Source organism: Canis lupus, chromosome 3 (genome assembly GCF_011100685.1).
Source record: "Canis lupus familiaris isolate Mischka breed German Shepherd chromosome 3, alternate assembly UU_Cfam_GSD_1.0, whole genome shotgun sequence".
NCBI classification, from domain to species: domain Eukaryota; kingdom Metazoa; phylum Chordata; class Mammalia; order Carnivora; family Canidae; genus Canis; species Canis lupus.
In genome coordinates this window covers 90,371,035-90,443,123 of record NC_049224.1, presented here as the reverse complement: position 1 = coordinate 90,443,123, position 72,089 = coordinate 90,371,035, and the positions used below count along the sequence as shown (strand labels likewise).

At 37.4% G+C, this 72,089-nt stretch overlaps 1 long non-coding RNA gene across 1 annotated transcript; it reads right to left on the bottom strand.

The window, feature by feature from the left end:
- Positions 1-28,199: 28,199 nt before the first annotated feature.
- On the bottom strand, positions 28,200-60,178 carry LOC111095408. Its single transcript, XR_005356469.1, has 4 exons — positions 60,014-60,178; positions 54,706-54,786; positions 48,917-49,055; positions 28,200-28,269 (listed from the first exon to the last, which is right to left on the bottom strand). It is a non-coding gene; the product is annotated as an uncharacterized LOC111095408 (long non-coding RNA).
- Positions 60,179-72,089: the final 11,911 nt, after the last annotated feature.

Here is a 72,089-nt window from a genome sequence, read left to right as displayed (position 1 = left end):
TTGAATAAATGATAAAAACAAATAGAACATTTACCTTTTCTTTCCCATATGAACTGTATAACTGATTAAACAAATAGAAAAATAGAAGGGAAGGGAGAAGAAATGGGTAGGAAATATCAGAAAGGGAGACAGAACATGAAGACTCCTAACAATGGGAAATGAACTAGGGGTGGTGGAAGGGGAGGAGGGCAGGGGGTGGGGGTGACTGGGTGACGGGCACTGAGTGGGGCACTTGACGGGATGAGCACTGGGTGTTATTCTGTATGTTGGCAAATTGAACACCAATAAAAAATAAATTTATTATTAAAAAGAAAAACAAATAGAAAAATTAAAAATAATTTAATAAAATCATGAAAATTAGGTTTCAGAATTAGAATGCCAACATTTTATAATCCCTAATAGAGTAATAAATTAATGAATTTAGATATTGAATATCATTGGCTGCTAACAAAACAAAACCAAGGCATTATGATGGAAGGATCGATCCATCTATAATTTTACCATAGGGATCAAACTTGAGTCTGATGGAGTGTCCAGATAGAGCAGACAATTTAAAGCAAATACAGAAATGAGAGGAATACATTGAATCACACTATGAATGTGAAATCAATAAAATCCAGACTGTGAGAAACTCTGTAAACAAAATGTCATGGGTAGCTAAGGGATAAACTGTAATGGAAAAGAAATAGAGTTAGGGGAACATATAGAAAGAGAAAAAACAGGGACACCTGGGTGGTTCAGCAATTGAGCACCAGCCTTCAGTTCCGGGCATGACCCCAGGGTCCTGGGATCGAATTCCACATCGGGTTTCCTGCAGGGAGCCTGCTTCTCCCTCTACCTGTGTCTCTGCCTCTCTTTGTGTCTGTCATGAACAAATAAATAAAATATTTGAAAAACAGAGAGAGAGAGACAGAGAAACAGAGAGAGAGAAAACAGTATCAAGTTTTAAACAAAAAAAAATTTACTATTGCCTGAGGTGAAAGAATGGTCTGGAAGGTCTTGAAGTTACACATGACATCCATACTGTTACTAATTATAGTTTGACTTATTTCCAAGGAATTCAGTAAACAATGTAACTTTCTTAAATTAGGAGGTAATTTTTCACCTGTAAGAGTTGTTGCTGAAATATTATAGTGAAAAGTTTTAGGGGGAAAAATGACCATATGTTGCTATTTTCTAAAAGAAAAGAAAAGAAAACAAAACAAAACAAAAAACTATTCATTTACTTATTTGAGAAAGAGAGAGAACACACACATGAGTCAGAGGAGGGGTAGAGGGTGAGAGAGCACCTCAGGTAGACTCCCTGCTGAACATGGAGCCCATTGCAGGGCTCTGTCTCATGACCCATGAGATCATGACCTGAGCCAAAATCAGGAATAGGACACTCAACTGACTGAGCCACCCAGACACCCTCATGCTTTTAACTTCATTTGGTCCTCTTTCCCACCTCTGTATTTGCAAATATCCTATTTTGTTTTATAGCTTGTCATCCGTCAGATCTGGGCCTGACACATCAATTCCTGAGGCACTATGTCCTGATCATCCTTTTGCACTTAAATATTTCCTAGCTGAAGAAATTTATATTCCTTGGGAAAAGAAATTCTTGTTTTGTTCACCTCTGGATTATACTATATAGAGTTGAGGTGTGAGAAGGGTTTGAAAATCAGGACTCATAACTCAATCAGCAGTAATTCGAAGGATCTATATCAAACCGCCATTTGCTTTATCTGCGGCATCTGAATATCCATGAATATGTCTGAAGGCTTCTTGTGATTCCTTATTTTTAGCAGCTCTTGAAATATTTTTCTTTGGTGTCCTCCCTCTCCTCCCCTACAAGTACACAGAATCTGAAAAGGCAAGGCATTTTTATGCTGTATAGCATGTATTTAAACTCATACCATCTCTAGATATCCTCCAAGTCTGCAATGATTTGTTTAGTCATGTTTTTCCTATATGATAACATTGGAGCATACAAAGAATTTTTCATTGCTTTTTTATATGTTCAATGTCTGGTCTCCCCACACATTAGACATCATGGTTCATGAAGATATTAACTATATTTTCCTCTTCATTAAACCCAGTGCCTAACATCCTACTTGAGACATAAAAGGCACTTGATATCTACTAAGAAAATGCCCAAGTGACTAAACAAATACAGTTTGCTAATATCTCCCTCTAAGTGCATCATCCAAAGTAAATACATGATTCTAAATGTCATCTAACTACTACAGAGTACAGTCATTGTGTATGGTTCTGGATCTGGGTATTTCATGGTCTTAATGCAGCCAGTGAATTACTGAATTGTTTTCTCCCTCCTTGCTAACGAGTGTGTCACAAAGTCAGCTCATACTTAATCTACTGCCGGTTAAGTCTCATGTCACAAAACTTGTACTTCTCTCTCTTCCCCAAGCAAGTTTTATTACTGACATTTTTAAAATATTGCAATTTGCTTGTAAGAGGAAACTTAACAGGAATAAATACTTTTTCCAGTCCAAGAATCTAACTGTTGAGATCTTTCTGAATTTCCCAAAACATAAGCCATCTTCCTCGGATTTACAGCAGCAATAATCTATCTTCTTCGTAAAAGGCATCAATCAAGATGTGGCAAGATGAAGCCCCCTACAGAACACTGAAGACCCAAGTGCCCATTTTCTCAGATTGATGTGGATCTGAAAATCAATGACATTTTGTATTCTTCCTTAGTACTGTTACTAAACCTACATTCTTCCTGTTTCCAAGCATAGCTTGATAAACCTTATAAAAGTTGAATCCTAGGCTGAAGACAGAGTAAGACCAGATCGAAAGAAAAAGAGCAAGTAGAGATGAAAGAGACTGAGAACCAAAGAGAGAGAGAGACGAGAGAGAGAGAGAGAGAGCGAGAGAACCATTGACTAATCCATCATTATCAAAATGATAAGAATCATTTGATATTGTTTATTTTTCAAAAAAGTATTTTGACTTCTTGTGAACCCTCTTTTACTTATGAGTCCTCACAAACCATCTAGTTAGTATTTTTCCAGAAATTTGTAGAACCAAATTATTTTTCTTATTTATAATTTCTGAAATGTATAACTTTATAAATTTTAAAATACAGCTTCATGGATTACAATACCCTCTAGAGTAATAGGGTAAGTGTAGTTTAATAAAAAACAAGTATTAGATGCTGATTTTGTCAGAGTATTAGAAAACTAGTCAGGATCTAATGATATCACATTTAATAGAGATTTGATATAAAATGTTTTTGGAAGTCTACCTATTGCTGGATTTGATAGCATCTACAATTCTTATTTTAAATGCTTCAAGTTAAAAAAAATCTTATATTAGCAAAAAAGTCAATCTGTGGAAGATTGATGGATGGAATAGACAGTTCCAAAAATGAAAATGCTTATATTGTCTCTGTAGCACTTACAGAAAAAGTGGCTACAAATATCAGGGACTTTTTCATCAAGTCTAATAGCTCAGACTTTGGACTTTTTCATCTCTAACCATATAACTGTCACTTTCTAGATATGCAAACCTTGACACATTGACACATTGACACTTTTCTTAAAATCTTTCAGGGCCTTCCCCCTCATTAGTATTAATGAGATAAGAACACTTTATGTAGTACAGCCGGGGAATATTACAAGAAGGTGGTAGATTTAAAGCACCTGTGATAGTACTTGACATACAAAGATAGCTCAGCCTATGTTCCCTTTTCATGGGGGCTCTGATAATGACTAAGCATTCAACTGGCCCTTATTTTGCATCTGAACAATTCATCTGTTAATTGTAAATGAGCTATAACGGAATATAAAATCACAACAGGTATTTTTCTGTGTGCACATCTGTCACCCTGCTGAAACAATTTTGGATCACCCAGTGTAATTCAACCCAGATTTGACAGAGGCAAAGAAAAATTAGATTAGGTGGGGCCTTATAAATTTCATAACAGTAGGGGGGCTGTTTTTATACTATTATTTCCTTGAGCCAAAGAATCCCAGTTCTGGAGGAACAATGGGATATGTGCTAAGACTTGTCCCCAAAGACAACAAGCTTCATTAATTCAGTGTCTTGACCAAAAACTCAGCAAAATAGGTTTTGTTACTTTTCCACAGAACTCAGAACAGTCTGTAACCATGCTTATGGGAAGTGGAAGAGAGACCCAGATTCAAATAGGAAAATAAAATGAAATATGGGAAGCGAAAGACCTGAACCAATTGTGGTTTATCTACATTTTATAATAAAGAGGCTTAAAATTACTGAGATTTTTTTTCTATCAGGAAGGACTTCACTGAAGTAGCTGAAAGAAACATTGTCATTAAAAATAAAACATATGGTGACCACATTCAATGGGGAAAAAAAAACCTACAGTTTCACCATTCCTTAAGAAAATGTGTCATCAGGCTTGATTTTGCCTCTTACTTCTGGATTATGGACTAAAAAGAGAAACCTAAGTATAGTTTATGACTTATTTTGTTTTGATATCATCTTTCTATTTTTTAGAGAAAAAAAATCAAGAAAAATGCCACATTGTAAAATTGGACGTCCCTTGAGAGTTCTCTGAGAACCCTCTATAATTCTATACAATCATACTCCAAAGAATACTTAACAAACTGTTTTCTCTTAGATGACAGCTTAGCCTGGGTATGATCAGAGTAAGTGGCTTTGATTCCCAGCTATATGACCTCCTAACTCTGTGATTGTGGATAAATTACTTAATCTCTCCGAGGCTTAATGTTATCTGCAGAAGGGTGATAACAATGTAATTGTGAAGGATAAATATGATAAGGAATGTAAAGTACTCAGCACAGGTCTGGTACATACTCTCTCAATAATACAAATACTAAACTTATATTTATAACATATAAATACATTATTTATGTAGTATGTATGCATTTTCAAACATAGTGTTGTTATTATTTGGAACCAGGCTCCCTAGTTCTAAATCATCCCGACTCTGCAACTTACCAGCTGAAAAATCTTAAAACAAGTGACAATCATTTTATGACTTGATTTCTCTGCTGGTAAATAGGTTGTAACAGGCCCTCCCTCTTAGAGCTGTTATAAGGATTAAACACTTTAAGATGTTCACGTATAAAACCTTGGCATTTAGTAAGTACCACGCAGGAGTTAGCAAGTATTATTGATATTGTTTTCATTACGGAATATTGCTACTTGAGATTTTCATCTTATCCTACCAAATCAAAGTGTTGATACAAAGTGGGAGAAAAGTTGAACAGGTATTATAATACACCTAAAAATAAATGAGTGTTGTTCGATTTCCTCTTTCAAAAGAGTTAGCTGCGGAAAGACACGGACAGACACTTTCCAAAGAAGACGTCCAGATAGCTAACAGACACGAGAGAAAGCGCTCCACATCACTCAGCATCAGGGAAATACAAATCAAACCCACAATGAGATATCACCTCACACATGTCAGAGCGGCTAAGATTAACAACACAAGAATCAACAGATGTTGGCGAGGATGCAGAGAAAGGGAAACCCTCTCACGCTGTTGGTGGGAATGCAAGCTGGTGCAGCCACTCTGGAGAGCTGTATGGAGGTTTCTCAAAAAGTTAAAAATAGAGCTTAAAGGGCAGCCCGGGTGGCCCAGCAGTTTAGCGCCTGCCTTCAGCCCAGGGCCTGATCCTGGAGACCAGGGATCGAGTCCCACGTCGGGCTCCCTGTATGGAGCCTGCTTCTCCCTCTGCTTGTGTCTCTGCTTCTCTCTGTGTGTCTCTCATGGATAAATAAATAAATAAAATCTTAAAAAAAATAGAGCTTAGAGCTATCCTATGACCCAACAATTGCATTATTAACAATAGCCAAACTACAGAAAGAGTCCAAATGTCCATTAACTGATGAATTGATAAAGAAGAAAAGAAGAGATGGAGTGTATATACATATACACACATATATACATGGAGTGTATACATATATATGCATATATATAACATATATTATATATATTTATAATTATATATTTTACATATATTATATATAATTATATATTATATATTATTTATATATTGTATATATATACATATATAATATATACATATATTGGAATATATACTTAGTGGACTATTACTTGGTCATCAAAAAGAATGAAATCTTGCCATTCACAATGACGTGGATAGAGCCAGATTGTTTCATGCTAAATAAAATAAGTCAGATGGAGAAAGACAAATACCATAAGATTTCACTCATACGTGGAATTTAAGAAGTGAAGCAGATGAACAGATTGGTGGGGGGAAACAAGAGAGAAACAAACCTTAAGAGATCTTAAAGATAGAGAACAAAATTAGGGTTCATGGAAGGAGGCGACTGGGGTTGGGCTAGATGGGTGATGGGTATCAAGAGGGCGCTTGTTGTGATGAGCACCGGGGGTTGCATGTAAGGGATGAATCATTGAATTTCACACCTGAAACCAATATTGTGCTGCGTGTCACCTAACTAGAATTTAAATAAAAATTTTTAAAAAGAAAAGGAAAAAAAAAAAGCCATGTCTTGCCTCCAGAGCTCTATCGGATTTCCCTTCCACCTCCTCTCACCTTAGCTCCCTGAACTTGTCCATGTCACATCTTACTCTGGGAAGCCTCCCTGGACCTCCTCCTGTCCCACACACACCCTGGAGTGTCCCATGTTGTACCGCCTGTCACGACCTTGCTCCACAAACCGTGGCCTGAGTAATTACCACTGCCTCTTACAAAATGATAACACCTTTGCAGGAAAGGTCCCTATTTATTTTGTTTCTCATTATATATCCTCCGTGATATAATACATTGTGAAAACACATTGCCTTGGTATTCACTAACTTAACAAGGGGAATTGGAACGGGTCAGTGTGTAGCATTTGCATGGCCTGGGACAAAAGTACAAGTCAGTGAATATCTCCATATCACTTTAACAAACATTCACAGGAACGTCTACTTTCTTACTCTGATATGCTTAAGGTTCCTGTTTTTCTATAGCTAAAATTTAGGAAAAAATTAAAAATTAATATATCATTCTAAATGTGTGGGTATTTTACCGATGCTCTGGATATATCTGGAAGAAAAACAAAAAGCAAAAAAAAAAAAAAAAAAGAAAAAAGAAAAACAAAAAGCAGTGGAAATATATATATAAAATCCTGTATTTTTATTTCAGGAAATCAGTATGCTGCTATAAATGACTTCATATCATGTGTGTTCAACTACAGATATTTAAAAGATGAAGGTAAAATGGAAATGTATCTAAGATGTTGAAAATCTGAATATATAGTCACTAAAAATAACAGCTGCTGCAAAAACAAAAAAAAATTAACTTTATGCTTTTCAAAAAACAACTTTTCTAACAAAACGCAAAACTAAAAGGCTAAATACAGATGATCCTGGCAAATTTTAAATTAGACAAAACCGAAATTCCAACTTTCAATTTTAAATTGATTACTACATATTTTATATCATAATTATTAGAATTATACTCATATAAATATGTAACACATGTATCATGTATGTTTACATATGTATCCACGAAACACATATTGGGCCTTTGAGACATACAAATAATGGACATTCTGATGTGCAAGCGTATGTTCCATCCACGCCATCTCAGAGCAAGGATTTGACCAGTTAACCAATTTGTCTTTGCTCTCGTTTAAGCACCACGCGGTCAAGTCTTCCCTGAACTCAAAAGCAGACATCAGAGGCATGACGACGACAGTCTTTTACAGAATTCAGATGCGGTTGTCTTTCATTTTAAAGACAGAGGGGCAGAGGAGTGAAGAAATATTTCTCTAGGGCCTCAGTGGGGTCAGTCCTGACAGCAGATGTTTAGGGCTTCTGGATTGTGTTTCCGTGTGCTGAGCTGCACCCCAAGTCACAGAAGCGTCCATGAGTTCCTCAGTACCTGTACTTACTTTCTCTGTGATGGCTATGTTGGGAGCTCTAAAGAAAGGAACACAAGGAAAATTCCTCTCTTGCCCAGACCTGAAGATGTACCAGCTTTATTCTGGTTTGCTGTGGAGAGAGCTGGGGAACATTCTGATTCAAGGAATTCTGAGAAGTTTCTCCATAGAAATTGTAGTTTAACTTTATCGAAGCTTTTCATGAATTATGCCTAGATGTTTCATGAATGTGTGTGTGATGGGACTTTCCAGCGTAGATTATTAAACTTCTTTTTGTAGCAAAATTCAGGTTTCGACGTCTTTGAGTGTGGTACCAAATAGCCAAACTAGGCCAACAAGAAGCACCAAAGTCCATGAACGTACTGCCTGCTCAGCAGAAATACTTTACGTTTTAAGGTCATCACCGGACATTTTGTATCTGATGACCTAGAGACAATGATAGGTCGTAAGTGAAAAACTAGATCGGCCGTACACTCACACGTGCGCGCACACACACGTTCACTAGGATATTGTACTTATCATTTAAAAAAGTGCACACACATTGCTCTGTAGTTATTGTGGCCAAATAGTAGTCTCCCATTCTCGCTCAGTCCTTCCCTCCTTCCCTCTACCACCCGCCCCCTCTCCCCACCTCTTCTTTAACTCAACAAATCATGCTAAATATGTGCCAGGTGTTATTTCCGATTCCAGGTGGCAGAGTGAGAATAGTACTTAGGATAATCAGGGCCCCTGACGTAAGGGAGTTTGCATTTGAAGGCAGGAAAGGTGGCCTAGTCACAAGGAAGCGAATTAACAGGTCAGGTAAAGTTAGGGAGTGATGGGCATCAGGAAGAAGATAAAAGACGATGGAGGGACAGAAAGTCACTTGGAGGACCCAGGGATGTCAGGTGCGATGGACAGGGAGGACCTGTCTGAAATGACAAGGATGTGCTGCTTCCTGTCTAAAGCTGATTGAAGTCTTCCTCTATTAATTTAGTACTTCCCTGACCTGTATTTTGACTTCTGTACTGCATTCTATTATTTTTATTTATTTTTTTATTTTTTTTGTTTTTGCCACCAAGCCTCCTATTTTCCCTCCTCCTGGGAGCACCAGCCATTGTACTGAGAACAATCCCTTCAGCATCTCTAATTGTTCCCATGGGGTTCCCAGGCACAGTCCCAGCCTGGCCCTATAGCGGTACATGTCACAGGCTTACTCAATTACAGTTCACAATAGGCGGTGGCCCCCAGACAGACAGGTGAGCACAGTCTGGCCAGGCAAGGTCTTTCTCTAGGATTGTACATGCTGATGCTGACCGAGAGAATTTCTTTTTATGGAATGTGAAATGGTATCATTTGGACTCTCAACTCAGCCCCAACTCTGGATGTCACAGTTTGAGTTAGTATTTACATTTTCTTCCTAAAAGTTTTTTGATAATGGTCATTGTCACTTGCAGCCAGAAAAGTCCCAAATCCACCTGCCCGCTCTGCTGATTCCTTTCTGTTACGTAAATATACCCAAGCTTCTCTTGTTAAAAACAAGACAAATTACATTTTCTAATACCATGTCCTCACCCAGATACCATTTCTCATCTTATTTCGAGCCTGCGGGGGAACTACCGCCCGAGAAAGGGGAGGCCAGAAAGAGAGTGGTGAGGGGTGGGGTGCGAGTATGGGGAGGGGGGAGGGGATGGAGGAGTGGAGGTGAGGCGTGCGTGGAGCGGGATGTAGGGCGGGCGGTGTGGATTGGCGTCTGGCGCGGAGTGTTTGCTTGCGGGGCTTAGGGGGAGGTAGTGGGTTGAGGGATGGCTGTGCGAGTCGTGGTCTTCTGTGTTGGACTTGGTCTAGTTGCTTATTCTTCGTAGTTAGGGTTTTCCTTCCTTCTTTCCTTCCTTCCTTCCTTCCTTCCTTCCTTCCTTCCTTCCTTCCTTCTTTCAGATTTTATTTTATTTTTTTTTTCCTTCTTTCAGATTTTATTTCTTTATTCATGAGAGACACAGAAAGAGGTAGAGACAGAGGCAGAGGGAGAAGCACATTCCCTGAGGGGAGCCTAAAGCCGGACTCGATCCCGGGATCATGACCTGAGCCAAAGGCCAACACTCAATCACTGAGCCGCCCTGATACCCTGCCCTAAATCTATTTCTTTACTTTCCATTAACCAGCCATACTTCAGTCTGGCTCTGTTTCCACCACACAACTCTGAATTTGTTTTTAGCAAAATCACTGCAAATAACCCTGTTGCAAAATCCAATAGATATTGTCCAGATATTGCTCGATATCACTTAAAATAGAGAGATTTTTCTGCCATGCTGGCTAAACCATCATTCTGACTCGGTTTTCCACCTGCCTCTCTGATGAGTCTTCATCTTGATTACTATTCTGCTTTAGTATCTGCGTCTTTCTCAAATATTGCCGTTCCCCACTGGTGCTCTCTTTGGATCTCTTCTCTTGATGCTCTTTCACTCCAGCCCATCCTAGGCTTTCTGCGAGCTTTAATCACCACACATTCCCAACAATTCCCAAGTCAATATTTCCTGTTCAAACTTGACATCAAAGATCCAGACAGACACATAGAGTAGCCCATTAGACACTACCTAGAGTTCAACAGAACCCTCACAGTCAATATCCACCAAACTTAGATCACATTCTGCACGAAGCCCCCTCTACCTGCTGCGTTCCTCAATTCAGTAAAGAGTACCCTAAGCCACCCTGTGTTCCAAGCCAGACCCTGGCATCATGAGACAAGCAAGCGTGTAGGGCTATCCTGAGCATGAAACAAATTACCTAACACACTGGCCTGCACTGATCAACAAAGAGTAGGCATGAGAGACATATTCTTAAGGAATGAAGAGAATCAAACCCATTTTAAGGAACTGTGATATATACAACACATACATGACTTGTATACAGGGTAAGTAGGCACAGGACCCCACTACCTCATTTATTTATTCTTCTATTAAAAGGAAAAAAAAATAAAACTCATCTTTACTTCCTCAGCACAAAATCCTCCCTACTGCTTAACATAGGCTGCAGGGGGCCTGAAAGATGTCTGCTCATACTTCCCTGGCATGTTAAGCATTATCTCCCCATGGAAGCCTCTGGGCATTGCTTGCTGCCTCCTGAGAGCTCCCCCAGCTTCCTGTGTATTCCTCTGCATGAACATTTATCACGTTGTGTAGTTACTACTTGTTTATGAGACTCTCTCCTCTATAGGCTTTGAACTTCTTAAGTTTGAGGGCCCTGTCTTAACCATGACATCTCTAAGTTTAATGCGATGTGAACCTCTCTGTGAAACATGCACATTTTAAATAGCCTATAAAATCCTCCCTCCCCTAATTACAAACTTGTGAACTGGGAGGCATTCCCAGAAAAACAAATGACTACAGCGCTCAATGTGTTGTCTCCTTTGTATTTTGCAGATATGAAGCAAAGCAACATCAGCTTACCTTCCTCCCAGAACAATAAATATATGTAAATTTGGTGAATTTAACAATTAGTCTTTCCTATTGAATACCTGCAGACTTGTACTGAGGATTGGCCCCACCATCGACTCAGATTGAGAAAATTTGTTATGAGGAACATTCCCTTATCTCAGCTGTCTTTGATTTACTCTTTAGCTTGACTCCCAAGTGGAATCTTTTGATTTTAGTTCATTTCATGACTAATGCTGTAAGATGCTGATTGCTTGAGTTAAAGTCTCTTTGCTTCTCAAGCCATTCACATGTAATCACTAACCAAAGAACAAAACAATGTCAGCTTTCCAAGATCTAAAGCACTCTGTGTAGTGTTCCCAGGTTGGCTACATACGAAAGAACTGAGAGTGATAGTAGGAAGGTGTCTGGCCTCTTGAGCTTCCCTGAAGGGTGTGTTCTAGGTCTTGGTTCAGATTTTTGAACCTCTTTTGTAAAATTATCACAATATGAGAATAAAAGGCTGTAGCCTACTATTGCTCAATGACCACCAATGTCTTCATGAAAACATGAGTATTACTTTCCTACAGCTGCCATTAAAAAAAAAAAATAGAGTCTGAAAATCAACACTAACTTATTATCTTATAGTTCTGGAGGTCAGAAGTCCAACAAATCCTCACTGGGCTAAAATCCAGATGTCTGAAGGGATGAATTCCTTATTGGAGGCTCTATGTGAAAATACGTTTTCTTACTTTTTCCAGTTTCCAGAGGCTGCCCACTTTCCTTGTCTCATGGCCCTTTCCTTCATCTTCAACACCAGCAGTGTTCAGCCAAATCACTTACACTTCCATCTTTCTGGTTCTCTCTTTTGTCTCTATATTTCATTTTATACGGACACTTGTGGTTACCTTAGGCCCACCTCGGTAGTCTCCCTGTATCAACATCAGCTGATTAGCAATCTGAATTCTATGTGTAACATTAGTCTTCTCTGCCGTATAACCCTACAGATTCTAGGCATTGGGACATAGACCTCTTTGAGAGGCTGTTATTTGGCCTACCACAATTCGTAAGAAAAATCTTGATTGAAAGTTGCCGGGGAAAATACAGGATGCCCCAACAAGTTTGAATTTCAGATAAAGAATATAATTAAAAAAAAAAAAGAATATAATTTAATAGTCTAAGTATGAACTATGCATTTTTTAGTAAATTTTAAATATTCCATGGAACATACTTCTATTTTTTAAAATTCATTATTTATATGAAATTGAAATTGAACTGGGTGTTTTGTATTTTTGTTTGTTAAATTTGGCAACTCCACCAGGGATAGAAGTAAGTAATCCTGGTTTCTGTTCTAGCAACAAAAGCATCATAGGACCTAAAAGAGTCCACTAACTGACACTCATTACAGTGTTGTATTTAAAAGTGAAATATATGATTTCAACCCTATGGGAATTGTTAAGTAAAATGTAAAGGATCTTTTTGATGGAATAACTGTGCCAACTAACATGTTATCTTCTTAATTCTCTAACAGAAAAGTCATGTGACAATGTCATAAAAAAAAAACAGAATACACATTTGCATACAAGTCATAACAACATACACAAAATAGTTTAGGCTCATGGAGATATTGGAAGCAAATGCTCCAAAATCTTAAGAGTGATTTTTTGCTTTCTTGGTAGGAATAAAGGTGATTAAGTTTTCTTTGTACTTTATTCCTCCTTCCTTATTTCATGTATTACTCTCATTATATACAGATATAATAATATATGATATGAGCAGATAATGGTAAAGTGTATCCTGCTTCTCCAAGAAGTATTATTTTTAAGATAGAGCTAGTTAGGCTACACGTATGCTAAGTATCATACGTGAACTTTGTTCACCATTTATGCGTGGAAAATATTACACATTTTGTATCGTGGCCATTCTTCAAGTTTTTTGCACTCCATTCTGTCCAAAAGTAAACACCAAACTATAGTCTGTTTCTTTTAAATTAAATTTATTCAAATGCCTGTTGGCTTAATAACACTTGAGAAAACATATCACATTGGGGGCATTTAAAGCTGTGATACAATCATGCAGATAACAGCATCAGGAATCATTGTCACACAACTTCAATGCCTTTGTTAATTAGCAACATTTGTGAGAACCTGGTCATTTCCAGCAACTTGCTCTTTTGATTAATGTCTTGAAAGTAAAGCCAGCTGTTAATTATGTTAACAACCAATTCCTTGGGAATCATCATAATCCATTTTAATGGACTGACAATTATTATTAATCAAACCCAGAGACCTGAAGAAGTGTTACAAATTTGAAAATTCAGCTTTACTGAGCATCAGGGGATAAGACATGTATGCAAGCAAAGAATGACAGAAAATTTATTCTCATTTTTTTTAATGAAGAAAGCAGGGCTTTTTTTCTAATTATGTGAGTCGTCCTTTGATTGTAGTATTCAGCTAAGCCTCCTTTCATGATGCAAAACAGCGAGCTACGGGGTGGAAAAAGTAATTCAGAATTAGTTGTTTGGCATGCTGAAGAAAGAAAAAGGATGTTAGACAGAATTCAGCAAGAAGCAGAAAAACAAAACATGATATTGTGGGCATAAGTTCAGAAGAAAGGTCGTTGGAAGTAGTAATAAGCTAGAAAAGAGGACCAAGGGGAACTCTGGGCTTCCCTTCCTATCCTCATCCTCTATCACTCGCTACTTTTAATCATTTGTTTTGGCAAGTGGATCAAGAGATTTATGACTTTCAAACCACTGACATCATAGATAATGACACAGGCATTAATTCCTGGTTCTAGAGCCACAGGCTTTATTGATGATAAATATTTGGTACATTTGAAAAAATTAAAAACTCAAATGAAAGAACCTTAGCAATTCTGTTTTGCATTTCTGGGTAATAGATCTATATGAGTAGCATTCATTCATTCATCTATCCAGTGCTAATTATATAGCTTCTACTTTGTGAAAGACTCTACTGAAAATCCTGCAGACATTCAGATGAGCAAGACAGATAAGGCCTTGCCCTCAAGGAGCTTACTGTGTTTTGAAGGGAAAGCAAACATGTAATTAAATAAATAAATACATAATTTAAATAACTTTAGTTTGGTAATAAGAATTGTAGAGAAAATTAAGAAGGGTGATGCGATAGAGATTTAGTAATGGACGGGGAGGGAACCTTCACTTAATGGGATAAACAAGGGAAGATTCCCTGAGAATGTGATATTTGCACATAAACCTGAAGGACTGGAAGGACTGGCAAAGACCTGGCGGAAACAGTATTCTGGGCAAAGGGTGCTAGCACAAAGTTTCTAAGGTAGTAAGGGGCTTGGTGTGTTTAAGGAACCAAAAGACCCGTGAGCTTGGAGCATAATGAACACTGAGGTAAAGAATGGGAAAGTTTGAGCTGTAGCCCGGCGAAGCCCTTATCTCAGAGGAACTGCATGGCCGTGGGAAGGGTTTATTCTGATTGCACTGGAAAGCCACTGGCAGAGTGTTTAGCAGATCAGAGACATGATCTGAAGTCTGTTCCTAAGAGCAAAGTTTTTTTGGGGTGAATAATGACAGACAATTGATGACACAACCACAGGAGTAGATTCTAAAATCAAATTGTATATTTCTCACATATTTCCAGAAAAAAAAAAAACAGTTAACATAACAAAAAAGAATTTGGTTTTGAATTGATAGGCGTTAACTCATTGAATACTCTTTTCTTTGTGAAGCTGATTGATTATTCCAAAAATTTCTGCCCTATTATAAATACCCAGCCATATAATCATAATAGTAATCCATCCTAATTTGCTTGTCTCTGAAGCTAGAAAGAAGTTTTCTGGTTATATATTTATTCAGGGTTCACAGCACAGACAGGGCATTGGAATATGGCAAAGACAAGGGCCCCCAGATATTAGGCAGGAACTATGTCCACTACAGGCTAGTTCTCCACTGACCACTGCCTTCTTATTGTGTTTGGTTTCCAACCTTACTCTCTATCTTTTTATCATTAGCTTAAGATCTAAACAGTCTTTGATAATTATCTGGACAGCCTGTTAGAAAGAGCCCCAGTGGGAAGGTTTGAGGAATATTATTACCAGGAGGTTTAAAAAAAAAAAAAAGATGATGAATTCCTATGGATTTTGTAAACAAACAAATGAAGAGCCTGATATCTGGAATCATAAAATAACTTGCTCTAGATACTTGAGCTAATTTGGGACAGAAATATAACTAGAATTCAAGTCCTCCATCTTTTATATCATTTACTTTCCAATGCACCACAGGGCACTTCCTGGTGTGTGTTTTCATGGAAATCCAGTCTTATCCACAGGGCTAGAGCTTCTTCCAGGAACTTTGTTCTTCTTTGCTAATATATACAATAAGCCACCTGAGCCTATGCCTATCAATCAAGGTTTAAAACAAGCAAAAAAAAAAAAATTCTTTACCTTTTGCAGTTTTCAGGATTTTAGGAAAACATCTTATGTAAGACACACACACATACACTCAATACTATGTGTGAACTAGAAGTTTTAATCCTTTCATTGGCTTTGTTGTAGATCATTATTTCATAGGAAGATGAATAAAATGGATAAGAATCTCAGAGAAATTCTGAAAACAAGACTGAACACAATTAAGAAATTATGTGCTTTTATGATTGACAGTTACTTTCTTCTCCTGGTAGAACAAAAGTAGACTCTGACTAATATTTCAATAATGTAAAAATATTGGATCAAGTTTTACTCCGATACTGCTGGTACTAACTGTGGTGTAGATGAGAGCTAGACTAACTTCTTGCTTTTGCACGAAAAAATGTAATGACTTGGATGCAAGAGTCCTGGCTGCTCATTCCAGCCTAGTTCTAGAGAGTTCTGTGATCTAGAAGAAAATACTGGGTTATGCTAAGTCCTCAACTGTGGATTGTAGAAAAAGCTTTCTAAAGTCCCTCTTTATTTCTATAATTCTGAGAAGTTGCATAAATGGAAAAAATCATGGCTTGTGAGGCTAGTCTTAACTGCAGCACTAACTAGCTGTGTGTCTTTGTGCACATGTCCTTCCCTCTCTGAATTCTAGCCTTTTCATCTATATACATAAAGGACTATGACTTGCAATTTCCCGTATGGATTAAAAATTCAACTTAATGACTACAAAGAAGATAAGGCTTTTTGAATTATGTTGTTTTTCTGTTCGGAAGATGACTTTGTTCTGTATCTGTCTTCCCAGGCCTCTTACCCATTAAACATGTACGTTTATAGGGTGAGCAGCTGGGGTTTGTAGCACATGCTGTGATATAAGAAAAGATATCATAGACAGGATAATGTACAGTTTTTAAGAGATGTATGTATATTTTTTTCTAGGTTTGGAAAAGATAGCCTGAAAAGAATTTGAACTTCTAAGTATTCACATATTTTAACCAAATTGACTATGCCTGAATATGTAGGGCTTACATAGGTCCTAATGCATTTCTCATTGTAGAGCATTATCAAAGGATAAAAAGGCATATGGGTCTTTTCTACATATAATAATAATAAATATTTTGTTATGTATTTTAGAACTACAGAAAAATATAAAAGGCAGCGCAGTTCTAATTCTATTACCATAGCCGTATTGGGTTACTATAATATTGGGGTATCACTCTTATATTTGTGTATTTATAATTTGGACAGTAATATAAATGTTTAGTATCATATTGAATTTTTAAAATGTAAATTATTTTAAATATGGCAACATGGTTTTTAATATCTTAGAATTCTTTCTTGGCACTAAAGAAAAACTAACGCTTATTGAAATTTTTTTATTTTGTTTTCCTGATTCTTAATTATTTGTTTTATATTTCTAATCTTCCTATTATTTTATACTTTAGCTTTGCCATATTGTATTCTATAAAATTCATTCAGGCATTAAACAATAGGTGCTTTCTATGTGTCTGGCAGAGTGTTAGGTTCTGAGAAACCCAATAATAATTAGCACATAGTCCCTGTCTTTGAGGACTTTACATTTTAGCTAGGGAAAAATCATGCAAAGAAGGTAAGAGATGTCAGTGTAAAAAACAATAAATAAATAAATAAATAAATAAATAAATAAATAAATAAATAATAAATGAATAATAAAGACCTGGAATAACAGAAAATAGAGAACACTTAAATCTATCTTGTCAGAATTAAGGAAAGAAATGAAGTTGGAATTGCATCAGAAATAAGGAATGAACATCTATCAGACCAATTGTGTGAAAGAACATGTAAATGCCAGTACATAATGAAAAACCATGATAGGGGAAATTGTCTATAGTTTCCCAGACCAGCTCAAACCATGATGAGTGACGACTGGTAATGAGTTAATAAAATAAGCTAGGGTCAGCTAGAAAGCTGTACGTATTATGGGAATGGATTTTGAAAAATATCTAATAACACTAATGACAAAGATAACATTTACTTAATATTTGCTCCAGGCTATATACTGTACTAACCACCAAATACGATGTGGTATTACTGTATTCATCTTAGAAAGAGGTAAACTAAGTCACAAATAAAATTAAGTAACTCAATTGCACAGGTGTGGTGATGAAGCTGGGGTTTTAACTCAGTGGTACAGGACTCTATACGAGGTCTTCTCACCAATCTCTTAACCAGAGCTCCACGATACTTCACTGTAGGCCATGACATGCCTCTCTATAGACATCAAAGAATTAGAAGGAAAGAAGTTAAAAACCATGCTGTACAAAGACCTCTCTATGGAGAAGGAAATATTTGTTTCTTCCTCTGGCAATCTCCTTTGCTTCCTATATTGTGGCATCCTTGAATTACAATAAAGAGAACTCCTTTGATTTATATTTAGCTGAATTTGCTTCCCAGCACACATCTCAAGAAAGTTCCCTGCAATTGTTTAAAACTCTTTTTTGAACACAGGCCAAGAAAAATACTTTTCTCACCAAATTCCCTCATTTATCATTTTTGTACTAGGTCCTCAAGCAAATATTCTCATTTTTTTTCTGTGATATTAACTTATTTATAGCAATGATAATATGTACGTAGTAGCTTCACCCACGGATAACATAGAATGTTCAGCTAATATTGATCATGTGCTGAATGACATAATTTCAGGACCAAGATTATGCCTTACATGTGGACCTTGTCTGATAAATAAAGGAGCCACTAGAAAGTCCATTAACATTCAGCAGCATGGCTGCAGTGGTAAGTTTGCAGGAAAAAGAGGCTTTGGGTGAATGTTTTGAAATCTTTGATCTGTTTATGAGACCAAGATATGTGAATAAAGCTTTATGAGTTTCCCTAAATTTCACCTCAACTCAGAGTCTTCTTATTCTTTCTTTAACTGCTTTAACCAACTGGATTTTTTCAAAAGCACTTGGAGTATGTGTTCTACTTTGTGAACCTATAGTTTATTGATATAGAGATGTGAATGACTTGAAAAATACCTATGAGGAGGTAATGGAAGTGATTAAAAGTTTGAGAAGTAGGTCATAAAGGAAAGACAGGGAAGCCAGGAAGAAGTAAAGAAGAATGGGTACTTAATAAATCTTTATGTTCTAGAAGAGATGGTGTACAGATGGAGACAGAGAATGTTTCCTCTCTTCTCATTTAGACCAAGAGAAAACAAGTTGTGCTAAAGCTGAAATATGAGAAATTAAGGTCTGACTTAAATATGTAGAGTTCATATCTACTTCATAAAACTAAGGAAGGGGGATGCCTGGGTGATTCAGCGGTTGAGCATCTGCTTTCGGCTCAGAGTATGATCCTGGAGTCCCGGATCGAGTCCTACGTCCGGCTCCCTGCATGGAGCCTGCTTCTTTCTTTGTGTCTCTCATGAATAAATAAATAAAATATTTAAATAAATAAATAAAAATAAATAAAATAAGGAAGGATATTATAGAATCTTCTCTTTGCAGTTTTTTTTTTAAACATAGTAGTTCATTCAATTTAAGTAATATAATACAAATGTATGACTTGAACCCAAGTACCATGTAGAAACAAATAATCATCTATCTGTTTGGGTGAATGGGGGACCATAAAGAATAAGTAAATCAGTGCTAAAATAGAGATCACTAGATGGAAGAATGGCAGCCCTGACATATCTAGTATATAACTAGAAACTGGAGTGTAGCATCAGGGGCTAGAAATAAATACACAGAAGTCATAAGGTTATAGGTGATATTTTGAGAAAATAAAAGTGAGTGAAATCTTGAATAAATATTCATAACAACTGAGTGTTTTGATGAAGTTAATCATATGATCAAATCCTAGATTTTCTGTTTTGACTATAGAGATAAGTTTTCTTCTAGCAAACCCATGTATACAACAACTAATGTAGATGTATATTTTATTTTAAGTGTATTTTTCCAAGTTTTTTTTTTTTGTGTGTGTGTGCAATAATAATAGGTATTAAGAGATAAAGAAAAAATAATGCTGTTAATTCTGAGTCGATTTATACAAATGTTTACATTGGAGAGCCAGACTGCATATGTTGAGATTGTTCTAAAGTGGAGCCCATGCAACATATGAAATGGTGGTAAAGCATTTGACTCAATGCTTTCTTCTAAGAGCTGATAATCTACCTGAGAGAGAAACACAGCATAAGAAGTGGGGAAAATAGTTATTTTAACACATGGCACCAGAATTTATATACTGGGAGGGGGTCTCTTTTATTTATATGGTCTAAAAAAGGAGACATCTACCTTTCAAATATGAGGGAAGGATTTTTTAACAATAGAATGTTTGAGATCTGTAGAAAACATGAGGAGAATTTGATTTTTGTTCCTGATGGGGAAAGGAAACAAAAAAGATATCCAAAAAAAAAAAAAAGGAAAGGAAAGTAGAAATCTTAATTATCTATTATCTATTATCTTAATGAAGATAAAAGCCAAGAAATGCGATGGTCTTTGTTAATAGTATGATGTTTAAATTGAATTAAAATAGTTTCTCTTGATAAAATCCCCTGTGTCTTCTAAGTAGACAAAATAGGTATACTCAGTGTGATCTTCAACCACTGTTTGTAACTAGGCTAAGCGTGATGGTTCATTTCATGTGTTAGCTCAACTTGCCAAATGATCCCCAGATAGCTGATAAAATATTTATTTTTAAGCATGTTTGTGAGAAGGTTTCCAGAAGAGATTAGCATTTGAATCAGTGGACTAAGTAAAGAAGTTCTACACTCCCTGGTGTGAACAGACATCATTCAAATGATTGAGGGACCAAATAGAACAAAAAAGTGGGAGGAAGGGCAGATTTTTATTCTCTTTTCTTCATCTGAGATGACCATCTTCTCCTGCCCTCAGATATCAGAGCTCCTGGTTCTCAGACCTTCAAATTCTGGGACTTATACCATCAAGTCCCCACATTATCAGGGCTCTTTGGTCTCAAACTGAATTGTTAACAACTGGCTCTCCTTGTTCTCCTTGTTCTCCATCTTACATAACCACATGAGCCAATTCCTAAAGTCTTCCGCCTCCACGCCTCTCTCAATCTTTCCATTCTATTCTATTCACTGTATTTCTGTGAAAAACCCTGGCTAATACACTAGGTAATTCAGATTAAACACCTGTTCACAATAACAAAAAATGACAGTCAAGAGGCTTTATTTTGCTCAAAGGTATAAAGAAGTTAACAAGGAAGAAAGGATTAGGGGCCCAGAATTTAGGGGGTGATAACTCCATGCTTGTTCTAGGAGCACTTGCCAATTGCAGAAGAAACTGCTGAGAGCCCAAGAGGTCTTGAGATACTCATGAACCTCATAAAATGTAGAGTTCAAGGTATACCATAGGTAGGGACATACTTTAGGACAGGACCCTGAAAGGTTACATTTTTAAAGAAGGGTTGACCTAGAAATAGAAGCCTCTGGCATGGATGAAAACAGCTCAACACATGTTAATCCCTAAAATTGGACCTATGTCATATGGAATCACTAGCACCTCTAGACACCTTGAGGAAACAAGTTTGCTTATTCTCTGAAGAAATATAACATTATTGTAAGTCTCAAACTATCTTTACAATTTGTTCACATACATTGTCTAGTAGTCAATAAAAAATCATCAGTAACACAAGAAAAGAAGACAGTATATACTAAAACAAAACAAAACACTCAAAAGGACTCCAGCTAGTAGAGATATCTGGAATAACTTAAAATAACTTAGTATGTTTGAGGCAATTAGAGATAAGATTGAGAATTTTGGCATAGAACTAGAAATCATTTGTTTAAGATTTTATTTATTTATTCATGACAGAGAGAGAGAGAGAGAGAGAGAGGCAGAGACACAGGCAGAGGGAGAAGCAGGCTCCATACCAAAAGCCTGATGCGGAACTTGATCCCAGGTCTCCAGGATCATGCCCTGGGCTGAAGGCAGGGCTAAACCACTGAGCCACCCCAGGGATCCCATAGAAATTATTAATTATTATTATTATTATTATTTTATTTTATTTTATTTTTATTTTATTTTTTATTTTTTATTTTTATTTTTTTTAATGAAGGAACCAAATAGAAATTCTGGAATTGAAAATAAAATATCAGAAATTAAGAACTCAATAGATTGTCTTAACAGAGGACTTGACATAGAAAAAGTGAGAATAAAGTAGAAATGGGCCAGAAGAAAAATTTTAAAAGGACAGAGAAATGCAAAAGAGGGAATAAAAAACATAATGAATACAGTGAGAAGAAATAGAATGTGTAATTGGAGTCCTAATGTAGGGGGGAGAAAAAAACAACAAGACAGACAATATGTTAAGGAATAATAACAGAAAATATTTATTAACTTTTAAAGACATTAAATCACTTCATCGAAAGATCTCATAGGGCTTCTGATTCTAGATACAATAGAAATACATTCCACCATAATCATTTCACAAACAACAAAATAGAACAAAACTATAGAACCAAGTTTTCTAAAACAGATGACAAAACACTCTGAATGTTGCAGAAAAGGAAGACTGTCCAGCAGCCTCAGGATCTGAGAACCACCACAATGGTATTTCTCCTCTGCAGCTTCAGAGATTGTAGACAGCACCCAGTCTTTCTGCACAACCGTGCAATAAGGGGGTAATACACACTCCCTCCTTCCCAACAATAGAGCTGAGCGAAGGGTTCCAAGGGGAGGGAGTTACAGAAAGAAATTTGCAAACTCTGGGCATGACTTCCTGAGCGGATCTCTAAGTGGCTCATACTTGAAACTGACACAAAACAACACAGCAAACCTTGAGAACTAAGGAGGGATCCAAAACACAACCTAGGATTCAGGTTAGCCTCTGGGAAACACACAACTGGAGCAGAGCAAAATAGCACTGCAAAGGCTTTGAAAACTAAATTGACATTTTAAATTTCACTTATTTATTCATGAGAGACACACAGAGAGAGGCAGACACAGGCAGAAAGAGAAGCAGGCCCCCCACTGAACAGGGAGCACAATGTGGGACTTGATCCCAGAACCCCGGGATCATGACCTGAGCTGAAGGCAGATGCTCGACCCCTGAGCCATCCAGGCATCCCCTAAATTGACATTTTAATCACAGTTAACAAAAATGTGCATTCTGGACCTAAACAGGTTTGACTGTTTGCTAAATAGATTTCAAGAGGAACTGGGGTCTCATAATATAATACACATAATATTTAGGATAAAATCTCAAATTACTCATCATAGCAAGAACCACCATGACTTCAGTATCCATGAGAAAAGACCATTGAAAATTGTTAACACTGAGCTGGCACAAATGCTGGAATTGTCTGACAAGGATTTAAGGCAATATATGGACTGAATGTTTGTATCCCCTCAAAATTCATACCTTGATCCCTAAACCCCAATGTGATGATATATGAAGATAAGACCCTTTGGAAGGTCATTAGAATTAGATGAGGCCATGAGGGAAGGGCTCTACTTTGATGGGATTGGTGCCCTTGTAAGAGGAGATACCAGAGAACTTGCTCAAGCTCCCTCTCTCCTTTTCTCTCTCATTTCCTGTCATGTGATGACACAGTGAGAAAGTAGCAATCAGCTAGCCCAGATGAGAACTCTCACCAGAACCTAACCTCGATGGCAGCTTGATCTTCTAGACTCCAAAACTATGAGAAAATAAATTTCTGTTGTGTAAACCACTGTCTTTTCTTTTCTTTCTTAGTTCTGAGCGTGTGGAGTGCGGTAGGTGCGGGAGGCGGGCGGTTAGGGGGGGCTTTTGTCTGGCTGTCGTTTGTCTGCGGAGCTGAGTCCGGGTGGAGTCTTTCTTGCTTTCTTTTTCTTTCTCTTTCTTTCTTTCTTTCTTTCTTTCTTTCTTTCTTTCTTTCTTTCCTTCTTTCTTTCTTTCCTTCTTTCCTTTTTTGAAGCTGTAACAGACTAAAAAAATAACCTTCATAAAAGTGCTCTAGCAAGCAATTGCAAATCCTATTGAAAATAAATGAAGAAAATAGAAATCTTCAGTAAAGAAGCAGAAGATAGAACAAGATGAAAGTTTTGAACTGAAAAATATAGTAATGACAACCACAACAACAAAACATCACTGGATGAACTCAAGAACAGAATGGAGATGGCTGGAGAAATTATCAGTGAACTGGAAGACCTATCCAAATGAATTGTCCAATCTGAAAGCAAATAGTAATTAACTGAAAAAAATTAAATAGACCCTGAGACCACAGATATCTCAGGAAAAATAGCAAATATGGCATTCATGTGATCAAAGTCCCAGAAGAAAAGGAGAAAATGTAAGTCTGGAAAAAATATTTGTGTTATATTGGCATAAATTAGGTATGTAGAGATAGAACAGTATAGATTCCAGAAATAGAGCGTACCTAAAAGACAATTGATTTTTGTCAAAAATATTAAAGTAATTTAATGAAGAAAGGAAAATCTTTTCCATAAATGGGATTGGCACTAGATATTGATATTTAGAAAAGATAATAATTTTAAACCATATATATATTTATATATTCATATATATATATATTTGAAATGGAACATGAACATAAACACAAAATCCGCAACTCTAAAATCTCTAAAAGAAACTATCAAAGGAAATCTTTGTGACCATGTGGCAAATAATGTTCTTCAGGCAGAGTTCCAAAAGAAATCATTATAAAGAAAAAAAAATAACAAATTACATTCAATAAAACATTTTTTAAAATTCTGACTTTTGAAAGACACTGTGAAGAAAATAATAAAAAAAAAGCCCAGAGCGACATATTAGGAGAAAATATTTTCAAAACATATTTGTAACAAGAGACTTTATCCAGCTTAGATAAAAAATTCATGGTAAGAAAACAACCCAATTTTTTTAAATGGGCAAAAATTTGAACAGTCCACTAAAGATGATACACAAGCAGCTAATAAGCATATGAGAAAGTTCTCAATAACATTAGTTATTGGGGAAAATGAAATTAAAACTATTGATTTACTAATTAGACAGCTAAAGAAACTTAAAAGACTTGCAATAGCAAGTTTTGGTAAAGATGTGGAACAACTGGAATTATTAAGCATTGCAAGGGATATAAAATGTGAAAACCACTTTGGAGTATCTAAGAACAACTTTGAGTGTTTCTTATAAATGTAAATAAATAATTTCTAAAGACAGAATTCTATTCCTAGATATCCACCAAGAGAAATGAGAACATATGTCCACATAAATATTTGCACAAGAATGCTCTTAGAAGCTTTATGCGTAATAACTCCAAATTGAAAAGGACCAAATTGTTTACCTACCAGTAGGTAAGGAGGTAAGCAAACCGCACGCTATTCACTCAACCAAATAACTATTCAACAAAAGAGAAAATAACATGCAAAACTCTCAAAAACTCTATGATGAGTGAATGCAGAAATATGCAAAAAAAATATTTCTCTCTACAATTCTAGAACAGGAAAAATTAATCTCTAGTGGCAGAAAGAAGATCTTCATTTGTTTCATCTGGAATGAGATTATGGAAATGGATATAAAGGAGAACAGGGAAATTTTGGGGATGATGAAATGATGTATATCTTGAGTATAGTGATGGATGCAATGTTCTAAATATTTTTTTTCAAAATTTACCAACTTTTTATGCTTAAATGAATGTATTTGATTGATATGTATTAAACCTCAATAAATTGTATGTACATACTATTCATATTATACACACCATATAATACATATGTGTGTATATACACATGTGTTTGTGGTTTTTAAATATTTAATTTATTTGACAGAGAGAGAGAAGGAGAGAGCACAAGCAGGCAGAGAAGGAGAGGGATAAGCAGACTCACCCCTGAGCAGGGAGCCTGACTTGGGGCTTGATCCCAGGACCCTGGAATCAGATGTGAGCCGAAGGTAGATACCTAATTGACGGAGCCACCCAGGCACCCTGACATATGTTTTTGTGTAGATGTGCGTGTATTTTCTTTTTTTTTTTTGAATTATTCATTCATGAGAGACACACAGAGAGAGGCAGAGACACAGGCAGAGGGAGAAACAGGCTCCCTGTGAGGACCCTGATGGGGGACTTGATTCCAGGACCCCGGGATCACAACCTGAGCCAAAGGTGGGTGCTCAACCACTGAGCCACCCAGGTGCCCCATGTGTGCATTTTCACAGAAAAAAAAGAGTGAAATATTTATCAGTGTTCCCTAAAGAAAGATTTTTATAGGAATATAATTCTTCTAGAAAGTCCACTACTATAATATAGCATGCAAAGTACGAAAGTTAAAAATAAACTCAAGATGGATTAAAACCTAAATTGAGACCTGAAACCATAAAAGTCCTAGAAGAGAATGCAGGCAGTAACATTTACGACACTGGCTATGACAACTTTTTCTAGATATGTCTCCTGAGGCAAGGGAAACAAAAGCAAAAAGTAAACTATTAGGACTATATAAAAATAAAAAGCTTTTGCACAGTGAAGGAAACTATTGACGAAACAAAAAGGAAACCCACAGAATTGAAGAAGGTATTTGCAAATGACATACCTGATAAAGGGTTAGGATTGAAAAAATATAAGGAGCTTATACCACTCAGCATCCAAACACCAAATAATCCAATTAAAAATGGATAGAAGACGTGAGCACACATTTCTTCAAAGAAGACATCCAGATGGCCAACAAACACATTGAAAATATGTTTATTGTTACTTACCATCAGGGAAATGCAAATTGGTGCTACAATGAGATATCACCTCACATCTGTCAGAATGGCCCAAATCAACTGCACCAGAAACAACAGGTATTGGTGAGGATGTGGAGATAAAGGAACTCTGATGCACTGTGGGTGGGAATGCAAGCTGGTACAGGCCCTGTCGAAAACAGTATGGAGATTCCTCCAAATGTTTAAAATAGAGCTACCGTATGACCCAGCAATCATGCTGCTATTCTTTACCCAAAGAATAGAAAAACACTAATTCAAAAGAATACATGCACTCCTATGTTTATAGCAGCATTATTTATAGTAGCCAAAGCATGGAGGCAGCCCAAGCATGTGTCCACGGATAGATGCATGTATAAAGGAGATGTGGGGTATGCATGTAATGGCATACTATGCAGCCATAAACATAATGAGATCTTGACATTTGCAAAAACATGGATGGAGCTGGAGAGTGAAATGTTGAGCAAAATAAGTCAGAAAATGACAAATACTGTATAATTCCACTCATATGTGGAATTTAAGACACAAAACGAATAAGCAGGGGTAGGTAGAGAGAGTGAGAGAGACAGAGACAGAGAGAGACAGAGAGAAACCAAGAGACAGACTCTTAACTATAGAAAATGAACTTATAGTTACAGAGAGGAGGAGGTGGGTGAGAGGATGGGTGAGATAGGAGGTGGGATCCAGGAGGGCACTTGTCATGATGAGCACTGGGTGATGGATGGAAGTGTGGAACCACTATATTGTACATCTGAAATTAATAGTATACTGTATGCTAACTAACTGGAATTAAAATAAAAACAAACAAACAAAAAAGAAACTGAAAAATATTAATGTCCACAGAAGCAGACATCTTGAAAATCAGAAAAATAATGACTGCAACAGAGAACAGAGACTGCTGAGGTTGCCATGGGGGTGGTGGTGGTGGTGGTGGTGGTGAGGGAATGGACAAAATGGGTGGAGAAGAGTGGGAGATATAGGCTTCCAGTTATGAAATAATTAGTCCTGGGAATAAGACGTACAACATAGGGAATATAGTCAATGATACTGTAATAGTATTTTATGGTGGCAGGTAGTGGCTACGGTTTGGGTGAGCATAATATGTAGAAATGTTGAATCAGTATATTGTAAACCTGAAACTGAAGCAATATTGCACGTCAACCAGAGTCAAACAAAACCTTAAAAAAAAAAGATTCATTATATGACTATCAGTGATATACTCGGTGGCCTTCATAATGTTTTATCTTAAAATTAAATTAATCTAATTTTAATTAAATTCAGTAAAGTATGTATTGTTTAAAGACTTTGAATAGTATTTGATGGAATAAATACTGACTTTCTAGGGCAAACGAATTTCTCAATGTGACAATTTTGTAAAGCTAAATTATTATTTTACTAAGCCCATAAAATTCAAATATATTTTTATGTGTTATAGACACATCTGGAAATGATATATTTCATTTTCTTCTGCTGCCAGAAAGATGACTATCAATGCTAATTTCCTTTGTAAGAAAATTCGGAATGATCTCCTGGATTAGCTTTCATAAAATTGTTGCTTCACTATTAACATAGTTGTGATATTCTTTAACAGGCACATTTCTACATCTTAATTGGCTATTAAATATGGAAAAAAAGGGAACCTCAAATTTGATGTAAATGATATTTGATAAGTGTGTCCTTTAGTGACAATTAATTATTTTAGTCCTTGGTAATATTCCCAGGTCTCTAGAGAAAGATGGGGGGAAATCCAATTTCCTTACAAAAAAAATCTGTGTTTGGGTTAATGTTCCTTTCTGAATGAAATTGTGTTGCTTATTTCACAATCCCAAAAGTTTACGATTATTAAGAAAAGTAACTTGCATTTTGAAGATAATTTGAGATTTCCAAGACGTTGAATTTCTGTTTCCTTTTGTATAAATGTGGTAAGCACCTAAAGAACAATAAAAAATACAAAATGCATAAACAAAATTAGACACCTATTTTGTTTGTAGCTAGCTGGCATAGAGTCCTCAACTCTACTTCAAACAGATTTATTAACAAAATTTGAAGGGCTTAATAATTTTCAAAGAAAAATATTGCCTCTGGAAGTCAAGGGCCTTTTGTGTTGTGAGCCAAACCTGTCTTCTGTGTTCCAGATACTTCTCAACTTTCTGGTGGGAATTCTGCAACATGCCGTTTTTATTAAGGCTAAGAATTATTGGATCAAATGTGGATGTAAACCCTAATTTTAAAAATATAATTAACAATACATACTTGAAAATATGTATTTTATTTCCCTAGTACCATTTGTTCCTCATGTGAACAGGTCTAAGTTTCATGTAGCTCTGTAGAGAGCACTTTCTAAGCTGGCCAGTAATCATCACAGAGTACCCATTGCGTCTGTCCAGGGTTGTGTGTTGAGTGAATACAAATCAGAATTCTTTGTTTTTCCTCTGTCCCACTGACTCAGGAAAATAACATACAAAAGGTAAAAAATGAGTAATTTCACCCTTCTTGAACCTACACTTTCTCCTCACCTCGCCCCAGCCCCATCACAAATATTACAAATCCTACTGTATGTTGAATATCTTGGCCTTTTTCTAATTAAAGGCGGCTGCCCAATTCCCCAGGCAGTGCAAAAACCCTTCAGGTCCTAAAAAGAAATGACTTTCAATCGAAAAGCTAGTAAATAAGTCAGTTTGAAGCCCAAAAGCAATTATCATTACAGGGAGGTATTTTGTTAAAAGTCCATCTTGAGTTGGCTAGTTTGGGTTTTCTAGTAATTGGAAGGCAGACAGACAGAAATTTCAATCCCAAACATTCATACAATTTCTCCACATTATAATGACACTTAGGTAAAGATGTTTTTGCTAGAGTTGCCTAAATAGCAAGTGTTTGTCACTCTCAAAAACTCTGTGGAAAAGAGATAATTCTATCTTAGACTGCATTTATATAATTCTAATTATATCTATATCACCAGGAATTTTAACTGGTTATATAATGCAATTCAATTCAGGATCCGAGACTTTATTTGATGCAAAGCACGGCACTTATCTTCAGAAGGGAGATGATTATCAAGGTGGTTAAAGTACAAGAAATTTGAAATCTGCAACAGAAGGAGACAAAATCTCATTACACAAAGCGTAGGAGAAATCTTGTAAACAAGAGGCAAAGGGCCATGGAGATAGGAAGGAGAAAATGAAGCAGCTGGACCTGGGAAAAGGGTGAGGTAATGAAGAAAGATTTCATGGAGAAAGTGACATGTGAGGCAGTATTTGCAAGACAACTTTATTTCCACAGGCAAAGCTGGAGCAAGAGGGCTTTCTAGAAAAAGGAATGGTTAAAAGCCTGGAGATGGAAAAGCACGGGGGTGTGTTATGGAAGCAAAAACCATACGGTTTCAATAAAGGGGAGAACATGAATACGGTAAACGTAGGCAATGTGTCTTCACTGCAATCTGCAACAAATATGTGAGATTTCTCGTTTCTGAGACATGGACAGCCAATACATTATGTTTTGCAGGGAGTAATATGATAAGAGCCATTTGGGGAGAAATAAATATATCGACATGGAGAATAGAATGTTGGAGCTGGAGACACTCAGTGTAGAAGCTATGACTCACCAGAGGTGGCTGAAGCAAGAGAACTAGAGGAAATGAGGGCTGGATTCAGTCAGACGCCCTTGGCATGAAGAAAGGCAGCAAATGAGAAAGGTGTAGAATGCACAATTTACAAAATGCTCAAAAAGGGTGAAAAAAAGGGAGGGGTGTCATTATGAATCAAGGTTTAAGACCTCAACATTTGGCAAGATGATTGGCTAGAAACAAACTTATGGAATTCAGTTGGAGATATATTTAAAGGAAGTGGCAGTGAGGATAAATGAGCAAGAATTCCTCTCACTCTCATAGCATCAGCCAGCACTGCTATAAAGACAAGACACTAAAATAACATTCATTCATTCAGAAAGCACTTATTCTCATTGTGTGTCAACTATATTTCAATAAAATAGCGTCTCTTATAAAAGAGAAAATAATTGAAAATGTTGCATGCATTTTTTTTGGTGTTGCATGCATTTTGATGAGTACTTCACACAATGAAAATAATAGTTAATATTTATTTAAGATATTTTTGGAAAAAAATATATTTTTGTATGCCAGGGCCATTCTCAATTATGGAGTCATTTAACCCTTACATCTCTACCTGATAAAAGAGCAGGTTTAGTGGGGTTGGGACACTCAGCCAAGGACACCAAGCCAGTATATATCACAAGCTTGACAGAAATCATTGTCTGTTTGCTTCCAAAAAAATTATTTTAGTCTGTGTTATGCCATCTAAATTGCTATTGGGATCCAAGGAGTTGCAGTGGGTAAAATGGTAACAAGAAGGTATCTTAGAAGGCACTGAATATGTAACTGAGTCTCAAGGAATGAGGGAGGCAGTTGCATGTAAGGCATATCAGGAGTATCAGGAGATGCCAGGTGGGGAGGTCCTTCTAGACAGTGGTAACAGCCTATGCAAAGGCCTTGAGGTGAGAAGTAAGGCACATTTAGGGACCTGTGACTCATCATAGGGATTATTATTCTGTCCTAAGATGAGTCTCTGGGGAAGTGGATGCTATTTGGTCACCCTATCATTGCCATTACTCTTTGAAAATGATATCAGAAAATTATTAGGGAAGGAAAAATAAAATAAGATGAAAATTGAGAGAGAGATCAACCGTAAGAGACGCTGAACTCTAGGACACAAACTGAGGGTTGGGGAGGAAGGTAGTGGGGAATGGGGTAATTGAGTGAAGGGAATTAAGGAGGGCACTTGATGTAATGAGCACTGGGTTTAATATACAACCAATGAATCACTGAATTTTACCTCTGAAACTAATAAAAAATAAAAATTCCTTGCTCAAGAAAAAAAGTTATTAAACCAAATCTCAGTTAAACAGTTGCCTCAATTAGCTTGTGTCTTACAAAATATTATTTTTTTTCAATAAGAAAAGAATTAAAAGTGCTCAACCCTCTTTCAGACAGTCACTAGGGCTAGGGCATAACTGAGCCTCAATCTCACCTGTTAGGTAAGGTTTGGCAAGAACATCTCTGAGGTCAAATAACTAGAGGAAAATCTACTCTGTTACTCTGATTTACTGTTTCTTTTAAAGAGGATCCATGGCAGGAACTATTTGAAGTGAAATATGGAGGCTTTGACCTTCTCTTTTGTCAGTTATTTTGGGGTGGGGATGGTAATCAAAGGTTTATGGTCCGTGATACTGCGTGGTTAAGATAGGCAACAGGAGGTACTTTTAAAACTATTGATCCTGAGACATACTGCCTGGGTTGGGATCTTGATTTTTATGAATTGTGTGACCTTTGGCAAATGTAATTGTTATATCTTGCTGTGTAACAAGCTATCCCAAACTTGGAAACTTAAAATAATAAACATTTATCACACACCATTTATAAAGGTCAGGAATCCAGGAGAGACTTAGCTAGCTAGTTTTGGTTTAGGATCTCTTATGAACTGGAGTCATCTGAACAAGTGCAAGAATCCAAGTTGGCTTCTGTGGCTATTGGCAGGAAGTTTAAATTCCTCACTATATGGGTCACGTCATAGAGCTGCTCACAAGTATAGTAACTGGCTTCCCTGGAATAGAGAGACAGAGACAGACAGAGAGACCAGGACAGAAAACAGAGTTTTTTTATGACTTAGTCTTAAGAGGGACATCCCATCATGTCTGCCATATACTATTCATTAAAAATGAATTATTAATAGTCGAAAGAAAAATTGAGAAAATGATCCCATTGAAATTGAACCAAAAATAATAAAATATCTAGGAATAAACTTAACAAAATACTCTGATAGATATTATATATTGACGAAAAAAATTGAAGATGACATAAAGAAATTGAAGGATGTTCCAATGCTCATGGATTAGAAGAACAAATACTGTTAAAATGTCTCTACTACTCAAAGCAATATGCACATTTAATCCAATCCTTATCAAAATATCAAACAGAATTTTTCACAAAACTAGAACAAACAATCCTAGAATTTGTATGGAGCCACAAAAGACCTCAAATAACCAGAGCAATCTTGAAAAAGAAAAATAAAACTGGAGGTATCACAATTCCAGACTTCAAGTTTTATTACAAAACTGTAGTAATCAGAAGAGTATGGTACTGGCATAAAACAGACACATAGATCAATAAAACAGAATAGAAAACCCAGAAATAAACTCATAATTATATGGTCAATTAATGTTTTGATGGAGGAGGAAAGAATATCCAATGGGGAAAAGACTGTCTCTTCAACAAATTGTGTTGGGAAAACTAGACAGCGGCATGTAGAAGAATGAAACTGGACCACGTTCTTACACCAGACACAAAGTTTGAGAGTATTATGCTAAGTAAAGTAAATCAGTCAGAGAAAGACAAAAACCATATGATTTCCCTCATGTGGAATTTAAGAAACAACACAAATGAGCAAAAGAAAGGAAAAGCAAGAGAAACAGACTCTTATTTAAATAAAAGAACAAATTGATGGTTACCAGAAGGTAGGTCGGTGGTTGGGAGGTGGGGGGGGGGGGTAGGGAGGTGATGGGGATTAATGAGTAATGCTTATCATGATGAGCACTGAGTAATGTACAGAATTGTCGAGTCATTATATTATGCAACTGAAAGTAATATAGTACTATTTTTATTTATCTTGGAATTAAAAAAAAACTTAATAAAAATAAGAAACTAAAGGGGACAAGACTTATCCTTCCTTTCTTGGGATAGGAGTATCAAGGAATCTATGGACATACCTTTAAACCATCACAGAAAGTTACCTATTTTTTTTTTTTTAGTATGGGTTTCCCTGTCTGTAAAATGGAGATACCAGTAGTATCTACGACACAGGTTTGGTATTAGCCAGAGAACAGAACCAATAGGATGTGTGTGTGTGTGTGTGTATGTGTGTGTGTGTGTGTAAGTAGAAACTGAGAGGGAGACTTTTGTTTATTATCAGGAATTGGCTCACACAGTCATGGAAGCTAATAAACCACAGGACTTGTACATGGCAAGCTGTAAACTCAGAGGAGCCAATGTTGTTGTTCTAGTCCAAATCTGAGGGTCTGAGAGTCATCGGAGAAAGTCTAGTATGAAAGCTTCAGGCTAAAGACCCAGGAAGAGACCATGTTTGAGTCTGAGTCTGAAGGCCAATGACCCAACTCAACACTGAAGCAGCAGGATCCCCCTTAATCTATCTTTTGTTCCATTCAAATCTTCAACTAATTGGATGAGAAACACCTCCCAACACCACCACCACCTTTCAGGAGGCCAAACTGCTTTACACAATGTCCTAATTCAAATTTTAATCTCATCCAGACACACCCTGACAGATGCACCTAGAATAATGTTTGACCAAACGCCTGGGCACTCTGTGGCCCAGTCTAGTTGACATAAAATTTACCATCACAGGATTGTGTCATAAATTTAGTTCATTGGGGGAACCTGGGTGACTCAGTTGGTTAAGTGTCTGTCTTCAGCTCAGGTCATGGTCACAAGGTCCTGGGATCAAGCCCTGTGTGAAGTTCCCTGCTCCATGGGGAGTCTGCTTCTCCCTCTTCCTCTGCTCCTTCCCCTGTTTGTGCGGACTCTCTCTCTCTTTCTCTCTGTTAAATTAATTAATTAATCATTAAAAAATATTAATTTCAGTTCATTGATAGTTGAAAAATGCCTAAAACAATGCATAATGAGCATTCGCTGCTCTCATTTTTGGATGAAACTAATTTCTAGAGAAGTAAAGTGACTTGCTGTTTAGCAAAACATATAAACTTTTAAATCTTAATTTTTCTTTCTGTTGCCATTCCTTTTTCCACGACTTTAAGGGCAGAGAATTCTAATTCACTTGCCCTATAAGCAAAGAGGCATCTGCATTCATTGATGGTGATACAAGATGTTGATGATATTTATGCTTTTTTGTATTGATCATAACCCTTTCCAGGTGATTCTCTTGGAAATGGACAGGCTTCATTAAAGTATATTAATAAATTGCCAACATTTGTTGGCAATCATCATATATGTCATCATATATGAGCCTAACATCCAAGGAGGGAAACGTACTAGGTCAGGTTCACCAGGGTATGTAACAGCTTCACTGGGTTGTGCTCTCCTTTGTAAAAGCACCAAGAATTTCAGAGACGGAAAGGAGCCATAAGAGATAGGGATAGAAAGAAAGAGGGAGCTGGACATAGCAAGCCTTCAACTTTCCCCAAATTAACTCTCTCTCAGAGCGTGTGGAGAAAAGAGAAAGCTCTGTAAACCAAAGGAACAGTTGAAGCTCAGCTCCTGTGTTCTAACCGCTGGTCTGTAGGCTTCCTCTCAATAAGGCTTGTGTGGGGCCCATTAGCTGAACATGAAGAATCTACCCCGACAGTTTCCCACTGCACAGCTGTTTCTGAATGCCTTGGTTCTGGTCTCTGAAGAGGATATAACCTAGGGAATATTCCTTCAAATACATAAAATCTCCACAAACCCCAAAGTGCAGGTCCCTCTCACTTTTGGCAGGCAGTAAGATGTTTCAGCTTTCAAGCTAGAATTGCCTCTTCGAGGTCACCAGGTTATTGAGGAATTGCAGTAAAACAAAGACAAGCTTCCCATGGAGAGTTTTCAATAAAGTCTTCGTGTACACGAGGAAAATGCATCAACATATTAGCCCCCATTGTCTTCTCTGGCTCTTAGTTGAAGGGGAAAGGACAATAAAAAATAGAGGGGGGAAAAAGGAAACAGATCTTTGAGTAGCAAATGGATAAAGTTATGTTCCAGGGCTTGAGAGCAATGTCAGGATATGCTTTTTAATTTTTTTAAAAATATATCATGTCATTTAAATAAGTTAAGGCCACATGGAAAACAGAAAGCTATGAAGAAGAGCAGAGTGTGATGCCTGGTACATAATGTGTGTTCAATAAATGTATGGTGAACAAATACGTTGATCAATAAAAGATGAAACAAAATAAAGTTATCATTTGCATGAATTAGGCTCCTTAAGTCTCCCTCGCTTCTCAGATTCAAATTCTTCTAAACCTGAAGAGACTTTGACAATCTGCTGGCCAGGATGGAAAAGGCGTGACAGTTTAGCTGGGGAAAGACAGGACGGTCCATATTCGTGGTCCTCTACTTTGACGGGTTATAACAGTATCATGTGGAGGGGTGTGAAAACAGACCACTGAATTCTATCCCCGGAGTTTCTAATTGATTAATTCTAAATGATGCCCATCAATCTGCATTTCTACTAAATTCCCAGGTGGTGTGATGTTGCTGGTCCAAGACCACACTCCCAGAACCACTTCTGTACGGGAAGAAATAGTGGTCTGAAAGTTCAAAAATGGATTTTTTTTTGCTTTGTTCTCTAATACCAGGATGTACTAGCTTGGATACTTCACACCTTGAAAATCGCTTATATGTAATAAGCTGTATAAATCTGCTGCATATACATGTACAGTTTTTTTGTAATTGAGTTTTCATGTATATTATCAAGTTTGCTTCTCCAAATAGTTTAGTGAGATGAAAAGGGCAGTAATGATATATTCAATAAATGAGGAAACTAAAACTCAAATGGCATAAGAGTAAACATCTTGATGTCAGTGACCATATCTTATTTATAGTAGTATCCTTAAATCTTAGGAACGTAAGAAATAAAAATTAAAAAAAAATTAAAAAAAAATCTTAGCAACGTGAGCAGAGTGTATACAGGTCAAGAAGTATTTCATTAGTTAATTAATTTCATCCATAATGGCTAAGTAATGGAACCAGAGAGAGATCAGAGTCCTAGGACTCAGAGTGCGGTGTTCTTTGTAATTTTCCATAATATTCTCATATCAGAGTTTCTCTGCTCCTAATTCCCCTTCTAGTTGTTCAATGTATGATAGATCAACAGCAGCAGTGAATAAGCCACACAACTGTAAGCTACTCCAGGGAGGAGACAAGAGCATCTTCATCTCCCTCTTCATAGGAAGATGTCTGACACATAGTAGGTGCACCACCCATGTCTTTGGGGGTGAATTGCATGTTTATCTTCCCCACCAGCTACAGAACCATGCCTGTATGTGTCTGCCATCAGAGAATCTCTGGCAGGCCTCAAGTCTGGAGAATAAGTTTCAGGGGAACCACAAGCCGTGGAGGAGAGCCACCTGGGGTTTGGGCCATATGGTTCTGGCTTCTTCCTTGTGGGAGGGAAGCAGCCTCTTTAAACCAAAAAGCTTAGGAGGGGTGCCTGCCAATTCTGCTAACTGGCAGCTCCAGTATGTAACCCTTGAGCTTGCTCTGCTATGCTTCCAAGTCCCCAAATGTGTTCAAGTCAAGGGAATGCTGCTGAATTGAAATGGATTTCCCCATCACTGCAAGGAAACAAGGCAAGCCTTAATTTTGACTTCTAAGCAGAGTCCCAGAGGGAGTATGCCTAATTAGACCAAGGATCAAACTCCTTCATGCCCTGCCAGAGAGGCCCACTAGTTTCTGTGGGCCGGTGGCCATAGAATCTGTTTTCTGCTCACAGTGGCCTGGCTTCCCAGAAAAAAAAAAAAAAAAAAAAAAAAGAAAGAAAGAAACCCAAAAACACCAACCAAAAAACACATAATGCGTGTTATCTTATCCAAATAATTCATAACATTGAAAGATGTTTCCTATATCAGTAATAGACTAAACTCTTTGTGTTTCTGGTATTTTAACAGAAAGTAACAGCTCTCATAAATGTCCCGTTAATCATAGTTATACGTTTTACTTGACTATTTGAATAATTATATGAAAAATAAGAAGTTAAGCCTTCTTTGCAAATTATGAGCAACTTTAGTGTCCACAGAATCTGAGCCATGTGTCTTTATTTACAAAGTTATCTGTAATATTAATATAAACACCAATCCCCGTAAACAACAGAAAGTTTGCTGAAAGTGTTTGAAAACTAAGAATCAGATAACATTTCTTGAAAGAACTCCTTCATACCTTAAACAGACACAAAATTATCTTTAGTAAAAGCTAGACATAATTGTACAAATATTCTTCTCCCAAGGGGTCTCAGTGACAACGCCGTGTGTTTATAAATCAAATGAACACACTTGAGCACTCTATTTGTACTATTAAACCCCACGAAATAGAGCTGTCTGGACATCTTTATGTTCCAACCAACTTTAAAAATCCCAGTTGCCCCAGGAGAAGGGCCTAAAATCCTGAGGATTAGAAAGACATGCCTCCGAGGGCCAGATGCACGGAGCCAAGAGCAGGATAAGCAAAAGTGAGGACAAAAAGTGAAGGTTAGAGGTGATTTGTAAAGGGCAGCTGTAGCTGATGCAACATCAAGTTATGAGAAAAAATAAAATAAAATTTAAAAAAAATTACCAGGGGAACAGGGACAGAAAGAAGCCAGATGAGAGAAAGGCTGTGTGTTAGGAAAGGGGATTGGACCGCAGTCAGGTACTCAAGCAGGGCCTACGGACAGAGTGACGAGGTCTAGCTGCTGTATCTTGCCCCTTTTCTGGTTTCAACTCCTCTGATATAAAAAGACAATAAGCACAGGCTCTTGCCTGACATCAACATGGTTTCTAGGAAACTGTCTTATAAAAGGAGATGAATTTATGCAACAAATATTTATTAAGCATTAATATACACCAGGCACTATAAAATGTGCTATTTATACATTGTGTTTGCACTGCTAAAACTCATAACCCAGTGGGGGAGACAAACATCTAATATTATTTGAATTCAAGTAAATGTTTTCTAAATTATTGATTGTGCGTGCGTATGTGTATACGCGCATACACAAACAGCCAAAGAAACCTATAATTGGAATAATTTCAGCAAAACAGCCTGAAATAATACCAGAATGAATATTCAACAAAGCAAGGCAACCACTGAAATACTTCCAAACCGATCAGAAATCGCAGATCGGTATCTAAGAATCACTAAGTCTTTGGAGCCTGGAGGTTTGTGTTTCTCTCTTCTTACTCTCCCTAGTTGAATCGCTTGAACTACTTAGAGTCTTTTTTTTTTTTTTTTCTTCCATGGAGTGGGGATGTGACGGGGAGGGGGGGCTCCTCTTTGTTGCCTCTCCATACTCTTTACGCTTACCTACTTACCACAAGTCCTCCCCTGTCTGCCAGGAGCGGAGTGGCTTCGCTACTTTATACCCCCCAACCACACATACACACAGCAGAAGTGATTTTTCTTTCTTCTTTTTTCCTTTTTTTTTTTAAAGATTTTACTTATTTATTCATGAGAGACACAGAGAGAGGCAGAGACCCAGGCAGAGGGAGAAGCAGGCTCCTTGCAGGGAGCCCAATGTGGGACTCGATCCCAGGACCCCTGGGACATGCCCTGAGCCAAAGACAGGTGCTCAACCTCTGAGCCACCCAGGTGTCCCAGGGGTGATTTTTCAAAGATCTAAGTTAATACATATGACCACTATTGTCTAATTTCTGCAATATCATTTCTGCCTCCACAACTGAGCTTTTCTGTTTCCTTTCAATCCCTCAATATCTGAGGAATAATGTGCTTAATTAACAGTGAATTCTAGAGCTGGCATTCCAGTTCAAGGAGAGGACTAGAATCTCCTTGGTCTGTTGGAATAAGGATGGAAAGCAATGCCTCAGGTGTCTGAAAAGAGCATCCAGTTGATCTTCTCTGTAGAGGGAAGCACATCATTTCCCTTCTCCAGCCTCACTGAGGCCCACTGAGCTCCTTGGCAGAATCTACCAGCCTTGAACTCAGGCTAATTAGTGTGTCTTCCTGAGTACAGTGTCCTCTTTAGTAAAATCAAGCTAACAATACCTGTTTTGTAAGGTTGTTATGAGTATTTACAAAATGAGGCATAGGTGGTGCCTGGCACCATGCCTGCATGGAACAGGCCTTCAAGGCCTAAGATCTAGAGGGCCCTTTAGAATCTGGCTCCAGACTAACAATCAATTTATTTATCTCTTCCTTATTCCTCTCATATACCATATGCTCTAGTTACACTCTCCAGGATGACTTTTACTTCTCCTTGTCTTGCTTAAGAATATTTCTCTGCTTTCTACAGTTTTTAAACCAGTGGGCTCCTACTCATCCTTCACTGTCCAACACAATGTTAGTTCTTCTCCTTAGCTCTTTGCTGGATTTACCCACCAAAGTATAGGGGAATTAATCCTGATCTATGTTTCCTGTACTCACAATGAATTTTATGTATTCCTCTATGATCACACAAGTCATAATTCTAGACAGAGAGATAGATTCATGAATTATAAGAGCACATAGATGATAGATGATGATGATAGATAGATAGATAGATGATAGATAGATAGATAGATAGATAGATAGATAGATAGATAGATAGATGATATGACCCAAGTCACCAGGGGCTCTCTAAGATCAAGGATATTTTCTTATTCATATGTTTTTCTTTTTAAATTAATAAACTTTGGCATCTTTAGAGCACATGTATGCTCATAGGAAAACTGAGGAAGGCGTAGAGTTTCCACATACTCCTACCTTCCCCCCTTACACATTCCCTCCACTGCCATCCACGTTCCATTGTAGTGTGCAACATTTGTCACGATTGATGAACCAACCTTCACACATAATTATCAATGAAAATCCAACGTTTATATTAGGGCTCATTCTTTGTGTCATACACTCTCTAGGTCTTGACAAATATATGGAGACATGTATCTATGACTACACCATCTTACAGAATAGTTTCAGTATCTAACCTCCCCCACCCCCCGCTCCTCTAACCATGGATCCTTCCTTCCTTCCTCCTCCTTGACCTCTGGCTGCAATGATTTTTTCACTGTCTTCATTATTTTCCTTTTCCTCGATGTCATACAGTTGGAATGATATAGTATATAATTTTCCAGATTGACTTTTTTCACTTGGAAATATGCTTTTAAGTTTCCACTGCATGGTTTTGTGACTCGATAACTCATTTCTCTTTATTGTTGAATAGTATTCCCTTGTTGGATATACCACAGTTAGTTTACCCATTCACCTATGGAAGGATATCTTGGCTACTTCTGAGTTTGAGCAACTACAAATTGTATTTGTGTGGGTCTACTTTAGGGTTCTCTTTTATGTTTCACTGGTCTATTTGTCTATCTTTCACCAACACCACACTGTGTTGATGATTCTATTTTTATAGTAAGACTTAAAGTTTAGGATCTTTTGCCTTTCTGTATAAACTTTAGAATTAGTTTATCAATATCTACAAAATAACTGGCCTGGATTTTGACTGGGATTTTACTGAATCTATAAATCAAGTTTGTCTTTATACTGCCTGAAACCAACACAGTCCTTGATACATTTTTTAGGGTACTATTCATTGTTATTGATGCCAAATATCCACTGAGACTAATTAAAATTGATGATTTTGTACCTCCCCCAAATCTTAAGAAAATATGTTTTCAGTGGTTGCTGTTGCAAAATTATCAACTCCTCTTCCCTATGTGGTAGGAGGGAGGATGGAGGACGGAGGAGGGAGGAGGGGAGTGGGGGACTGTGAAGACAGACTGTGTCATATGCTCCGCAAGGACAAGGAAACTTCTCTACTTTGCTGATGGTCATACCTTAACACCTGGAGCACTTCCTGCTGTTTCATAGAACAAAAAACTGGATATTTTTGAATGTTGAATGAATATGTTTTTTGGCCAGAGACCAACATGCTGAAGCAATTTCAGTTCCCCAATACACAGTAATTTCTCTGCTCTAAGTCCTTGGCCTGAGCTATTTCCTCTACCTGGGATCCTCTCCTTTCTCCTCTTTTCACCTAACTTCTACTCAACCTTCAAGTACCTGCTTCTACATTGCTTCTTCCTTGTCTCTATCTCCCATGTGCTTTGTTCCCCATTCTATTTCCAAGGATAAGCACACTTCGGCGTGCATTAGGTCCTCACACGTAATTACTATTTAAAATAGTATATTTAACCCTGTTCAGGGATTCACTCAATATAATAAAAATACATATTTAGACATTGTAATTGCTGAATGAGTTATTCACACACAATGACCCAATCTACACTCTAGATTAGAGTCCATAACATATTTTTGGATGCAGTATCATACTCGTAAGAGTATTTGGCATTTTCATCTCCTGGATCTATGGTGTAAACAGAATGGACATTCTGGATTTAAACTCTCTTTCTTATTGGAAAAATTGTCTCCAATCTAGGAAGGCATCTTGCATCTCATCACCTTAAAGGCAGCTGTTATCCATTTCCTGACTGTTCCAGTTGCAGCTTCTGGTCTTCTGCTGAAAGATTTCATTCCATTATTTATTACTCGACCTATTAAATGTCAATGGGAAGATTCCCTGGAAAGGTGTGTTACTGTGGTTACCAGGAGCTTCTCTCATCCCAAGAAGAGTCTGCTTTCTGGGGTGCAGAGCAGGCTTTAAAATCAGCAGGAGCCACACATGCTGAAGCAGAGATGTGTGAAGGACACAAAGAACCTGCTATTATTTTTAAAGCATCCTGGGAAATACCAGGAAGGATTCTGGGGTTTTCTTTCAAAATGATAACTTACGGACAGTTTGAGGCAAAGCCATGGAAATGAAAAGACTTGATTCTCCTGCCATAGATGGAACAGTGACTTTTTATTCTCTTGCTATCTTCCCCCACCTCAAAAAAATGCATTTTTTATGAGAAAGTCAAATTGGCCTTGTCTCGCAGGCAAACACTCCTCACAGAACAAATGAGCCCCCCCCCCTTTTTTTGGTTAAATTACAGAAACAGTGAAAGATTTATGATTCTCCTGGACAAAATCCTTTTGTTTTAAATAGTTGCCATTTTTCCATGAAGAAATCAGATACCTTGTTGGTGTTTTCTTATAGTAAACATAAGGTCACTGAAAGAACAGGCTAGATGAAAGATCACCCCAGTATTAAATTACTTCCATCTGCAAACACTGTAAATCCCGTAGACATAAAAAGAGAAGTTATGGTTAGAGTTCTGAAGTGTCATGTTTTTGGACTTGAAAAAAGTCCTTCTGCTGAGGACTTTATTCTATTGCCAAGATTAAGAAACATGAAGTCGTGACGCAGTAACTGGACCATGTCAAAAGCATTTTGCAGTAGAAATCTCGCTTGCTCACTCTTTTTCTCAGCCCTTTCCTCCATTCACGTCTGGCATTATCTAACATTTGAGTTTATATTGGAATAAATTGCTGCGAATTAAAGTCCCATAGTATTGGTTCTCAACAAGTTTTAAAGAACTTATTCAAGGCATACAATTATTCTCCTCAGCTTTTCTTTTTACTGATTGTAAATTGTTTATGTTTGGGATAGAAATCAAAATGGTCTCTTTTAGAAACAAGGTCATTTACATTTGTTATCAATTAATGCTATCCACAGTTGCAATTTGACTAAATTGTATAGTAATCTTTACGTAGGTCTTGATTTTTCATCCAACGTTATTAGTAGTTACTGTAAGCGAGAACAGTGACTGTTGTGCTCTTTTGGCTTCTAGGCATCTGAACTTCTTTCCTAGTTTTGAGAAATATGTTATTGCATGAGTGCAACCATCTGAGGCTGGATAGTTGCTTCTCGATCCCCTGAAGACAAGACATGGACATGAGATAGCCATACCCGAGACCTGAATCTGGAATAAGAGGTGCAAAGTGGTAGCCAAGAGCCCAGTGCCCAGGGGCAGTAAAGATGGTGGTGAGAGAAGTGCTTCATGGTAGACAGTAGGAACTGGCATCCTGAGAAGGATGTTCCTATGATGTGGTCTTTACTGTTGTCCCAGGTCTCCCATTTACTAGTTCACAGTTTTTGGACAAAAACATTAACCAGTTTTTTAATCTGAAAAAAGAAAGAAAAGAAAGAAAAAAAGAAAAGAAAAGAAAAGAAAAGAAAAGAAAAGAAAAGAAAAGAAAAGAAAGAAAAGAAAAGAAAAAAGAAAAAAGGTATATTAATAGTTACTATCCCACAATACTGATTCAAGGGTTGAATCTGTTAATGCACATCAAACAGTGTCTAGCACACAGGAGGGTCCTCACTAGCATTACCTGTATGAGACATTATTACCTTCCTGTGGATGTACACATAGACTGAATCACATTCCTCACCCTTCTTGTTTATGTTCTCTAATATTATTTTTCTTAACCAGAATACTTTTCTATTTTTAAAGTTTTTTTTTAATTCATTTGAGAGAAAGAGAGAGAGAACACAAGGAGAGGGAGAGGGAGAAGGGGTCTGCCCCCTAATGAGTGGGGAACCTAAAGCAGGACCCACTCCAGAGTCCTGGGATCATGACCCGAGCCAAAAGCAGGTGCTTACCCGACTGAGCCACCCTGTGCTTCACCAGAATACTTTTCTGCTGAATAAGACCAAGAAGCCTGACTGAAGTTCACCTCTAAGCTGATTTATATTTTTCAACAATAAAACACTTTGACACTAGAGACTCATTTTAAGTTCAAAAGTGGGATATTTGTGAAAAAATTGTTTCCCTGGACAGTGCCCTATTTGTTCAATGCTATCACATCAAAACTCTGTGTTGAGCAGTAGCTATTTTGGCAATATTGTCATGTTTATTTCTTTCTGTGATATCGTTAAAAGGCAATCCAGATTTTTGAAACAGAGAATTTTTGAAGTTCTTATGTCAAAGTTGAATCATTTTTAAAGTTCTGCAGAAAGTAGAAAGATGGGTAGTTTGCCTATTTGTATTTACCCGTGAGTGCACAAATACGCCTCTGGGAGAGAAGAACAAGCAGTATTTATATGCTCATAAGGATGACATGGATCTTCAACTCCTGAAAACACAGGGCATAGGTCAAAGCTCTGTTTGGCTTTTGTCCAACATAGCCTGAAGGTATTATGGAGAGATCATCGGGGAGCAAACACCAGTGCAAACCACATCGTGACTGTCAGAAATCTGGTTCCCTGTTTTAAGAATTCCAGAAAGTAGTCTGGGAAATAGTAACACCAGAAGCTTCCTTTGATTCCCTCTTTGATAAGATCTCTTCTCAGAGGGCTTGAAGGGAAAGAGAGAGATAAAAGATGATATTGACAAAAGTTCTAGCTGCTTCAAAGGAAATCCATGTGGTTTGCATGCCTTATATAACTCTTCCTAAAAAAGGAAGACAGCTGTTTGCTGTACGAAGTTCCAGACTGCTGTGGCCAGTAGCTTCAGGCCACTAATTACAGTCTCAGGAGGCATGAGAGAGGCACACTCTTTTAAATCCATCTCATATCCTTCAATATCCTCAATTTCTTCTAAGTATGGACTGCTCCTCGTGACCTGAGATTAACCTAGAAGAATCAGGTATTTCTCTAACTTGCTAAGGAGTTGTTATTACAGTTCTTGTTGATGAAGGGTAAATGTACGGCTCTCAATGGGCACTTGCTGAGTTTCCACCCTACATCGAGTGCAGAGCAGATGTTGCACACATTTGAGTGACCACTTAGCTGGAAAAGCTTTTCTCTAGCAACAATGACTTGTTGGCAGGGCAGCAGCAGAGTGGGCTGGAAAGCACCAGGGTGGGACTCAGGCCACCCTGGCTCTTGCTCTGGCTCAGGTACGAACTGCCTGTGTGACGTTAAATGAGACCTTGTCCCTCTGTTGCCATTGGTGTCCTTACTTAAATCATGAGAGAACTGACTGAGATCACATCCAAGACAGTGTCCAAGTCTAAGCCACGCATACAACACTTAATTTCAGAGAAAATTTTTCCCTATTTATGACAAAAATTCACATGTTGCCCATTCAGGTAGGCCACACATAACAGAAAATGAGATACCTGACCTGTAGTTACACTCATTCAATTTATAACATGGATACATAATATGCTTGACCTATGTCATGAAAAACGTTTTACATAGAAAATATCGGCAAATATTTTATTAATAATGTCTGGTTATTAGGGAATATATCGAGCCATTCATAAATATCATATAATACAACAATAATAGTAAGAATGAAGGTAGTGTTTACAGAGTTCTTATCACGTGCCAAGCCCTGGTATAAAGGTTTTAGATATATTCACTCATTCGGTCTTCAAACCAGCCTCGGTATTAGAATTTATAACTCTTATTTTAGAAATTAGAAACTTGAAGAAAGATTACTGAATAAATGTGTAGGAGCTAGGGTTTGAACTCTGATAGTCCAGCTCCAGACTCTGTGCTTCTCAGCATTCTGTTACTTGAAGTTGTAGGTATATCTGGAGAGCAGGTTAACCCAACAATTTATTTTGTGAGACTATCATGAGAAAGTTCAAAGTAGAATTAGTTCGCATCCTATTTGTATAGTTTATTACCTCTGCAACCTGAGAAAACTATTTGATCTTTCTAATATTTAGTGCCTTCACCTGTAAAAGGAGGATGATATTATGCAGAATCGTCACATGGGTTTGATGAGTCTAAAAAATGTAAAAATATCCAGCTCAGTTAACAAAGTAAGTCATTTATTTATTTAGGGGGTATTTATGGAACACCTACTATGTGCCAAGCACTGGTATAAAGATTATGGCAGTAAGCAAAATGAATGCCATCATGGAACTGACAATCTTTGTGGGGAGACAGAGACTTTTAAAAACATTAAGATAACAAGAAAATTGCAGGTTGTTATCAATAAGTGTTTTAGCTCTTTTTTGTGTTTAACAAACCTAGGAACTTTGTAAGTCAGGACTTCTGAAAATGCGTAGATGGCTCTTTGCTCCATGGAATAACACGAATGCTTGAAATATAATGTAGGACTGGAGGGAGGACTTCCAGGATTGCTTCTTCACCTGCATACCTGGTATCAGGACTGAGATGCCTGAGACTCGGCCTTACCTGGGCTGCAAACATGTGGCATCTCCAACATGTTGAGATTTACGCAGAGAATTAAAAGAGGATGATATAATACTGAGTGACTGGGATATTAATTTGGGAAATGTTCAAGGAAAGCCTCTCTGGGGAATTAATGAAGTTGACACCTGAAGATGAAGAGGATCCCAGAAAGTGAAGATGAGAGGGAAGGATTCCAGGCAGAGCTCCTACAAAAGCCTTGAGGAGAGAGCAGGGAGCACAATGGGATATGGAATGAGATAAGGCCATTGATATGGACAGGGACCAGGGTAAGTATAGCTCCCTAAGCCAGGTTAAAGGGTTAGGATGTCATTTATAAGACTATGGAAAACCACTGGGAAATTTTGAGTTGGAGAATGATAGAATATTAACATAAAAAGAAATGGGGCAGCCCCAGTGGCTTAGTGGTTTAGCACTGCCTTCCACCCAGGGCATGATCCTGGAGACCCAGGATCTAGACTCCTATCAGGCTTCCTGCATGGAGCCTGCTTCTCCCTCTGCCTGTGTCTCTGCCTCTCTCTCTCTGTCTCTCTCTCTCTCTCTCCCTCATAAATTAAAAAAAATCTTAAATAAAATAAAAGGAAAGAAAAGAAGAGAGAAGAGAAGAGACGAGAAGAGAAGAGAAACATAAGAAAAGAAACAATAACAGAATGGAGTCCTACTTCACTTTCTTCTGGTCATGTCCACGACAATCCACCTCTAGTATCTTCACACTGGCTCCTAATTATTAACTTTGTCTCGTATTCTGATCATTTATGAAACGGAACATTCAAATATCTTTCCTTCCCCAACAATATGCATAGATGATGTTTGCAGAGTTAATAGACATCTAAATGGGGACAGGATATTTAGGGACTGCTGAATCTAATAAAAAGATGCTGCTTTCACTCCAAATCTAGACAAAAGCATGTCATTCGTGTATTATTCATTCAGGCATCTATTTACTCAGCTGCCTTTCCATTGACCACTAGGTTTCAATAAGTACTATTAACAGAAAAATGACCATGATACCGTTTCTGTTTTCATAGCATTTCAATATCACAGAGTATATTTTTTTGTAGAAAGTTGTATTGTAACACAAAGGAGGAAAAACGGTGTCTGATACCCCAAAGTAGAAAACACTGAAGATTGTTAGCAAGCTCTGTGCCTGGCAAAATACACTTTAATTAAAAGGGAATTTATGTCAACTGCTTATGTCTTGACCCGAGAAGCTCCTGTCATACTTGTAGAAAACACTATATTTGGGTGCTTCTATCAAGATTACTTAAGCAAACTGAAAATGGAAGTCTTCCTTATGGTCTTTCTGTGCAGTGTTTGTCCATCATCAACAGTCCTCAGGAGCTGAATTCCTTCCACATGAAAGGAATTCCAAAACTCAACACATTCCTTAGCTTCCAAAGCAGAACCAAAAACTGAGACAATTGTTCCAGATGAATGGCACAAACCCATGTGCACACATGCGTGTGTGCAAACACACACTCACAGACACTTATTTTGCAGACAGCAGACTGGTGAGAAACACCTTAGCAATTGCTTCTTTCAGTTTATCTCTTATCTTGTACTTACCTGTAAATAACTATTTTTTTTCTAGATAAATATATTTATCCAGACTTCAAAGTCATGGTTTTTAAGGCTAGGATTGACCAAAATAAACATTTCAGACTTGAAATTCTCAGTCTCAGGATAAATTTATTCTCTGTAATCTATTACTGGCTTTCCAAATGGAATGGATCATCTCATTAACACATTCACCCCAAAGTCAAAGGTGGAGTCAGTCTCAAAATCAAGATCATCAGAAGTTTGTTATCCATTTTTGGTTTTTCTGAATCAGGTTTTAAATATTTAGATCTAAATTATTTTTCCTACACTATCTTTATTAAAAACATAGAAGTAGAATTGATACAAATACCCATCCTTCCATAACTTACCTTCCGTAACTCATGCAGGCTCCCATTGTTATACCAATCTTTGTATAAACAGCCATAAAAATCATGTTATTGCATTTTCTCTTTCTATGGCCATAGTGCTCAATCATTCGGAACATGATGTCTAGAGTCAAATTCTTGGATCCTAATCCTGTCTCCATACTTGCTATGTGACTTGGTCAGAGTTACTTAAACTCTGTGTCTCAGTGTTTTAATGGGAACATGATACTGATAGCTTCGCAGAGAGCCCAAACATTTCCAGCAAATGAAAACTAAAGAGCAAATCTGAGAGAGGAAGTGTACACTAGAAGTACAAGAGTTGTCAGAACACCAGGCACTCCGTTATAATTAATAGTTCACTGTCATAGAGGTATCTGACCAGTTATCATAAAGACCTTCAAACAGGCTTCTACTCATTGATTTATCAATTCAACATTAGGGTTAGAGCAACAGGAGGAACAAAAATATAAAAGATAATTCTCTTAACTCTAATAAATTTAGATGAGTATGTATGAAGGACAGGGATTGTTGAGAAAATGGAAAATGACAAATCAACTTCTTAAAAATTGTTATTATTCACACTCTCCTCAGGGAATACTAGAAGGATGAGAGGCAAGGAAAATATAGCCTTTTAGAGATAGAATCAAGGAAAGAAAAACAAATATCTAAGGAATAAATTTCATGTACCAATCTGAGTATTAAGGAACAGTGGAAAGACATTGGTAGAAAGGGAGAGTAAGTTGGGATGGTAGTGAAGCAGGCCTCAAAAATACAAATGTCCTGATATGGAGGGTCAAAAATCCAAAGATGAAGCTCTCTTAGCCAATTATAATTATGACAAAAACTAACTTTGAGAACATAAAGCTAGAGCTTTTAATTTAGTGACAGTTATTCTGACCTTGCTTCGGAGTCTAGAGAGGTTCACCGATTCTCATTTTCAAACCAGATGTAGTGTTCCCACTTGGGTAGCAGCGAAGTATGAGATGGTACCATAAATGTCTTCCACAGCGATGTTGACCAGTATAAAAACAGGTAGGCTGGGAAAGAATTCATATTCTTCAGGGACTAGTAACACAATTAGTCCTTAATCACAGATTAATACACAGGGGACAGATTTTGAATTCTAACTCTCTACCAAGCCTTGTATTGGAAAAAAAAAATGCAATAATTAAAAATGTGGCCTCACACATTTGAATGGCCTGAAATCAGATGTCCAATCTTGAATTAGTCTCTCTGATATCATAATTTATCTGCCTATATTTAATGTGATCATCAGTGGATTATTAACAAAACATCCTACTTTTCATGCCTATGTTCCCTTCTCAGAATCTTCTAACTGAAGAATGGGCCAAGAGATGGATTTCTAGAGCACACATATATTTGATTCATCTTTGCCTCTCCAGTACCCAACATAATATATCAGGGGTCGGATATTCAGTGCAGCTTTGTTGAATGAATGAATGAATGAACAAATATACAAATTGATTGTTGAGAAAATGGAAAAATGAATGATTACGTGAATGATGAATGCAAAAATAAGTTTGTTAGAGATCCTTAATAAAATAATGAATCAATGAATCAGTGAACTAATGAGTTTTACATTATCCCCATAATTACTACTCCTTGTAGCTACTATGCTATGGAGAATAAACTCTGTATTTTGTACAGTTAAGTCAGGTGCAGTCAGCTGACTACTTTTGTTAAGTATGTGTGGGTTCGGCATATTTTTCTGCCTCGTTGAAGACAGCTTTGTTGTAGAAGTTAGCTTTAAATTGATCCTTGAAGAAGGCCGTCCAAAAATAGCCCAGCATGAGAAGTCCGGCATGCTGTTGCTTTCACTTCCCTAGACTACTCCCCTATGAAAAATATTTTGATTTAGTTGGTTCATTTCATGTGATGGCAGTATGAATGATCACTTTATAGCGGACATCAGCAAAAGGATAGGAATTTACCATTAAAACAGAGTGAAACTGAAACTATTTTGGCCTCCCTCTGCTTTCCTTGAAGATAAATGATTATGATGTCAGTGCAATTTGAAAGAATATTAAATCAGAAGCTGAATATACCTAGCAGTTCCAACTCCCTTATGTCACAAGACCTGGATTCTCTTGAACTCTAAAACTAAGATGATTCCCTCATCCTCAAAATCCAAATGGTGTTCTGTAACTCATTTCAGGACACACTGAGTGAAAAAAAAATTGCTTATACTTTTTTACACTTATAATTGACTACATAATCTGGTTTTCTTTCAGATGTTTTCTGAACATAACTCGGATATGTAGAACACACCAGACCCTAAACACTCATCAAAGGAGACAACAAATATACACCATAAGACTTCTATCTTACAGTTTTTAAGGTTTTTCCCATTTTACTCTGAGAAGATCCCTTTGGCATTTCTTTTTGGACCTCTGAGAAGAGTGTTCAAGGTGATGGTAAATTGGGGGAATGAGCCTCTGATTCTGATGGGAAGAGGAGACAGGGACTGAACTTTGTTGCATGCCTGTTTGTGCTAATACTTGTGCTAAATACCTGTGCTGGGCTGCATCATAGCCCTGCAAAGATGGACACTCTAATTTTTGGAAACTGTAACTAGATTACCTTGTGGACTTTTTTTTTTTTCAGTTGAAGGAAGATTCCTTATTTATTTATTTATTTATTTTTTATCGGAGTTCAATTTGGCAACATACAGCATAACACCCAGTGCTCATCCCGCCAAGTGCCGCCCTCAGTGCCCGTCACCCAGTCACTCCAACTCCCCACCCACTTCCCTTTCCACTACCCCTTGTTCATTTCCCAGTTAGGAGTCTCTCATGTTTTGTCTCTGTCACTGATATTTTCACTCATTTTCTCTCCTTTCCCCTTTATTCCCTTTCACTTTTTTTTATATTCCCCAAATGAATGAGACCATATAATGTTTGTCCTTTTCCGATTGACTTACTTCACTCAGCATAATTCCTTCCAGTTCCATCCACGTTGAAGCAAATGGTGGGTATTTGTCGTTTCTAATGGCTGAGGAATATTCCATTGTATACATAAACCACATCTTCTTTATCCATCATCTTTCGATGGACACCGAGGCTCCTTCCACAGTGTGGCTATTGTGGACATTGCTGCTAGAAACATTGGGGTGCTGGTGTCCCGGCGTTTCACTGCATCTGTATCTTTGGGGTAAATTCCCCGTAGTGCCATTCCTGGGTCATAGGGCAGGTCTATTTTTAACTCTTTGAGGAACCTCCAAGTGGATTATTGTAGTGGATGTGATGTAATCACAAAGTTCCTTATAAAAGGAAGGTAGGAGGTTAGAGAGGGCCAAAGACAATGTGATGAGGAAGCAAGGATTGGAGAAAGGTGGCCACAAGCCAAGGGGTAACAGATGACAGCCTCCAAAAGCTGGAAGAAGTGGGGAATGAGTTCTTTCCTGGACCCTTCAGATGAAACCTTCTCTGTTGATCCCTTCATTTTAACCTGGTAAGGCTAATTTTTGGACTTCTGATCTCCAGAGATGTTGGACAATAAATGTGTATTGTTTTATACTATTATGTTTGTGATCATAAGTTACAGCAATAATAGGAAACTAGTGTAGTGTCTTTGCAGTATTTTATGAAGGATTCACAGCACTACGAAGGAAGAATACCTTCTCCATTTTATAGTGACATCAAAGACTCAGAGAGGCTCCCTTGAGTTCTCACTGCTACTTAATAATGGGGCTACAGCTCCAATCCAGATTTGTCAGCCATGATTTTTTCCCCAGGATGATGTAACCAATAATTTGGCCCAGATTTCCCCCTCTCGCCTATGTAAACCAGATAGATTGTTCGCACGTATGAGTTACCTAGGAGCCCATTCTGCCCCATAACCCATTGCTTCCATTGGATGAACACCACTCATAGTGGATTATCCTGAAATCTTGCTTTAATGTATTTCTTCCTTCACCCAACTATAAATTTTGGAACTATTTGCTTTGCAAGGGGAGGCAGGAAAGAAGGGAGAAAAAAGTGAAAGTCAAGACAGATATTACTATAAGAATCATGGCCCGGAATCTGTTTCCCAGCATCAGAGTATGGAGGAATGACTTTAGGGCTTTTATTTTTCCTCTATAATTTCAGCAGGAAATTACCCAACACCCACCCCCTCCTGCCAAAAACACTGGTTTTGAGGGATGTTCTTGGACATGATTGAAATGGATCCCCTTTCCCTAAGCTACTAAGGAGCTGTACCTAACATGTTTAAGGGCAGCTTGGCCTTCTTCCAGAGGAGATGCTATCTGATTTACTGCAATGCCTACTGTGATGCCTGCACAGCTTGACTTCCCACCTGACCAGTGGGAAACATCTGCAGGAGAGTGCCTCCCTTGGCAGCTGTGTTCCAAGGAAAGGGAGGAGGCCAGCCCAACAGCTGTCTTTATCTGTTACTGATGTGCACGAGAGTGCACGTTTCTTGGTTGTTGTTTGTCAAAGAGCCTTCAAGCATGGAAGTCATTCCTACTCCACTTCTTATTGAGATCCTTCTGAAACTCATTTGGGATTCTCAAAAAATAATAATAATTCCTCCTTCATGGAGCTCAACTAGAAGATGTTAAAGCAGATACACATTTTATGGATTAGTCCCTCCTAGTATATTTCCACTGTTTTCACTATAAAAATGAAGTCATAGGGCAAAGAACTAAAACATGTGGATGCACAGCATTTCAGCCACCATCAAACTGATAATGAGACTTGGCATGTTGGCAAGAGTGAGATCGGGTACTAAGAAGTGCAACGGTAACTAGTGTTTCCTTTACACGTTTCTTCTATCAGTTTTCCAAATTCTCTTCCTCCTGCCATCAAATATTTTCATTTGAGAATGGGTAAAACAGTCTTCAACAACTTTTGTAATCAATACCTAGCCTGTTTGATCAGTTTCAAATTTGGCTCATTTTACGCAATCCTGTTGTTCTGCAGAATGCATGTGGAAAGGGAATGGGAAGGTAATGTGGAATAAGGGAGACTGGGGAACAATATAGAGGGCCTGATATGTTTCAATAAAACCTATTACTAGGTATCACAGTTTTGGTTGGGTTAAAGTAAAGCAAAACTCTAGAATGAGTATCTTGAGCCTAGTGGTGTTTTCTTGTTTGTGATATTCTAGTTCTTTACCAAACAGAGGAGTGTAGAAAGAAAAGTCTGTAGTGCATTTTAAGAAAAATTGTAAGTCTTTAAATGGATAATGTGAACTTGGGGAAGAAAACACTGGTGAGAAACATGTAGGGGTTAGATGGTAAAGAATTTTTTAAAATACCAGCCATTGAGAAAGTACTAAAAGGTAGCATTGGTTGTTTTGATTTTTAATTTTAAAAACATGCAGAGAGAAAAATTTGGAAAAAAAGTGGAATTTATCAAAACATAGATGCTTTTTTTAAAAAAAAAAACATACATGCTTATATGTATTGTAATATTTTAAAATAAGTATAAAGAAATGAAAATTGAAAATTTACATTGATTTCCAGAGCAAAGAAATCCAGTGAGGTGAATTTTCTTAGAAGACAGAATTGGGAATGTTTTCATGCCCATTTTTAGTAAAAATTGAAGATGATAATGCATACCTTTGAGTAAGACTTTGGAGAGTATGCTGCAAATCAGCTTATCCTATGAAACTTCTAGTTTTCAGACTCTTCCACTAATTTCTTAATAGAACAACAAGAAAGTTTTGTCTGCTTTGCTATCTCAAGGGCTTTTCCATTCTATTTGGTTACACTTAGTTGCCCTGATGAGTCCACAGTTTCACTTGGACCACCTATTGAATTCTTGTCTGGTGAATCCTGATCCGCTTTCTTAGCCCTCATTTCAAGCACCATCATTTTTCATGTAAGTACCTCTCCTTCCTTAGGAACCCAACATATGTTGTAACTATGAATGTCAAGAAAGGCACTTAAATAAGTCTACCTGAAATTACATTTGTCTGCATTATTTACACTTTCTTTGGTTGACAAACTCCTTGAGAAGATAAACGGTGCTGTTTTTATCTTATATCATCTCAAGTAAATCCTACAATGCCTAGGACAGAGATGAGATAAAATACATATTTGTATTTGTTACAAAGTAAGAAGTTGATAGATTTTTTAAATTTTCTATTAACTAATTGCATATATATTCTTAAGTATGAGACAAATGATAGAAAAGGACCAAAGATAAATGATAGACACTTTTAATTGAAGGTACTATGCTTCAAGGCTCTATGCCAATCTTATTATTTATATTGCTTCATTTAATCCTTTCAACTATTTGTTCTTTCAAGAAAAAATGAGCACCTACTATGTGCAAATATCAGTACACATTATATGCCTACTTTTTCATACAAAGAAAATAAGACCTAGAAAAATTAAGGTCACAAAGCACGTAAATAGAAAGACTAAGATTCAAATATGGGTATGTTTGAATCCCCATCTTTCAAACTTTTCATTAAAGGACTTAATTAGACATGAGCTATTCTTAACTGAAAAAAAAATGACTTAAATTTATTCTTACCATATCACAGGCACATTGATATGTATTTCTTTTCTAAAAATATTAGAGGAAAAGCATTCTGAAACATCCCTCACAAAATATTTATGGTTTTTAATTACCAGAATCTATTTTATAGACAACAGATTCTAATCCTTAATAAACTGTCAATTCCTTCTTGCAACTAAGAAGAAAACATGATCACCTGCGGTCAATATTTTGTGACATCCATTTTTTGTTTTAGGACTCCTTGATTTACAAGTAACAGAAAACCAGCTTCAGTTATCTAAGGAAAGGAAAAGACAAAAGAAAGAGGTAGTTTATTGGCTTATGGTACTAAAAAAAATCTGAGGTAAGTTTATTTTAGTCACTGTTGAGACCGAGGGGTTCATATGCACCAAGTCCCAGTGCCTTTTTTTCATTCATATCTTCTCTTTCTTGTTTCTCTCTCCTCTACTTTTATCTTGTTCTAACTCTAAACCTTTATTTCTTTTCTCTTGCTTCTATTCTCAGACAGGCTTTCTCTGACTTTAGGAAGTTTGGAAGCTACCTAACTCTAGGATTCAATACTATCAGCAAAAGAAGGCACAAAGACCTCTTCCTAATTAGCTCAAACAAAAGTCCATGGAAATACAGTCAGTTTTATTTATCCACATTAACTATGTTCTATACAGTTGCCACAAGCACTGAATGAACCAATACTAAACCGTAGCTCTTAGGTGTGATACAGGAACATGGACTCTGTTCCTGTGAGCCTCTGGTCATGGCATTCTCATAAACCAATCAATACATAACCTTGCTTTATGTGTGTTCTGTTTAAACACATCTTATTTAATATGTGTGTTGATTCATAAACATTAAACTCATAGCCAACAGCAATGTATCTTATGCTCAAATGAAGACTAACTTACATTCACATTTTTACATAAGGCACCGCACAGCCTTTTTGCTGTTGGGAACACTAGACAGCATTTCAGCTACTGCTTGGGGTCATTTTTAAACAGTAAAGCACAAATCAAAAGCACAAAAATGTGGAAAATCTTTGCATTAACTAGACCTTGAAAAGGAAACTTGTTTATAGTGGAAGAGCAGAAATAAAAAGTCAGAGCTTCATCATGTTTGACCTCAGCTGGGGATGTATACATCGGGTAAGAAGTATTTTGCTGTTATGTGAATGTCTGTAAATGACTGGAGAAACATCGGGATGGCTTATTTGAGTGTTACAAGTACACTTCAGAAAGTAGAGTAATTCGAAATATGGAGTCCATGAATAAGGAGGATGAACCCTAAATATTACTGGTTGTGTAAGACTAAGCTAGAGTTGCCTACTAACTTCTGGACTAAAAGAGAATATGTCTATTCCCTCTGAGCCAAATGGACAATTAAGTCAATTCAGTACAGTCACCTAAGGAAAAGAAATGTGACAAGCAAAGAAAATGGGAGATTGGATGGTAGGTGGGAAAAAGATCTACTAGATATCCATCACAACCCCTCTCAGTCTTCTTGAATAAGAGACATCATTTCTTAAGACTTTTACCTTTTTGAAATTCTCTCCTCTTAGCTTCTAGTTTTCTATATATGTAATTGAAAGGTGTGGCCTAAGTACTATTTATTAATTATAAAACATCAAATTATCCTACATAATAGTATATGTTCTATCAAAAAAATTTTTTGAGAGAGAGGGGTGGGAAGGGCAGAGGGATAGGGAGAGAGAGAAAATCTTAAGCAGACTTTACGCCCAGCACAGAGCATGTAGGGGCTTGATCTCATGACCCTGAGATCATGACCTGAGCTGAAATCAGGAGTTGGATGCTTAACCAGCTAAGCCACGTAGGCATCCCTATGTTCTATCAACTTTTATCCATAATTTACCCTAAAGGATCAAATTTAATTTGGGGGTTACTCTGCTCTTATTTCTTTTATTGGAGGTTAATAATAACTAGTGAAGTTCCTATGTTATCTGAAAAAAATTCATCACTTCATACTAAGGTCAGGCCAAATTAACCTTTATTATTTCAAAGATAAGGAAAAAAATGCTATTTTGCCTTCTTATGTATCAAGTCCTGGACTTGTTGCTTCTATAGATAGTGCCTTTCATCTTCAGAAATACTTTTTTTCTGAGACAAGGAAACTGAGGCTTAGTTTGGTAAAATATTTTTCCTCATTTATATAAAGATTCAGTGAGCACTGCTTGAGTTTCTTCTTGATATTAAGCCTGTGCTTGGTGTTGGAGATGCAGTGTTCCCAAAGACAGAGAGGTAAATGGAGGGTTAATTATTGTATCCATTCAGGAAATAATTGATTCTTAAAGGAGCCTTCATACTAACATTGGACTAGCTCGAGGGGACAATAAAAAGGCTCTGCCTTTTAGGAAGTGTGCAGTCAAGCAAGAAATACTTCAGCACAGTATGAAGAGTGCTAGTCCAGAGGTGAGCACAATTTATATTAGTAGCACACATATGGAAGCAAAGATGAAGATTGGTAAAAAAAAAAAAAAAAAAAAAAAAAAAAAAAAAAAAAAAAAAAAAGGCATATTAGTGACATCTTAAATGATGAGCAAATGTGTCTGATGTGATCAAAAGATTTGGAAATCATTATAGCAGCTTACTATATTTAGTAATATATTTATATTATTTGGTTGACTCTAGTCCTCTGGGTTTATACAAGATGGCACTTCCCTTCTCTGTTGACCTGAAGCCTTGTGAAATGTGAGTGGAAGTGGTACTTCAAGGTGAAAACTTTCAGAGCCAACATGCTAGGGGAACATCAAATGCTCCCATGCATTGAAGATCATCGCTTCTCATGGGAATACAGGACCACTCAAATATTGCTCATCAAAATAATAATTCCCTGGAACATTAGGAATTTGTACTTTGGGCAAATGGTTCTGGGACCGAATAAAGTACCAAAATCATTGTGTTAAAGTGGTTAAAATGTGTTTCTTTACCATGGTGTTTTCTGCTACTCTCAGTATGCTGGTAAGACCTGTGAAATTACAAAAGGAAGCTCATATATGTTGCATTCTTGATATTTGTTTTACCTACATCACTAAATCCAACAGATATTTTCCATTTTCACCTTATTTGACTGTTCGGGGATATTTGACACTATTGCCCTCCTTGACTACCATGTCTTGGTTTATTTATTCATCCAAATGTGTATTGACTATTCCAATAACTAGTTGTTGACCATGTCACATGTGCTAGACTTTGTGCTCATCGCTGAAGATAAAGTGTGAACACAAATAGGTGTGAACCATTCTTTCAAGGAGCTTGCATCTACTGGTCTACTGGTGAAGGTGGAGTTTACATCAACAAAACGATGCTTAATTTTAAAAAAAAAAGTGCTTAATTTAGTTCAAGACCAGTAATCTTGAAGGGAATAATCTTATAACCAAGGAGACTGATCTATCTAAAAAGGTGATGAAAAGGATTTACTAAGGTTAAGTACTTGCGGGTGACAGGACAGGGAAAGAAGCATTTCAGAGAACCCAAAATGGATAGAAAAAGATCAGAGCAAGGCTAAGAAAATGTTAGTAAGTGTAGTGTGGCTCAAGCACAAGAAGAAATAATTACTTGACAGTAACCACAGGTCATGAAGACCTGATGTAGGTGTGTTACGATTTGACTCTAAGCAGGTTGGTAATCCCTTGAAGAAGTTTGGGATGGAGGGGGGCTTGTGGAGACGGGATGCTCTTTCTAACCTTTATCACAGTTCTCATCGCACATTTATATGGGATTCCACCTGTAAAAGTTCACCATTTTGTTCCTAGAATCCACTCGAGCAACTAGTCCATAGTATTCTACATATTTTTATTGAATGATTGATAGAATGAAATATGTAACACTTTCTGTCTTAAATCCGTCCCCATAGATTCTCTACAAATTGAAAAGCAGTTCTCTGATTTACAATTTTTCCAATTCCACGATTTAAAAAGCAACATCCTAATTGAATGGTTTTCAAACTTTAATGTGAATGTGAATCATCTGAGGATCTTGTTAAATGGCAGCAACCGTAGGGGTGGGGCATAAGTTTCTTCAGTCCCAACAACTCTTGGGTGAGGCTGATATTGGCAGTCCTGGAATACACTTGAGTAACAACGTCTTGTGCATTGAATCCAAACCTGTACGTATGGAGCAGAGTGAATTCAGCACATTACCCTCTCTGCCAGTGGTTCTCCTAAATGAATGCCCATAAAAATAATCTGGAAAGTCAAAAAAAAATATGGCGTCTAGACCCCATCACTAGATATTTGGAATCATCTGATCTAAAGAGTGTGAGCATTGAAAGTCGGAAACAGTTCCCCTTGTAAGCCTAATGAGCAGCCATGGCTGAGACTTAGTGTTTTATATGAAAGTCCACCTCTGGATTGCTTGGAGTTAAAGCCAGCCACCTTGCCCTCTCCCCTCACTGCCAGTCTCTCGCCAGCCCCTACTTACTTTGCTCATTAGCCTAGCTCCTGCACAGATGGTGCTTGTGGGCATGCTGATGAGTTCCATCACCATCAGGCTGCTCATTGCCTGAGGGTGCAGCAAATAAATCGTCTGTGCAGGTGTAATAGGGAGAGGAGGAACGTCTCCTCTTGTGATATATTCTATCAAAATCAAAATCCCCTTGGCTGACTTGCAAGGAAGTATACTTTGTCATGTTAATATGAAAGAGAGCAAATGACACCTACATATATTTACTTTTCTTTTTTTCTTCCTTCTTAAAAAAAAAAAAAAGCCTTCCAGATGTTCAGAAGCTCAGCATTTAATATCCCATCTTTGACCTTTGAGTCTTTTGCCATCTGCCACAGAGGGTGTTTCAGCAAGCAGACGTGAAGAGGTATTTGATAAGATTAACTCAGTGGTGATACATTTTGGATGACCCCATGTCAAGGTAAAAATTTCAATAATAATAATTAATCAAATAAGGGTTCTTATGTATCTCCCCAAAATTTCCTGACAGCATAAGCCTCTTGCTACAATGTGAGACAGAATAACATCCCAACACAGTCTCTTAGGTTTTTGTTAAATTATACATTTTCCCTCTTTCATTGGTGCCAAGGATGGCTTACTTCTAATTTAGAAGCATAACTACATTTGGCCTTTAAAGAGTTAACAAAATTCCAGAAAATGCAATATCAGTAAGACCAGTCATAGAATATCAATAATGAAGATTGAATATTAAGGTAGTTATAAGTTAACTTAACCAATCAATAGAAAGGTACTGCAAACAATTGCACATTTTTGGAAAAAAGGAAAACAAAGCCCCAGAAACTAGAAGAATATTGTGTCTTCCTACGATTCTTACTCTTGAGCCTGTCTGCTTGGAACACCTAACATATTTTCAAAAGTCTCATTGACAGCTCATCATTAACATTGTCTCATGCTATAACTTCTATTTTTTTTTAATTTTTTTGCATGAAGTGCCCCTCCTTTTAGGCTGGGGAGTTTTTAAATTTCCTATTCATTTTAAATTTCCGATCTTCTCCCCTCTGATTATTCATTCTGAGCAAACAGATATCTCACCAGGCTTACTGTTTGCTCTTCAACCAGCACATGGACCTTTTTACTTTCACTTGGATGCTAATACAATTCACACGTCCTTGAGGACAAGTTCAATTCCAAATTTTGTTTCTGGGTGTAAGAGGAATTTAACCAGTGCAGAGACAGCTGGTGGTGGGTGTGTACTAATGAATCTCTGGCCCATTGGGTGCAAGAAGAATTAATTTATGAGATCATAAGGGAGGTTTGTGACTCAGAAAGTAGTTCTGACAACTTAGTGGGAGTGATAGTAAACTTTTCTAGTGGGACTAAGACTGGGGTCTCTTAGTCCAGAACTATCATTGAGATGTATAAATGCCTTTTTCTTGAGGCTCAAGCCTTATTCTGTTTCAGGACTTAGAGCCTGAGCTGTGGACTGGTGGTTCCTCAGTCATCCTCTTGTCTGTGCTCTCATTAACAGGAATGCCTCCTAGAAACTGGAGTATTGATTAAAATTCTTAGATGCCAACTCAGTTGCTATTTGGAGCATTTTTAGTGTGACTTGTGAAACTAGCTGGTAAGCTAGGTTTTGAATGAAACCTTCCCGAGAACTTATATCTTAATAGTTATCAACACAATACATGTCAGTAATCATTGATTTGCAATACTTCAAAATCAGGAGGGTACTAATGAAATTCTTCTATAGTCAAAATAACTAGTTACCTCACCACAGAAAGTCTGAAGGAAGTCTTCCTTGGGAAAGACACTTCTTCCTTCTTATAGACTCTCCCTGAAGGCATTCTTCCCCCTGAAATGGCTTCTAATTCTCTAATTTCTTTGTAGTGTCCTTTCATCAAGTTGGAGTTAGCTTATTTGTTCTAACATATCTTTATACATACAGTTTGAATTAGAATCAGATTCTGAATCTAGATTTGAACCCTATTGGATATGTGTAACTTTGGGCAAGTTTTTTTCTCTAATTGCACTTCTGTAAATGGAAATAGGGAAACACTTTAACATGGGGCACCTAGAAGGCTCAGTTGGTTGAGCGACTGAATCTTGATTTTGGCTCAGGTCATGATCTCAAGGTCATGGGATCTACAGAACCCTACATCTGGCTCTGCACTCAGCAAGGAGTCTGCTTGAGATCCTCTCTCTCCCTCTCCCTCCACCCATGCCCAACTCCTGAGTGCTCTCTCTCTCTGTGTCTAAAACACATGAGTAGATCTTTTTTTTAAAGAATACATGTTAACTCATAATATCATGATGTTATTTTAATTATTAAATGGTAAGAGGTACGATAGATACATTGCCTTGTACATAATGAGTCCTAATAATCATTAGCTATTATTATCATTATCATTACTATTACCATATTGTCTGTAACTGTATTAATATTTTAACAGCCTGGCATTATTCTGAGACATATAAATGAAGATCACAGCAACTTAAAATATTAGGCAGTAGATTTATTTATATGAAGGGAGCTTTCTTCATGTGCACAGGTACTAAATGTTGGAAATGCATTTATCAAAAATGAGAGAAGCTGATAGATGATCAAAAAGTGAATACATACATATAAAGATGACCAGAAACATGTTAACATGCTAAATTATACTGATTTTCTTGTTCTACATATCAGGCTCTTCCAATCTTTTCTCAGCTATGCTTTTGGATTTAGATAAGCATGACAAATGTTATGAAAGAAAGGGCATAATAGTTAGAAAACTCATTGCATTAAAAAAGTACCCCAAATTTGTCACACGCATATCAGAAACCCTCCACCACCAAATAAATAAATAAATAAATAAATAAATAAATAAATAAATAAATAAAAAGAAATCCTCCACCAGAAGCATGGACACATTTTTTTAAATGTTCAGGCCTCTAGATGGAAACTCTTCAAAGCAATGGCCTCTTTTACTTCCATTCTTCAATCCACTGTTAGCTAAGGGTCTCTAGGCTTCTGACACTTGCCTTATTCCCTTCAGACATCTTTCCATTTCTTCAGCTATCATTAATCAATAGGTACTCCAAGTTAAGTGTTCTTAATCATGGAGATGGATAATTCATATTCTTTTAGGACATATCAGCCTGGGATCCATAATACCTACATTTATCTGACTCAGGCTCCCCACAAGTCACAAAACCTGAGCCTTCTTCTATGTTCTGAGTGTCCTACAGAGGCAATTTTTATGCTCTTAGGGTCTGCATATTACTGAGTTGACTCATACTTTTCTATTCTAGTTTTCCTTGAGGGAGATCATTGTCACCGGCAATAAGACAGCCCATGACTAAGGCACCATTTCTCCTACCAACCTGCTAATACCAACATCAAAAGTTCTGTGCCAAAAAAAAAAAAAAAATTCTGTGCCCCTGCAAATGCACTACTAGTAGAGCCTTGCATCTCTAAGGTGTGGCGATGGATGTTGAAGCAACATTCTCTTATTATAAACCTCCGTAAGCACCTTGGCTCAGGGGTTAATCTGAATGTTGGTTATTCTGCAGTTCTAAGAACCCCTGTCTAATTCTGACCCACGAGTTTTAGAACTTGAATACTTCTTGGCTTTCTCTAACTTTAAGGATAAATTATTTCTGGGCAGCTTCCTAATCCCTCTTCTAAATAGTTTCCTAACTGCCAATTTCACTACCACCAATCCCAGCCAACTGGCATACCAGACGTTTCTGATTATCGGGGGACATCTAACTGACATTCATTTAGATGTTCCCCAAATTAAGCCATGGTCACGTAAATTAGAAGTATCCAAAAGCCCAGCTATCAGTACAATCTTAAACTCCATCAGTGTAATTTGGGTTATAAAATGCACAGACATGCGTGGTGTAGTTATTTATTCATCCTGGTGTGGTGTACCAGAAAGAACATTGAAGTGAAAATCAAGAAATGGATTAGGGCTTGTTGGTTTCTGAATTAGCCTTATAAGCTTGGGCAAGTCTCAAAATTCCTAGCTCATTTAAAAAATTAGGGGGTTGAACTCAAAATCTCTAAGGTTTCTTCCAAGATTCCTTTCAGATCCAAATGAAAACACTTTAAGGGAATCTATTTTTGAGGATCAATGGGGAGTATGCTTGACAACAGAATTTGGCGTGTTTCATTTAATACTGGGGCATCGGTTTGCAGGGTCCGTGTTAGCACAACCAGAGGAGGAGGCTCGTCAGCCAGATGTTGTACTATACAGTTTCAAATTTTTGTTTCAAAGCTTGTAGGAGGAAACAGGCCTTAACATGGCTTTCAAGTTATATTTGTATCTATACAAGAGAAAATAGGTCTTCAAAAGAATACTCAGGTCTGAGAACTGTCACAATGCAATTTAGGGCAGATTGCAAGCAAAACAGTTTAAGAATACAATATAGAGAGCCAAATTCAGGGAAGAAAAAGCCATTTATAAGTTTAGCAAGAAGACGTGGTCACTATTTATTCAATGAATATAAATCTTTTGAAAACCTCCCACGGAGATTCAAATCACCTAGACAGAGAACGAGAATATATAAGTTATTTAGGGCAGTGTTACCAAGGTAAATGCAAATGGCACTACAAAATAGCTGTGTTGGTAATGATATTACATGTTATGTAATTTTTTTTTTTTTTCCCTAGCATCTACTACAGGATTTAAAGGTAAAAACTGCAATTACAATTTGAATTGAAGAATGAGAAGTTTTCCTACCTGGAAAAAAAAAAAAGATTAATCTCTCTTTAATTGACTCTTTGATCACAATAAAGATTTATAAGAAGAAAATGCAATATGCCTCTGATAAGGAATTAGGAATGATGAATGAGGACTTCATTAGCATTATGGGGATTCCAGGAAAGCTTGTTTCAAGATGAAGCAACCTTTATTGAAGCAAGATAATTGAAGAAGTGAACTTGTTGGTTAGATTTGAATTTATTTGCCAAGTACTTCTTAAACTTCATAGAAACAAAACCCCCCTTCTTGCATTGCTACAATAGCAATTTAGAACAAGTTCTTCTCCCCTTTATTAGGTACTTGACAAAGGCTCAGAGTAGCCTGTAAAGCTCCATAAAAACAGGGAGAATGTTGTTTATATTTTCCATAAAGGTCTCAGCTCACCATGAATGCTAAGTGGATGCTAAATCCTAGTCATGAAAATGTCTCTCTAATGAGTACTAAACAATTCCAAGTAGGATAATGTCTTTGTAACCAGTATCAAAAACCAACCTTTCCCGTTTTTGCATCAAAATTGTTCTCAGAAGCTCTCTGCCCATAATCTTTTATCATCCACAGACCAGATACTAGGTAAATGTTGATTAAATTAATTTTAGAGATTTTGTTGGAATAAGATGGTCCAACAAAGAAAGACCTTAGTAGAACCCAGATTTCCAGCTCTATTACCATAATGAAAAGTTGTGTTTGTTTGGTTTTAACACTATGACACAATAATAGTTAAGACCTCAGTTTCAGCTTCATGGATAATCATTATAAACAACCCCTGCACACATCCCAACCATTCCCCCTTTTGTTTCTTCATGCAATTCACAATACTAGCCCAGGTTAAATTTTACCTGACATCTTCACCCACACAGCCAGACATGGCTGGAGACTACGCTGGCTGGTCTCCTTTTAAATTCATGACCATTAACGTCAAGTGGGCCCCGAACACCACCCTGTGATCAGAAAACATTTTCCTAGTCCGATTAGTTTCCCTCTCCTAGATAATTATGTTACAACTTCTCTTCTCTCCCCAAGCATCCCCCATATTGGCTCCCAATCTCACTTTCTGCTGATGACCTTGTGTCTTACTCCACCCTTAAAAGTAGAAACAATCTCACCACCACGTCTACTCACGTAATGGCATCAGCTCAACATATTCTGCTGGGTCTCCTAACACCGTTGGTGTAATTTCCCCTCAAGGACATGGTGCTAGGAAGTCCCCCTCAATCCTGCAACAGTTTTTTTCTCTTTCTCTCCTGGAACATTTGTGTCAGGATGCAGATGTGCTGTCATGTGTCCCCTCTTAAAATATATATTTTAATATTTATTATTAATTCAATAATAATAATTAAATAAATGAATATTTATATAAATATAGATATAAATAATTTATAATTAATTATTTCATATTTTAATATATATAAAAACAAAACAAAAAGCTCTCTACTTATCTTTCTTAAAAATTTTATTTATTTATTAGAGAGGTGGAGAGAGGACAAGCAGGGCAGGGAGGAGCAAAGGGAGAGAGACAGAAGCAGACTACCCGTTGAGCAGGGAGCCTAATGTAGGGCTGGAACCCAAGACCCCGACACCCTGACCTGAGCTGAAGGCAGATGCTTAACCAACTGAGCCACCCAAGTGCCCCTTTACTTCTCTTAATCTTATTACTTATCCAATTGCACGCCTTCTTTCTCCTTGCCCTATGACAGAAAACCTCCTTGAAGGAACTGCCCATGCTTGCATCTCTAATGCCTCTTCTCCGCTTTCCTTTGAACCCAGCCCAAAGAGGTTCTTGCCTCCTCCATGCACTGAAACAGCTTTGTAGAGGTCACTGTGACCTTCCTATTGCTAAGTCCAGTGATCAGTTCAGTCCCCCTCTCACTTGACCTGTCAGCATCATTTGGGAGTCACCCCTCCTCCATCTTTATTACCTTTCTTCCTTTGTCCTAACTCTCCTCACATCACTCCTATCTCATTGGCTTTTCTTCTTCAATATTCTTTTCTGGTTTGTTGTCTTCTCTCCAATCACTTAAAGTAGGAGTATCCCAAGGCATAATTCTTAGGCTTCTTCTCATGTTTATTTATGGTTCTTTCTCGGGGAGCCTGGGTGGCTCAGCTGGTGGAGTGTCGACTCCTGATTTCTGCTCAGGTCATCATCTCAGGGTCGCGAGATCAAGCCCGGTGTCTGACTCTGTGCTCAGTGTGCTCTGCTTGTCCCTTTCCCTCTACTCCTCCCTGTTTGTGCTCTCTCTCTGAAGTAAATAAATAAAATCTTAAAGAAAAAAATATTTTCTGTATCGTTCCAATTTTAGTATATGTGCTGCCAATGCGAGCACTCAAGTATGTCTCTGGCATGGCCTTCTCACCTACTCCAGACTCATAGAGAGAACTGCACACTTGATATTCCTACATCCATGTCTAACTGGCATCTCAAAACTAACATCCCCCAAACCAAAGTCTTGATTTCTACCACTTCTGTTAGCTGCCAAACTTGCTCTACAGCTTATTGAACAAAAATTTTGGAATCATTCTTGACTCCTCTATTTATCTTACAGCCTTATAGATGTTGATCTATAACATCTTATAGATCTACAGCCTTATAGATGTTGATCTATAAACAAAATGTATTACCTCTACCTTAGAAACATATCCATACCTTAGAAACATATCCCCCCTTTTTTTAACTTTCATATTTAACTCCCCGGGTCCAGGTGCTCTACTCTCATGTAAGGATGATTTTGCCAGTCTCCTAACTAATATATCTAGTTTTACTTCTGTGCCATCTATTTTTAATACAACAAAAATAGTGAGCCTCCTAAAATGTAAGTCAGAATATGACTACAGTAAGAAACTTGTATTAAATACTTCTACAGCCATCTATTACTGCATCACAAATTACATTAAAATATAATAGCTTTAACTGTGAACATCTGTGTTAACTGGTCTCAGCCAAGTGACTCTGGCTGGGACCTTTTATGCAAATGCTGAATGGGAACAGTGAATGGGGATGAAGTCATCCGAAGGCTTCACTGGGCTGGATGTTCAAGATAACCCATCCACATGGCTGGCAGTGGATGCTGGCAGTTGCCTGGGAGCGCATCTAGCTGTTGACAATATTGTCTACTATGGTCTCTCTATTTGGGTTGGGCTTCTCAGAGTATGATGACCTCCAAGAATGAGTATTCCAAATGCCAGGAAGCATAGGCTGCCAGTCTCTAAAGACCTGGTCCCAGAAACTAGCAAAGAGCCACTTCTGTTGTGCCCTGTGAGTCAAAGCAGTTGCTGAGATTCCTCTTACAGATTCAGAGGGAGAGACATACCCCCAACCTCTCCATGGAAGGCACAAAAAAGATTTTATGACCATGCTTACTCTGCCACAGTTTCCATTTCATCCGCAGTATAAAGGTATATTCTTATAGTGGTCTTCAAATAACTAACTACCTAATAAAAACTCGAGTTACTTCTCCGATCTCATCTCCTGCTAACTTTCCATTGTTCCACCATGCTTCAGCAACATTGACCTCCCAGCTAGTTCTCAAAGTTTTAATGTTTGCAGTTTTCTCTTTCCATATTCATCAGGTATTTATATACCCATATGGTTTGATCCTTCCTTTAATCTCTGTTCATATATAACCTCTGCAACGAGGTCTTCTCTGACCACTCTCCGTCTCTATAAACACATATTTGGTTTGTTGTCTGCTTTCCATCACTAGAAAGCAAGATCCAAAGGATAGGAATTTTTTTTTTTTTACTGTTTTATTTACTGCTGCATCTGTTGTGTCTAGAATAGATCTTGGAACACTGAGGAAGTGCAATATTTTTTTTTGAATGAGAGAACATATGCCATATTAATTTAATTCCTACTAGTAGTTTCATTCAATTGCAATAATTTAGGATTTGGCCTACTTGAGTTACTTTGACTTCATTAAAGAACTGTTCATGGAAAGGATGCTCATCCTCAGCTATTTGATCATGCTCAGTGAACAACTCTTGGTATATCTGGCATCGAAGATTGACTTATTCTGAACACATAATGGTTAACTATGGAAAACAATAGAAAGAGATCTCATTAACAATCAAACATGGTGGTTGAAGATAATAAATTCACTCTCAACACCACCTTGGAATTTGAAAAATCCAAATAATTAAAATGATTGTGTGCGGTATTTTATGATCTGCAACTCTATTTCCCAGGGTTTGTATGTACATAGATTTAAGTCAGGTAAATTCAGGCTAAATGTTGTAAGCTGAAAAATCATCTACTAAAGACTTTCATTTTCTCCCAAACTTCAGCCAATCCAGACTTTCTCTGTCCATCCATAACCACTTCTCTATATAGGACAGAGATCGATCTTTTTATATGGTCATGATCTATTGTGTGTGAACTGGCCCCTGTCTACCAGATTAGCTTAATTTCAGACTATTGCCCCCCGCCCCGTCCATCCAGTAATATTACCTCCAGCAAACAAACCGAGGCCTTCATAGGTGAGCACTCACTTTAAGCCTTCATTTATAAGGCTGTGCAAAGTTTTCTCACAAGCTCAGCTTGATGTAAAACTGCAAAATGTATAAAGAAATCATCGAATTGCCAAGACTGTCCTTTTCACCATGGACAATAGTCATTATTAAAAATGGTAAATTCCACAGTTAATTCAGATTCTATTGTGGTTGTTGCTAATTATTTTTCAGAGCTCTGCTGCCAATACACCATTGTTTAGAGCATGTTCATTAGTTAACTTATCGATGGTGCAGCTGTATTATGGAACACAAAATGAAGTTGTCCAAAGGCACTTTTACCTGAATGAAATTTGACCCTCCCTGAGGCTTCAGCACGTATGTCAAGGGGATTAAAGAGGAAGCTTCTAGGAAAAAAATGTGTTCTTGAAGATAGTCACTGTACTCTTAGCAACAGGGACAGCTGAACCCAGGAAATGCATCCTACCTGTTATCTGTGGATCAGCATAGAACAGCAGCCCCTGCTCTATCTGTGAGAGGTTACACCAGTGCAGAGGCAGAGTGCAAGTTCGGCAGGAAAGAGTTACCCTGCAAAGAATGTCATTCAAAATTGGTTTGAAGGATGCCCAGAAACCATCCAGTGGGTCAATTCTCCTGGTATCAGGAGACAATTATTCACCTGGCAGCAAATCCCAGTAATCATTTCATATTCAGTAAGTTGATATGTTTCAGGATCCTATGTTGATTACAATAATTATGTTTTTGTTAATCTTTATCGAAGACTTACTCTGTGCCAGAGCAATTACTGAACACAGCTATTATGTCATTGGTCCTAAAATAATGGTAGCCCCTTTAATGCTTCCTTCCACCTCATATCCAGGTGGTTCTCCCTACTTCCATTCTCAATAGCTCAATCACTCCTCTATACAAGACAGAGATTGATCTTTCTACATAGTCATGATCTATCATGTGTAAACTGACCCTTGCCTACCAGATTAGTTTAATTTCATACCATTTTACCCCTAAGTTTCTTTATTCTTCCCCTAAGTTTATTTATTCCATTTTCATCAGTCTTTTAGGTAGCTCCTTGAATGTGCCATTCCTCTTTGTGACTTACAGACGCTTTTATAGTGGGCATATCCTTTAACGTATCCTTACCCATGTTACCTGGCACATTTCTGTCTTTCATTTCCCCAAGTCCCAATCTTCCTGTTAGACACTTCATTAAATTCCATCTCTTTTTCATAGCATTTACTGTAACTGAATGAAAACAGTCCATTTTGCAGTTGTTTTGTGTCCATCCCCAATGTACTAGAATACATTCCGTAAGGGCATGGGCAACATCTTTTTGTGAATTTCCATTACGTCTAGGAAATGAAGGCTACATGGCTCTGACATGATTAGTACTACATATAAGGTGTTTTTGTTTTTGTTTTTTCTTTAGAGAGAGAAGTGGAGAGGGGGGCAGAGGAGAGAGAATTTTAAGCAGGCTCCATGCCCAGCACAGAGCCCAACCGGGGGTTCCATCTCATCACTCTGAGATCATGACCTGAGCCAAAATCAAGAGCTGGATGCTTAACTAACTAAGCCACTCAGATACCCTTAATATAAGTTTTTAAAAGAAATAATGGCCTTTTATGCCTATAAGGAGGAATTGACATTTTGAACAAAAAGCCCCTCTTTCACAAAGAAGATACAACATACAAAAATTGGACAAAAGAAAGTATTTGGGAGGCACATCTTGCTAATATGATGGTCAATGTGAGGTCATAGCAATGCCCTCAAAAGAGGATGGCCATGGAAACTGAGGCTCATTTCACATCTAAATGTGAGTTATTGATGCTGTTCAGTTCACTTTAAAGGGATAACTGTTTCTTTTTATATAATTAAAAAATACATTTATATCAATATATGAGACAAAGATTAATGATTGTTCACACCTATTTGACTTTTCTGAGGATTTTGGTTGTGTCACTTGCTCACTTTTACTTAAAATGTTTTCCGCCCTTAGCTGAATGTGCTGTTTTCCTCTGTTGTTCTTGTACTTGCTTCCTTGACATCATTCTCACTTTCTTCTTTCATGCAGTTGGCTTTCCAAGTTCTATCCTTAGTCTTTATTTTCATATTTTCTACTCATCTTATCACATATTCTACATTGGCTGGGCTTTAATCATCAAAAAGTTAGAGCTAAAAAAATCGTACTTTCTTCTTTATGTCAGCACCTCAGATCCCACTAAAACTACTTATAAATGCCCATTGGGTTGACAGCTTGGACTAAAATGGAGAAGATCTGTGTCTGCATTGACTTTCTTTTTTTCTGCATTGACTTTCAAAAGAACAAAAGAAAGGCTTCAAGCCAGTAAATATAAAAATATTAATAAAAATTAGATTGATTATGATTATGAGAGAAATGCATAATATGTTACGAGAAAGCAAAACCCAGGAGACATAAATTTAGCTGGGGTCAAGGATAATCCTTCTGATAAAGAGGATTTTCAGCTGATTCCTGAGGGCACATATTCTTTAGGCATGCCAAGAACATGGAGAAGAGAAATCTGGCCCAAGGACAAGAAGAGGATGTTATCTGAGAAAGAACAGGAATTGTTGGGCTAGGGAGATAAACCCAAAAAATCTTTGGTTCCCCAAATCTCTAGTATTTGCTTAATTAAGCTGGGGCATCTGAGGTGGAGGTAAGGGAGACAGGATGCCTTATGACTAAGAGAGAGGTATGATGCTCTAAGAGTTGTGAGATCTCCAGAGTCCTAAAGGAAATGTGTGGCTCTGAATATGAATGAATCTAATGCCCTGGAGGTGGCAGAAACTTTGATAGGTGGGTGGCTGGATGGACCAGGCACTAATTGCTACAGTCTTGGAAGACTTGGTGAAGTTTTCCATAGTATAGCTTGTCATTGAAAGGTTAAGACTATGGGAAGAATTGTTTAGATATCTTATGGAAAAGAATTCACTATTACAGCAACTGGTGAACTACAGTGTGAGCCACATTCAGGCCATTGCCTGTTTTTTCACATATAGTCTTAGTGAATACAACCACACTCATCTGAATTATCTATAGCTGCCTTCATGCTGTAGTAGAAGAGTTGAATATTGTATGGCCCACAAATCTTAAAATATTACCTAATTCTTCTCAAACGTTTCTAAGCACTGCTGTCATCCATACTTGCAGTACCTTCTGTGGGTTGGCCTTTATGTCATCTTTTTTACCTATGGATCTGATAACCATCCTTTAAGACACAGACCAAGTGTCACCAGTCAAGGTCTGAGTCTGACTGAGTCCCTTACCCCTACAACACAGAATTGATTGCTCCTATTATTTCTTGCAATGCACTTATCACACAGTATTATGATGATTATGCATTTCTGCCTCCTGCAATAATAGGCCCTGAGTAGTTTGGTGCCAAACCCTGTGTCTCATTTCCTTCTATATATCTTACATATCTTACAGAGTATCCAGTAAATAACCAGGCACAATAAATATTTGACTGGGTAAGGGAAAGCATCAATGTTAAGTAGTTCAGAGGTCCTTTACTTGAAAGATAGATTTCTCCTCCTTTGATATGTCAGAGTTGAATTGTAAATTAACATTATACTGCACTCACGGGTCTTTTGCACAATGTTTTCTAATAGTTTGTTTCCGAGAGCTTGAGAGTCAACTGACTCTATTAACACAAATGAGTAGGGTGATTTTCAAACAAAAGATTTGTTTTTGTTATTCTGTGAACTAAGTCATTTGGATACTCTTGCATTTCCATAAAATACTAATATATTTGCTAATGTAATCCAGCAGTCCTCCTCTAGACATGCAATTAAAGTCCTCTCCCATCTCAGCCACCATATATCAGAAACTTACTGGCCTTGAAGGTCATCAGAATTTAGCACCAACAGAATACAGAGAAAGCAGATGTCCCTTTGTAGAGAATTACGCAAATAAATTTGTCTGAACAACAAATTAACAGACA